This window comes from Papaver somniferum, chromosome 1 (genome assembly GCF_003573695.1).
Source record: "Papaver somniferum cultivar HN1 chromosome 1, ASM357369v1, whole genome shotgun sequence".
Classification (NCBI taxonomy): domain Eukaryota; kingdom Viridiplantae; phylum Streptophyta; class Magnoliopsida; order Ranunculales; family Papaveraceae; genus Papaver; species Papaver somniferum.
The window spans coordinates 33,417,129-33,485,630 of record NC_039358.1 but is presented as its reverse complement, the minus strand read 5'-3'; the positions used below and the strand labels follow the sequence as shown (position 1 = coordinate 33,485,630).

Genomic DNA, 68,502 nt, shown 5'->3' with positions numbered 1-68,502 from the left:
CACAGTTGCCAATGGGGATCAAACTGTAAGCACTGGGATTTGTTCTAACCTCCAATGGGGTATGCAGGGACACACCTTTGTTTAAAATTTAAGATTATTGTCATTGGGTGGATGTGATATTGTCCTAGGTGCTGATTGGCTGAGGACCTTGGGTGATGTCCTCTTTAATTTCTCTAAGTTAACCATTTCTTTTAAGTACCATAACAAGAAAATTACTTTACAAGGTACTTCTCCATCTTCTTCTTTACTTATGGTTAGTGGAGAGTTAGTTAAAAAATTATTTTCCACAACTTCCCATGGCATTGTGGGACATTTATTCTGCATCTCCTTAACCCCTGACCCACCAACTACTTCTGCCACTCTCCAACCCTTGTTACATGATTTTCAGGATATTTTTCAAGAACCAACCAAACTTCCACCTCAGAGAAGTTTGGATCACAAAATTCCCTTATAACCCCTTTCTTCACCTGTCAATCAAAGAGCTTATAAATGCCCTTATGTTCAGAAAGGTGTGGTTGAACAGTTAGTAAAGGAAATGCTCCATACTGAAATCATTCAACCTAGTCAAAGCCCATTTGCTTCCCCAATACTTCTTGTTAGAAAGAAAGATGGTTCTTGGAGATTTTGTGTAGACTATAGGAAGTTAAACAGTATCACTATTAAAGATAAATTCCAAATTCCTATTGTTGATAAATTATTGGATGAGTTGAAGGGGTCTACAGTCTTCTCCAAGATTGATTTAAGAGCAGGATATCATCAAATCAGAGTGAGTGCCAAAGACATCTTTAAGACAGCATTCAGAACTCATCATGGCCAATATGAGTTCAAAGTAATGCCATTTGGCCTTACAAATGCTCCTGCTACATTCCAGGCCTTAATGAATGATATTTTTCAACCATTTTTGAGAAGATTTGTTCTAGTCTTTTTTGATGATATATTGATTTACAGCCAAAACATGGATGAGCATTTGGGGCATCTTAAAATTGTCTTTGGCTTGTTGAGGCAACACCATCTCTTTGCCAACATGTCCAAATGTTGCTTTGGACAACCTTCTTTGGAATATCTGGGTCACATTATTACATGAAGGGGTTTATGCAGATCCACATAAAGCTACTTGTACGCAAAATTGGCCAGTGCCTAAGAACCTTAAAGAATTGAGAGGTTTTCTTGGCCTCACTGGTTACTATAGAAAGTTTGTGCAAGGCTACAGTTTAATCAGTAAACCTCTGACAAATCTTCTTAAGAAGGGCTCCTTCCTTTGGACACCAGCTGCAACACATGCCTTTGAGCAACTCAAGTCAGCACTGAGCAGTACCCCTGTTCTAGTTCTTCCAGACTTCACCAAACCATTTGTGGTTGCAAGTGATGCTAGTGATCTCTGTGTTCGTGCTATTTTACTTCAAGATGGCAAGCCCATAGCTTTTTTCAGCAAACCCTTGGGGCCCAGAGCCAGAGCCCTCTCTACTTATGAAAAGGAGCTTTTAGCCATTGTCTTGGCTGTTCAGAAATGAAGACAATATTTGCAGGGCACCAAATTTACTATTAAAACTGATCATCAAAGTCTCAAGTATTTCCTTGAACAGAAACTCACCACTACATTTCAACAAAAGTGGTTGATTAAGATACTGGGGTTTGATTATGATATACAATATAAGAAAGGAGCTGATAATGTGTTTGCAGATGCTCTTTCTAGAAGACCTACTGAAGGTGTGACTTGTAGTTCTCTGGTTGTTTTTACACCAACTTGGGTCCATGAAGTTCTTACAAGCTATTTGGAGGATTCCAAAGTTTCTCAGCTCATCTCTCTACTTCTTCTCAGTCCTCACAGTATACCTAATTATTCATATAAAGAAGGCATTCTAAGGTACAAGTCTAAACTCTACATTGGCACAAAAGGTAATGTCAGAAAAACTCTTTTGGCTTCTCTCCGTGCATCTGCAATTGGTGGGCATTCAGGAATTCAAGATACTTCTGTCAGAGCTAGAAGTCACTTTTATTGGAAAGACATGCATAGAGACATAGTCCTGCTGGTATCTCAATGTGATGTTTGTCAAAGGAACAAAAGTGACACCACCAACAATGATGGTTTACTACAACCTCTCCATATACCTGAACATGCTTGGAAGCATATTTCCATGGATTTCAGATAGGGCTTGCCAGTTAGCAATAGAAAAAATATCATCTTGGTGGTTGTGGACAGACTCACCAAGTATGCTCACTTCATATCTCTCTCCCACCCATACACAGCTGCCTCTGTAGCTCATGCTTTTCTCTCTCAATTGTTTAAACTGCATGGCTTGCCCTCTTCCATTGTCTCAGATAGAGACAAGGTTTTTACCAGCAACTTTTGGCAATAATTGTTCAAGGCTTTGGGCACTGCTCTGCATTTGAGTACATCTTATCATCCCCAGACAGATGGGAAAACTGAAAGGGTCAATGCTTTTCTGGAGACTTATTTGAGATGCCTCACTGGACACAAGCCAAGAAAATGGAGTGACTGGTTGGCCTTAGCTGAGTGGTGGTACAATACTAGTTACCACACTAGCTTAAAAATCTCTCCCTTCCAAGCATTATATGGGTATGTTCCCCCTCACCTTGCCTTTCCATCTTCAGTTACTACTTCAGTTGAAGCAGCGGAGTCTTACCTGAAGGATAGAGATTCACTCCTGGATATCCTAAAGGAGTCTCTCCATCAAGATCAAGAGATAATGAAGTTATATGCAGACAAATCTATACAGGATAGATCTTTTGATGTGGGTGATTTAGTGTATTTGAAACTGCAACCCTACATGCAAGCTTCTATGTCTCTCAGGAAGAATTTTAAACTGTCCTCTAAATTCTATAGCCCTTTTCCAGTACTGCAGAGAGTAGGGAAGGTAGCTTACAAATTACAGTTGTCATCTCATGCTCGTATCCATCCAGTGTTCCATTTGTCTCAGCTCAAAAAACGCATTGGTCTTAGGCATACTCCATCGGCCACTCTGCCTATTGTGGATCATGCAAGTGAAATCATCATGCTTCCTGAGAAGTCTTTGCGCACCAGAACCATCTTGCAGGGTAACAAATTGGTCCAACAGTTGCTGATTCAATGGACTAATTCATCTCCTGAGGATGCCACATGGGAAGATCTCTCCACTATCAGAGTTCATTATCCGATGTTCATCCTTGAGGACAAGGATGTTTTTTCAGGGGGAGACAATGTCACAATGTGACTGCTACACTCACACTGAAGGGTCTGCTGCTAGTAATTCTTAGGGGTGCCTTCATTAGATTCCCTTATTACTTGATTAGTTAATTAGTCAATCAGACAGATTGCGACGCGTGTGTCCATTCCATTGGTCCCTGGCTGAGTTCGATTATTGGTATTTAATTTGTAAGAGAAGAGTATTATCTTCTGAGATAGAAAGTCAATAAGAAAAACCCTGTGGATGAGTTCTTTCAGAACCATATTTGGCTCAATCCTTTGTGGATTTGAGATGTATCTTACCATTAGCATCATTTCTAATTCATCCTGATTGTTCTTTGTTGTTACACCACAAAAGTTAGATAATGGAATCAATTACGCGGAGTCCTGCTGGGATCCAAGAGGTGTAAGGAGCGCGACTGTAACTGAATTGTTGTGACGGTTTAAATTGGTCTCAACTACATTCCAGTCCGAAGTTCTGATAGTAGGCTAGTCTCTGTAGCGGCTTAATACATTTTGGTGTTGAATCTGGACTAGGTCTCAGGGTTTTTCTGCATTTTCGATTTTCTCGTCAATAATATTATGGTGTCTGTGTTATATCTTTTTCCGCATTATATTGTTTATCTTTATAATTGAAATATCACAGGTTGTATGTTAATCAATTAAAGTAGATATATCAATCTTGTTTGTTGGATACGACCTGATTGGTTCTTGGTTATTGATCTTTGGAATTGTCCAAGTACTCTCTGAAAAACTGGGGGTACAAACCACACCCAATATTTCGCTTAGAAATCTGTATGGACACTCCAATATACTTTCTAGAGAATCAACCAGACAGTCAGACTCAATCCAGATAAAAAGTATATCAAAGAGTTTATATCTCAATCTCACGATTTGATATATACTCAAGCAAATAGAAATCTGCGATTCTTTATCAAATACTAGAGAGATAACTTGGATGGTACCAAAGACCAATATCCAAGTGTCATTCAATTTAACTCAACAACCAAAAGGTCGGATATTCTAATTGATTGAACAGCGCACAACCTGTGATATTTCAATTATATAACAAAATATAATGCGGAAAATAAATCACACAGACACCAAAATTGTGTTAACGAGGAAACCGCAAATGCAGAAAAACCCCGGGACCTAGTCCAGATTGAACACACACTGTATTAAGCCGCTACAGACACTAGCCTAGTCCAAATTAACTTCGGTCTGGACTGTAGTTGAACCCCAATCAATATCACACTGATCCAAGGTACAGCTATGCTCATACGTCTCTGATCCCAGCAGGACACTATGTACTTGATTCCCTTAGCTGATTTCACACACAACCAAGAGTTACTATGACCTAAAGTCGAAGACTTTAACAAACAAATCTGTATCACACAGAAAAGTCTACGGTAATAGATAAATTTGTCTCCCACGAATATACCTACGAGTTTTGTTCCGTCTTTGATAAATCAAGGTGAACATGAACCAATTGATAAACCAGACTTATATTCCCGAAGAACAACCTAGTATTATCAATCACCTCATAATAATTCTAATCGACGTAGTGAAAAAAGATATTGTGGAATCACAAACGATGACACGAAGTGTTTGTGATTTCTTTTATATCTTGCCTATCAAAGATATCAATCTCAAGCCAATTATTATAATTGTACTCGTACGATAGAAACAACAATATCAGATCACACAACTACGAGAAAGTAGTATCGGTTTGGCTTCACAATCCCAATGAAGTCGTTAACCTTGTTTAGAAGAAGAAACCAAAGGTTAAAGGATAATCGACTCTATCTTAGCACAACTAGTATCACACAGAAGGTGTGTGGATTAGGTTTCCCAGTTGCTAGAGCTCTCCCTTATATAGTCTTTCAAATCAGGGTTTGCAATCAATGTTAACTTGGTAACAAAGCATTCAATATTAACCGTTAGATGAAAACATGATTTAGATTCAAGCTAATATCTTTCAACCGTTAGATTGAAAACACAAATGAAATGCACGTTTCTTGGCTTGACCGTACCCAAACTTGTACATTTGTTGGTTCAAGAATAGTCAACCAAATGGTTAGCCATATGATCACTTTCATATCAACCATATTCTTCTTCACCATAACTAGTACAAGTGACTCAAATGAACTAGTTAGAGAGTTGTTCAATTGCAAGGAAATCTTACATAACTACACAATACACAATTAAAGCAAAAACGATTTGATTCACTCGAATCGGTTCATGAACTATATAGCCACGGTTTGCATTTTCATTCCTTACTTTATATAAGAATAAGTTCACAAACATCGTTTTTAGATATAACCTACTCAAGTTCGTGGACTGGGTTCGCGGACTTAAGTTCCCGGACGGAGTTCACAAACTCCAGCAGAAATTCTTGGGACAAGAACTTCCGCCAGTGCACGGACTGAGTTCGCGGACTTGGCTCACGCCACCATGCCGGTTCTCTTGATCAACAAAGTTCGTAAACTTCGGTTCAAGGAATAAGGACTTATACATATATGTGTTTCCACAACAATGCTTATATCCTCCAATGGTTATATAATCTAAACTCTCATTTCAATCATTGGAACATTCTTAGAGGACGTTGATATTCTATAGTTGTTATTCACAAACTATTTTTCGTCAAAGTAAGCAATTTCCAAAGTGATTGAAACTTGTCATGACTTAAGTCATTAGGTAAAGATGAACTTGGTTAAAGCGAAAGCTTACCAACACATATTTCGAGAAAAAGATAGGCGAGATAAACTTGGATCGAAATAGCAAATGTGTATAATCTAAGTCTATATAGCAAAACGACTTTTATCTCAAGATAGGAGATAAATAGACTTTTGAGTGATAGATAAGTTCAAGTCTCCATATACCTTTTAGTCAATGAAGATCCACCGGTTCCTTGAGTAGTCCTTCGTCTTATATGATGATTGTCATGGAGTTCTTGAGCTCAACTATACTTTCTATCCTAGTCCAGACCTTAGCTATAGTAGACTAGAAATCAAGACTTATAGTTTTGATCACTAACATTGACAAACATGCTTGAGATAGCAACGCATGCGAGTTCGACCGAGCAATGCTCTAACAATCCCCCCCTTTGTCAATTTTAGTGACAAAACTATCAATACATATGGAATACAAATAATAAATTAATTAACTTTTGTAGCTCCTATTCCATACGCCTAATCTTCAACATTACTTGAAATCTTCGTCACATCCAAGTACTCCAATGATCCCAAAGGTTGTAAGTTCAGCATCATCGTTGTTGAAAATCCATAGCTATAACAACGAGAAAACAAGAATTCTCAATCATTGTTATACAGTGTCATATTATCATTACACAACGTCAAAGTTCAATTGTATCACAACTTCAACAACAATACTATGGTGATATGTATCACTCCCCCTTAGTCAATACTCCATCTCACATGGAAACCACTCCCCCTTACATAATGATCCGAAAACCATATGTATTTGTAGTGTGAACTACATATTAATTCTCCACCTTTTTGTCAATAAAATTGGCAAAGGTACAAGAACGGGATCCTAATGAAATTTCCTAAAGAGACATTTCTTGACCAAAAGAAAGCAAAAATATATCATCTTATTTAGATGCAATCATAAAGCCGAAGCTAAATGCATTCATCAAGGAGTTTGTAAAGATACAAGATAACCCCTATAATATTCCACAGCCGCACTCCCCACAAAGATTTGGCAATTAAGCACAAGTTCAATTAAGAACTCTCCCCCATAAAATGTCATTCCCGAAAGAACAACAAGAGTGACCTTAATTTCGAAAGAAAAGAAGGATTTCTTTGGACATAAAAAATCACATACAAGTATGAATTTGAATCCAAAATATTCAATTAAACTAACCACAAAAGAACCCATGATTAATTTAATCGACAAATGCTCAACATAAATGAACTTATGGAGACATAAAAACATACAATTAGATTAATCACAAGAGAACCCATAATTAATCTAATCGAAATACACAACCAAACTAATCACAAAAGTAATCAATTTAATTGGTCATGCTCGACATAAGAAAACTTACGGAGCAACAACTAAATAACCAAACAAGATGATTAATTTAGTTGAATATGCTCGACATAAAGTACCTCACGGAACAACAACATAGCTAATCATAAAAATAATCAACTTGGTCGTTCAATGCTCAACATAAGACACTTTACGGAGCCTCACAGTAATACATAAAATATGGATCAGGGAAGATCAATACTGTGGAATACACAAGGATTCATTCTATTTTCCATCATTATTCGCATAACGACATTTAATAGACATAATCCTTGCAAACAAAAGATTTTAACCTGTCTTCCATCAATAATTGACATAATAGGCTTAACTTTTGTATTTGTCAAAAGTCTATTCATTCTTTTACCAATACATGCATGTCGACATACGAAAGACTTTACTTTTGACAAGGTATGGGACAATCATAGTTCACGTACGTAAACACACAAATCCCATAAAAAAATTGCAATATATAAACCGTAAAGATTAATACTGCAAAAATCATCTTCCAAACAAATTTAGAGTTTAAACCAATAAATCTAAAAACATGAAGATGAAAACATTGGACATAGCTATGTGTAATCACAATAATGGCTATTCCAAGCTCTAGTTATTCTTCTAACAAAAACAAGAAAATAGAAGATTTACTAGGAAAATAAAGGAGAAAATCAAAGTTCGTTGAGAACCACATATCTTTCAATGAATCCATCAAAGAAGGTATCACTGATTTCCTTTATTCTCTTGACTGTAGACACACCATGTTCATGAGTTAGAACACTAACTTTGCGATCAACAACCCGAGCAAGCTGTCTAGCCTTGGTGCAGTCCATGATGAACTTCTTTTGATTCCGTATCAGAATATTCTGATTAGCAAGGACTCTGGCCTGACCATCCAAGAGTTGGTTTATTTGCAGTTGAAGATTTGCAAACTCGACCTTTGAATCGTTCTGAACACGAATCAAATCCTTGACAGAATCATCAATCCAGGAGTTGTGATCCTTTCTTTCAAGCATCTTCTTTAGAACCAGCTCTTGAATTGACTCACGTCCTTGAGCGTCTTCCTCCATATCAAGATGCATAATCTCTTGAGATTTTGCAGAGTTTTCCATATAATTTTTGTTAGGGATGGAGAGACACAATATAGAGTAATATATATGTGTATGGAAACAGGAGAAGGAAACTCTTGTTTTTGGAAACCCTAAGAACTCTCAAGAGGAGGACGCGGACGTTTTTGAACTGTTAGCACAAAAACTCGCACAGAAACCAAACTGAAATAATATACAACATACTTGAGCATTTCTCAATAAATGTCCTTGCACCTCTCAAGTTAGAAACAAGGAAAAGAACACCTGGAGTCAGGTGATAGAGTGGAAATTAATCCCACTGTGATCATCGAGAAAGGAGTTGTATATATCGTCTGACCGTTTGATCTTCGTGTTCTTCGCCTTTCTTCGGTTGTCTTTCATACCAGAAGTGTAAGACACGGTGTGTTTATCATATCCGTCAGAAGGCTTTCTTTGAGGACTAAATCTAGGACCTCTAGCAACTGGTTCAAGAGGATCAGAATAGATAAGAATCCATTTTCTAGACTTACAGGGAGGTAGTCAAATGAGATTTCAAATGACTTATGGGAAGTTCCCAAATCTATTGTTATTCTATTGAGATTTTTCGAGAGTCTCTCAGTGTCTCTTGTTATTGGTTAAAGACTTTTTCTAAGTCATTTAAATTCTCCGAAATTCCATGTTATTGGACTATGATTTCGTAAGAGTCACTCAAACACTCCTGTTATTCGAAAGAGAATTGAAAGTCATGGATTTTAAATTTTCAAAGATTTGGAGAGACTTTTTTTGAAAAATAGGCATGGTAGAAGTCTCTCCCCAAGAGGTGATATTTTGGGATACTTGAGAATTTGGGAATTTTCTAATCAAAAAAAAAAAGGGAGGAATTTCGGTAAACATCATAGCCGAGATAACCCTGTTAACGGAATGATGGAGGGTCCCATTTTTTTTTGTCTTTCGTGTAATCTTGTGATGTCTCTATAACCACCTCTGAACTATATGATTAAAAAAAAGTAAAAACTATTGCATACAAATATCATGGATAACAAATAAAATGTGGGACGAGTAGAATAAAGAGAATGAAAATTTAGGCATAAGACAACTGTGATGAGATTTATTTAGAAAAAATGGACACATATTTCATTAGTTTTTTATTTATTTTTTTCATTATCATTAGGCATTCACTGTGCTTTAATGAACATTGTAATCTCACCAAGTCACAAAGACTCTTTACAAATCTCATTTTTTTTGTCTCCACAAGTCACAAAGACTCTCTAGAATACTCTTAGAGAATCACTAAAAGTCTCTAGATTTTCAGAGAATCTCCGAGAGTCACTCAAACTAAAAATCTATGGAAGTCTAATGAAATCTCGTTTGACTACCTCCCTGTTAGATTTACCAGAAACAGTCTTATAAACACAGGGAATGCTTTTATCGGCAGCACAAGGATTTATACCACTAGAAAGTATTTGAACCTTGTGATGATTTCTAGGAAAGAGATCATATTTATAAGGCTTCTGGTTTTCTGTGGGCATGCGATTCACTGCAGTAGTCAACTGACTATTTGTTCTATTGACAGTGGAAAGAAGCAAATTATGAAGTTTAGAAATTTGTTTCCTCCTATCAAAACAATGGATAGCATAGTGATTCTTTTTCCCACAGAATGTACAGGTTCGTGGAGAAGCAATAAACGACACCTGTTTTAACTTCATAGCCATATGAGAAGATTGCAAGTTATGTAAACCTTTCTTGACACAACCTTCTTTTAGAAGATCCTTCATTTACCATGAGAATTAGTTTGTACAGAAGAATTTCTCCTTAAGACAGAGTTTTCCTTTTCCAAGGATCTGCACTTTCATTGTCTAGAGTAAGGGATGCTTCTAGTTTCTGTTTTTCGACATGAAGACTGTAAAGCTCTGAAGAATGCGTCTCGATCAAACGCTTCTCTCTAATTGAGTCTTCCTTAACAATATCCTCAAGAAAACTAATCTTTTCACGCTATAGAGTAGTCTTTTGGAGAAGTTTATCAATATTCTTAGAAAATGACTCAATGATGTTGTAGAATTCATGTTCTCGATCAAGAGACTTTTCAAATTCATCAATAAGTTGATCATGATCCTGAAAATCAATAATCTCAGCAGAGTTTTTTGAGATTCTGGTGAGCTTCATCTCAGCTTTTGCCAGAGTGCCCAATGTCTCATCAGAGAGAGATATGTCATCACGAGATGAACCAATCTTATTACCTCGGGATTCGGAAGAATCAGCTAAGGAGTAATCCTTTGAGGTATTCCCAAGACATTTGGCATAGTTAAAAGCTTTAGAAGACATCTTGGTATGCGTATATGTCAGAGATTCTGTCCTCAGACTCAGATTGCCACAAACACAAACTTGTAAGGTCTTTTAAACGTGTTTGCCTTCTCTGATACCAATTGAAAAAGTGGGGGTACAACAACCACACCCAATATTTCGCTTAGCAATCTGTATGGACAAACTCCAATATACTTTCTAGAGAATCAACCAGACAGTCAGACTCAATCCAGATAAAAAGTATATCAAAGAGTTTATATCTCAATCTCACGATTTGATATAAACTCAAGCAAATAGAAATCTACGATTCTTTATCAAATACTAGAGAGATAACTTGGATGGTACCAAAGACCAATATCCAAGTTTCATTCAATTTAACTCAACAACCAAAAGGTCGGATATTCTAATTGATTGAACAGCGCACAACCTGTGATATTTCAATTATATAACAAAATATAATACGGAAAAGAAATAACACATACACCGGAATTTTGTTAACGAGGAAACTGCAAATGCAGAAAAACCCCGGGACCTAGTCCCGATTGAAAACACATTGTATTAAGCCGCTACAGACACTATCCCACTCCAAATTAACTTCGGTCTGGACTGTAGTTGAACCCCAATCAATCTCACACTGATCCAAGGTACAGTTATGCTCTTACGTCTCTGATCCCAGCAGGATACTACGTACTTGATTCCCTTAGCTGATCTCACCCACAACTAAGATTTGCTACGACCCAAAGCCGAAGACTTTAATAAACAGATCTATATCACACAGAAAAGTCTACGGTAATAGATAAATCCGTCTCCCACGAATATATCTACGAGTTTTGTTCTGTCTTTTGATAAATCAAGGTGAACAGGAACCAATTGATAAACCGGACTTATATTCCCGAAGAACAACCTAGTATTATCAATCACCTCACAATAATCCTAATCGATGTAGCGAAAAAAGATATTGTGGAATCACAAACGATGAGACGAAGTGTTTGTGATTTCTTTTATATCTTGCCTATCGGAGATATCAATCTCAAGCCAATTATTACAATTGTACTCGTACGATAGAAACAACTAGATCATATCACACAACTACGAGAAAGTAGTATCGGTCTGGCTTCACAATCCCAATGAAGTCTTTAAGTCGTTAACCTTGTTTAGAAGAAGAAACCAAAGGTTAAAGGATAATCGACTCTAGCTTAGCACAACTAGTATCACACAGAAGGTGTGGGGATTAGGTTTCCCAGTTGCTAGAGCTCTCCCTTATATAGTCTTTCAAATCAGGGTTTGCAATCAATGTTAGCTTGGTAACAAAGCATTCAATATTCACCGTTAGATGAAAACCTGATCTAGATTCAAGCTAATATATTTCAACCGTTAGAACGAAAACTAGCTTGTTACACACAAATGAAATGCACGTTTCTAGTCTTGTGTAACCGTACCCAAACTTGTACATTTGTTGGTTCAACAATAGTCAACCAAATGGTTAGCCATATGATCACTTTCATATCAACCATATTCTTCTTCACCATAACCAGTTCAAGTGACTCAAATGAACTAGTTAGAGAGTTGTTCAATTGCAAGGAAATGTTACGTAACTACACAAGACACAATCGAAGCAAAAATGATTTGATTCACTCGAATCGGTTCATGAACTATATAGCCACGGTTTGCATTTGCATTCCTTAGTTTATATAAGATTATGTTCACAAACATCGTTTTTAGATATAACCTACTCAAGTTCGTGGACTGGGTTCGTGGACTTAAGTTCCCGGACGGAGTTCACAAACTCCAACAGAAATTCCCGGGACAAGAACTTCCGCCAGTTCGTGGACTTGGCTCACACAACCATGCCGGTTCTCTTGATCAACAAAGTTCGCAAACTTCGGTTCAAGGAATAAGGACTTATACATATATGTGTTTCCACAACAATGCTTATATCCTCCAATGGTTATATAATCTAAACTCTCATTTCAATCATTGGAACATTCTTAGAGGACGTTGATATTCTATAGTTGTTATTCACAAACTATTTTTCGTCAAATTAAGCAATTTCCAAAGTGATTGAAACTTGTCATGACTTTAGTCACTAGGTAAAGATGAACTTGGTTAAAGCGAAAGCCTACCAACACATATTTTGAGAAAAAGATAGGCGAGATAAACTCGGCTCGAAATAGCAAATGTGTATAATCTAAGTCTATATAGCAAAACGAATTTTGTCTCAAGATAGGAGATAAATAGACTTTTGAGTGATAGATAAGTTCAAGTCTCCACATACCTTTTAGCCGATGAAGATCCACCGGTTCCTTGAGTAGTCCTTCGTCTTGTATGATGATTGTCACGGAGTTCTTGAGATCAACTACACTTTCTATCCTAGTCCGAGACCTTATCTATAGTAGACTAGAAATCAAGACTTATAGTTTTGATCACTAACATTGACAAACATGCTTGAGATAGCAACGCATGCGAGTTCGACCGAGCAATGCTCTAACACTCTCACACATAATCAGGTTCACGGACTTGCTTCTGTAAACATTCTGATTGTGAGAGAAAGAGATATAAGCTCTTCATATAATTCCTTGATTGAGATTCAGTAAGTTGAACTCTCGGAATTCTATTCAAGTTTAGTCCATACAGGTTGCGTAAGAAAAAGTTAGTGGCGTATTTTGGTACCCCAACGTTTTCGAATATATTTATCTGATTGCTACAAACGTTAATAGGTACAATATCATTTTTTTCAGCAACGATTTCCAAAGGAATAATGTCGACACTTGAAAACCCTATTGGCTCGCTAGATTTTAGCGATGTTATAAAGGAACAATTTGAAATAACAAAATTATCGACTTCTTTCCTTTTTAGTTCATCATAATTTTCTTCAACAATATCCAATAAACAAACATCTTTGTTATCATCCGATGTCGATTTCATTGACGACAACATCGATTTCATTGGTTCCAACACTTCTCTAAGTTTTACAAGTAATTCACATTCATATTTCGATGAAGTAGCAGGTGATCGCGATGATACTAAATCAAAAGAAACAAGTTGCTCAAACTGTTGTTGTTGCTGATGTTTAACAATTTTAACCTGTCGATACTCCGTATATGTCATCCCTCCAAAATAAGATAATATACCAGATAAAAAATTTGTCAGGACCCTATATAATACATTTCCTACTTGTACAAATTATCAATAAAGATTAACCACCAAGTAAGCAAATCTTAATTATATTGTTTGTATTGATTTAATGATTAAACCCTAGAACAAACTATCAATACATAGATAACATGACTCGAGTCCTAAGTAATACTAAATAAGGAAACATATAACTATTCCTAAAATAACTACACTCTCCTAATTGGCATTGGTATCCTAACATCAACCCCTTTTAATAGCTCCGTTTGCTTCCGCTATTACAAGCATCCTGCAGAAAACCTCCATTACTATGATGAAAAGAAATGAGACAAGGGAAAAGATGTCCTTGTCGCAACCCCTTGTGCTCTTGAATTTTTTCCTTCGCATCCCCAGTTACTAGAACGGCGAAATAAGCATGTGATACACGACAAAATACATTATTTTCCGCATGAAGCCAAACCCCATTTTCTGCAAGACCCAAATGAAAAGACCCAAGTATCCGAAAGTTGCAGCCAAACCAGTAGATTGAGAGAAGCGATCATGGTCCATGAACCGAGAGTTTGGCGTTGAAGCTTGAATCAAGCATCACATTGCTTGACTTGATATCTCGATGTAGGACATAGTGCTACCAATCTTTATGGAGGTATAACAGTGTAGAGGCCAACCCAATAGCTATTTTGTATCTTATATCCCAAACAAGATGACTTCTCTTGCCAAATAGATAGGAATATAAGCTCTCGTTTGGCATCAACTCGTAAAAAGAATAAGTTCATTTTTTTCATGGCACCAACCGATCAACTGCAGTAAATTAAGGTGTCTCAGCCGGCTTATGATATTGACTTTAGTTACATATTATTTTTTTACCTTGACTAGATCCCTCGAGAGTTTCTTTACAGTGACCGGATGGTCTGTATCATTCAAAATGCCTTCATAAATACCTCGAAACTATCTTCTCCTATCTTCCTTTCCTGATAAAAGTTGTTTGTAGCAGAAACAATTTTTTTTGTAAAAGAGGCTTTTTGGTCCAACTTCTTTTTCATAATCGTTGTCATATAACTATCTTAGACTAGCCGTATCATCATCTGGTTTCTTATCTTTTGGATCTCTTGATAAGATCAGCGACACTACAACTACAACAATACCACAAATGAATACAACAACATAATCATACAACCCAACCACCAATTTGATGTTGCTTTTGACTACTAAACTTGAATTGAACTTCCACGATAAAAGATTATGTCTCCCTTCTGTAAAATTAGAAGAAGCTGAGAATCCAACCATAATATTTGTGGTCGGACCTCCTTCAAATCACTCTGGTAAGAAAGGAAATAATTTCCTTGAAAAATCGTGTTCCTTTATACGTCCAGAACACACTGAGGTTCTTAGTGATGGAGTTATAAGTAATACAAGAATTACAAGTTTTATTTAAATTAAAATCATTCCAAGTAGTAGTCACAGCTGAAAAAATGGAATTATTATTAATCCCCCCATGATGATATCTCATAGGACTCATCATGATGATCACTAATATGATCCCACTCCTCATGATGAGTGTATTATTCAACAACGATAAACTTTCATGGTGATGACTCGTATGTTTTTTCATTGTTGGAATTTGAAAGTTGACGGGAGCAAGAAAGAATGCAATACCTTCACTATGGTACTCAGGTTTACCCTGGATCACAATGGTGAAATGAGTGGTGAAGTCTAGGACATTCTCGCCATGCCAAAGAAGCAAAAGTTCTTTGAAGTAGCTTATCTAACACAAATGGAATTTGTATGTCCTCATAGCTCTTTGGATACTTGTGACCAATTAGAAGTCATGGTTTTGTGGGTACACCTCTGGTAAACCCTCCCGAGATTAACTCGGTTTTATTTTCTAGATTAGATTTGCTCGAGGACTAGCAAATAATAAGTTTGGGGGTATTTGATAGACGCATTTATGTGTCTAATTTGTCCTCAATGTTTCGTATTGTTAGTACTCATTTTCGTCCTTATTATGGTATTTTGTGTGTGTAGGTATTTTTTTTGGAAATAAACATTGTTGGAAAAATCGCCTCGAAAAAAGACCCGGAGGAGCCTCGGAGAACACCTACTATTCGGACTCTCGGTTTGGATAAGGGGCAACCCAATTGCTAAGGGGCACCCCCAGAGCGCCACCTGCTATTCATACCCTCGGTTTGGATAGGGGGACACCATCTTCTTCATTCAAATTTCAGTTTTGGCGGGAACTTTTGCAGCCATCGGCCAGAGATTAGGGTTTGCGATTTGAGCTTGTTGCAGTGAGACTCAACGACTGAAATCGTTTGGGAAGATTTGCTTGAGCATCACAGGCATGGTATGGTCGTCGGAATAGGTTAAGTTTGGCTGGAAGATTACTTGGGAGCAAATCAGGGTTCAACATGGTTCTTTGAAAACCCGATACTGCTGTTCTGGTTTTGGAAGCTTTCTAAGGAAATTAAAACTCTGCAATTAGTCGGATAAGGCCTGTTACACTCTAACAGGACTGGTAGGTCCATCAGAACCGATAAATTTTGGCCACATCGTCGGAGAGAAGAAATCAGGGAGTTCGTGTACGGAGGAGATAGTCAAGGGATTACAACAAGTTTGGACTGTGTTGCACGTGTTCGGGTGGATTCTGGTCGATGGAGAAGCGTGAAGGAGTTAAACATGGATTGTATGCACGTAATTAACTGCTGCAGATACGTGCAGGAAACAAAGAAGAAAAGAAAATATATTCTCTTTACTGCCGAGTGATGACAGATTATTTTGGAGTTATGTCGTGATTTCTTGCCGCTGTCGAGTATAAAAGAAGTTCTTGGAGGTCATAGAGGAGAAGGGAGAGAGTTTGGGGAAGTTTTGGAGGCTACAGAATGAAGAAATCACGAGTTGCAGAGCTGCCATTTTTCTGCTGCTGCTGATGATGAAGAACACCAAGAACACGAAGAACAGACTAGCCAGGACAATCGTTTTCCAACAATGAGAACGACACACAGGCGTGGGTCGTAGAGATACTGCGTCTGTGACCATTATTATTTGTCGTTCTTTTTGGACGCTTTTTGTGGGTCGTACTTTTGCTGTTTTACACCTTTTCATCATTTTAATCAACTTTTGAGCAACAAACATGTATTTTGATCAAGTGATTAATATGAGAAGTTAAACCCCACGCTGGGACGACGGAGGAAATCAAAATTCATCATGCGGTAAATTCATTTAATTCTTTATTTGACTATTTGCATTAAATTAAAATTTTTTTAAAAAAAATTCTTAATTAATTGTCATTGCGTTTGATGGTTTATGCTTAGGATTAATTCTTTTGATATGTCATGCTTAAGATTTACAATTAATATTTTAAGAATCTATCTTAGGCAAAGAAATAGAGTCAAAATACTTGCTGAATGAGCTATAATGGTTTAGAATAAATAGGAGAATCACATGAATTTGAATATTTGGTGGAATCCTAGTCCCAGTACCTCTCACCATTGTTAACATTATTTGTATATTTATTTTTATTAAATTTAAAAATCGAACCTTCACAAGTCTTAGACGAACTCTACTACTACAACAACTTTTGAAAATAACGATCAGTTATCTATCCATATGAAGATAACTATAACTGTAATAGAATGTTGTCATCTTACCACAAGGAGTTTTTTCCCAAAAAGACCTGATAAATAATTAAAACCTCTAAGTGGTTTATGAATAAAGAAAAAAACGTGACCTTAGAAGATAACATTTGTCATATTTTTACGCCTGCACGAGTCTTATATGTGCTGACATGGGTCTTATATGTGCCCCTATCGTTTTAAGAGAACACATGAGACTTATTTATGTGCCTGAATTGTAATAAGTTTGCGAAGTAAAAAGAAAATATATTATTTATAATTCAGGCTAATAAATAAAATTACATGCATTATTTTATTTTTCCTGTTGCCTTTTAAAAGAAAGCTCGGAGAGGAAGAATACTGCTAGAAGTGGAATACTGAGACAAGACACACCACATGATATCCATACAAATGCAATAGACATACAAAGAATGGAGCCAGCTCAATTAAAAGTAAGAAGTTATAATCAAAGGGTCACACCGTTAGAGACACTAGTGGTTTGTCAAATGCATCACATTACCTAGCCTATTTTATAACAATTGTATGGATTTGTCAACCTGGTCGGCAAAAATTCAACTTGCGAAGTCCAATATATTACCACTCATATGATCACCACATCCTAGCTAGTTATCTTCATTCTATCTTTTTTTCTCAAAAAAACTATTTTCACCCTAAGTTAAAAGAATACATCACTAAAAGTAATATTTATTTGATCTTACAATGTATACAATTATTTATTTTTAACTTCTTCTAAGAGTGATGCTGTCTCATGGTTGTGCCTGGGATATTCAAAATGAACTCGCACTTAATAAGCATTAGATGTGTCATTCGCGATTATAATTCCAGATTTTGAGTTATTCTATTCTTTGCAATATTTAATTTATCTTCAAGCCCATCCAAAATATTACTTGTTTTTTTAATCCTTCATCAAAACTAAAGATCATCCAGAATAATATATTTATTACTTGTTTGTTTTTAATCCTTCATCAAAACTAATGATCATCCAGAATAATCTATCTTGCAGAAAGTTTAATTTTTTAATCTCTCATTTGAGATTTTAAAGAAAAAGACGAGGCAGTAATATGAGTATATGTAGATTTATGTTTGTAATTTGTTGGAATATGGTGTTGATCTCAATTACAAATCTCGAATTAGAAATTATAAACAGAATAAAAACTTCATATCATAGCTCTGTTAACAATAATATTTAACATCATCATTCAATTATCCCTCTGGACCTTTTTTTTTATCTAGTTTCTCATATTCAATTTCTAATCTCAAGTTTTAATCGTGTTGATTCCTTAACTTTGATGTTTTTGTTTACCCGTGGAAGATGGGAGGTTGCTAATCTTTTCTTCGTTAACTTTAATTCTCGTATTACCACCAAAATTTATCATCATTCATAATGCCAGACATCCATAAAAAGATTAGAAGTTTGCAGATCGATTTAATGATAGAAGGACTAACTATTAAATACACAAAACATATGGGGAATTTAATACCAAATAAATTAGATTCACATGGGAGTTTCAGATTAAGTGGAATAAAATTTTCATACATTTCGGATCCTGCAGTACGAAATCTCTAAAAAACATATCGAACGGATATCTAGTGCGAGTTCATTTTTGTTGTCACGCACGCATCCGCGTGATGGCACGATTTTTTCTTTTAAACATTTCTAAAAGTAATAATATTTTTAAATCTATATTTTTATATTTTTCTTATTTTTAGTAACAATATAACATTTAATAGGGATAAGATTGGATATTCCTCCGGTTTCCTCTTGTTTACAGATTATAGGGTGTTTAGATACACCTCGATAAGTACCTTTTAACTTAATTAAGTCGAACAACCAAATGTTAGTTTGGGAACACAATTTTAGAATAATTTTTTTTTTTAAAGTTTATTTTTTGTGAAGCAAAATCTACTACTACTTCTTGTAGGGGTGAGTATGGTCCGGTTTCACCTTATCCACATCCAATTTATATTGTATTTCAATTTTGATATCCACATTCAATCGACCGTCCGACAGATTGGATGCAAATGATCCAATGAATTCCTTTTATAATTAATATTTTAAATATATACAAGACAAAATTTATGAAAGTTACTTAAAATCTCATTACGTTACCATGATTTTTTAATATTAACTAGAATACACATACCTTTTACTAAAGTTTCCCTTTCTCTTCCATCAAATACTAGTAAAAAAGCTCAATTATTCAAGCTTTTTCTGTGAATTCTTCCAGTTCTGCTTCAAATTTTGTCAGATTTTTCTTGCAGTAATTTCACATCTTCAAATTATAGACATCTATATTTGTACAGGTAGATGGCCATCTGAGGTGTATCAATTTTTGCCCATGAAAGGAAATTCCATCTTTTGCATGGGCAATCAGTTATTTGAGCAATTTTCTTCTTCCAATTAGTTCTAAGATTCCTTTGAACAAACTGGTTTCCTTAACCCTAGTAAGAGAAGTCATAATAGGAAACTGACAATATTCAGAATAAAGTTCGAATCTTCCCTTCCCAGAGGTGGTTGAGTCAAGAATTTCCTCAACTTGTTCAATGCAATATTCACAGACAAGGTCACCACTTTATTCTCCACAAAATTGGTCAATTAATCCAAAACCAACATTTCCTAGGTGAAATAGACTTGTAAATTTTGATACTGTTTAAATGGACAAGAATTACAAATATACTTTTCTACTAACCAATTTGGGCAATCTGCCCAGAAAAAAAAAACAAAAACAAATATGGTTTACCTAAAATATCCCTTAAACAAAGGAAATAGATGTTGAAACACCGAACTCTGTATTTACCATCGACTGAAACTTCAGAAATATCACTACGAACTGCAACTTCAATTACCCACCTGAAACAACCTCAAGTCAATCTTCTATTTAAGCCCCACACAACAACAAGACAATAATTCTTCAACCGTAGCATCAAACAAACATCAACACTCTTTATATCATGTCCACCTGCAACTCAGACTACACGCCATGAGCAAACAATACTAGAATCAGCTGATTCTATTCAAATCATTTTGTAGCTCCCTTGAAAGCTCCACAAATCGAGCAAACCGGCAATCTATCAGTCACACCATTGCATCACCCACTTCAAAACTTCACCAGCTCTTGCGTGTTTCACCAACACCACTAGTTCAGCTGCAATGTCAACCTGCAACATAGTCACTATCTCAGTAAAACCTAGAGTACAACTTCAAGTTCATGGTAACAATACCAGATTCATCTACTCAGCCAACCAACAACTACCATGAGCTTCGTACTCTCTTCTACTGCTTTACATAGCCATCTTTAGCAGCAATAACAATTACAAACCTATTATTGCATCAACGGTGGCCACCCATCAGATAAAATTGATCTCATATTAGTTTAAACATGGGTGAAACTAAATTCAACCAAAGTAAAAAAAGGATGAAACTGGTTTCATTCTTGGTTTAAACATGGGGGAAACCAAATTCAACCAAACGTAAACAGGATGAAACTGATTTCATCTTTGTTTAAACATGGGCGAAACCAAATGCCACCCAGAGTAAAAGAGGATGAAACTGTTTCATTTTAGTTTACACATGGGTGAAACTGGTTTCATCTTGGTTTAGACAAGGGTAAAACGAAATTCGACCCAAATTAAAATAGGATGAAACTTGTTTCATCTTAATTTAGGCAAGGGTGAAATGAAATTGAAAACATAATGAAACTGATTTCATTTTGATTTAAACGTGGGCGAAACCAAATGCAACCCAATGTAAAACAGGATGAAAATGGTTTCATCTTAGTTAAAACATGGGTGAACCCAACTTCAACCTAATTTAGAACATGATGGAAATGGTTTCGTCCACATCAATCACAAGAAATTCAACATTTAAATCATAAAAATTCAGTTACAAAATCACTCAACTACATCTCACAAACAAATCAATCAGTTACATCTAGCTATATGAAAACAAAACCAACCAATATGTATGCATGTGCGTCAAAAAACTAATTAGGGTTTAATCAAAAGCAGAAATTAGGGTTATGAACCATGGAAGAAACCAGGATCAAACAAATCTAAACAAATCAAGTATTTAAGTAAGATGAAACCAATTTGATATCAAATGTAATCAAAAAGACAACTAGGGTTAGATAACTTACGAATTTGAGCATACTCTTCATACCTCATTTCTCTTTGTTTGATAAATTTGAATTTTTTTAAAAATAACATTCCTAATTGCATATAATACAATAATCTCATGAAATATATATATACTATTACTTAAACTAATCAACTAATATTTATACAGTGAACAAAATAACCTACCAGAAAAAAAATAACTATCAAGTTAGCGGATACGAATGTCCAACAAATTTGAACTCCGCACTGAATCCAATCCATTAGTGTACAAACCAGACACCCACCCATAAAACAAACGGATGGAACGGTGAGTACCGAAATATTTAGTTTCAATAAGTACCAGTTAGTATCACCAACACCAGAATAACATATATGTATAAGTGAATACCCATAGTATACCAATACCCTATATGTCGAACTATGCTTCAACTTTGGTATCCTAATGGGTTGTCGGGTTAGAGTAGGATGCGTGTTTAAGGATTAGAGAGTGTTCGAATACACCTTGAAAAGTACCTTTGAACTTAGTTAAGTCAAAAAATCAGAAATTAGTTCGGTAATACAATTTTAGAATGACTTCTAGAAATAGAAAAAATTATGTTCAGTGAGACAAAAAAGTCAGAAGTCACTTTCAGAAGTCGTCAGCCTGTTTGGATAGCATATGCTAACATGTTTGGATAACATATGAGAAGTCGTTTTTTGACTTTTCTTGGGTATCGAATTTCAATTAACTTCTAAAAATCAAAAAGTCAACTGTTTGTGAAGCAAAATATTTCTGCTTCTGGATCCAAACACGCTTCGACAGTTCTGCTTTTGGTGTCTTCATAACCCAAGCCCAGATCCCTACACTAACTCAAGTTTCTAACCCATCCCATCACAAACATGTGTACAGATTATGTTAGGTCAGATACCTGGATTCCATCCATGTTTGAGACGGAAGGAGTTCTAACCAGTTTCATTAGATTTCCTCATCCTCAGTTCTATAGGATTTGGGAATAACTATTCTGATTATAAATCATCATTTTAATCTATCTATTCTGATTCCAATCCATTAAAAACCCTAAAATTTATCCTCAGAATAAGGCGACAGAGCCATTATCACCAATCCCAAAACCTAAAAGGTCGGTTTTTTTCTCTACTCTTATCTTTCTTATTCTCTTCACCTATATTTCCTCTGTACCAATGACTCCATTTTCTGGCTGCATTTTTTATCATTCAATCTCTCAGAAAAATGATACCTTTATTTGTCATGGTTTTTGAAACTTAGATTTTGATCTGATAATCAGGATTTACTGTTGAAACCATTAGTTTTATTGTTGAAGTTTAATTAGGTGTTTTTGTTCTTGAAATGTTTTGTAAATTTTTCAGGGAAATGAGATGAACTAGTGGGAAATACTTAAGTGGTAAGTTATAATGTATACAAGGATATTCAGATGTAGAAGTAAACAATTGGATTCAATAATTCAACAACCATACAAATGTTTGGTTAGGTCATATCGCGTTGATTCTTCTTCTGCCCAGGCTTATTGCGGGGCAGGGTTTTGTGGTAATCAACAATCAAGAGTTAGAAATATTCTGTCGAATCGTTTTAATGTTAGTAGTAAGGTTGGGAGGTATGAGACGCGTTGGAGGAGTAGTTCGATAAGGTATTATAGTTCTAAAGACAATGGAACGAATGCAAATGATGATAAGCAAATACCAGTTAAAGATGCAAGTATTGATAAGGGGAAACTTCGGAAGGAGAAGGTAAAGATAGATGTGAAGAATGGTGATGCTCATGCACAGCTTGGGGAACAGGATCAGAAAGAATGGCTGAAGAATGAGACGTTGTTACGGGAAAGTAAAAAGAATGAGTCTCCGTTTTTATCTAGACGGGAAAGATTTAAGATGGATTTCTTGCGGATGGTGGTGCCGCCGGAGAAAATTAGCGTTTCATGGGAAACGTTTCCGTACTATGTTAAGTAAGATTTTTAAGCTTGCTTTCTTTTGGTGTATCTCATAGTAGTGAAGCATGTTCTTTTTTTTTTCTTTTTAAATGCAGGAAACTCTTTAAGATTGGTTTCCTTCAATAGAGTTGAGTTAAACCCTGAATAGTTAGATTTGTTCACCATATCATGTTTTTCACTTACAGTTATGTATTAGATGCTGTCATTTCATTTCTGCAAAATAGGTGAAAACCATAAAATTATCTTGCATTGGATCTTACTTGGAAAGAACGTGGTACGAGGATTCAGAATAATTGATAGTTAGAAATGCGCTACATAACATTTATAATTTTCAACAATTACCATTCTCTTGTAGCAAGACTACAAATTACAGCCACTTCATGTACTCTTTAATCTGGAGTTGGATTCTTTGTCTTGAGATAAGTCTGGAGTAGTTCTAGGAAAGAAATCTACGAAGTTGTTTGTCACTGCTATGTTTCTTCTCCTCTTTCTTGTCACTTTTCTACTGATGCCATACCTTAATATTTACTTAACGGGTTTTTTCTTCTTCAGCGAAACCACAAAAAACTTGTTGGTGGAGTGTGCTGCGTCACATTTGTTACACAAGGAGTTTACTGCATCTTATGGTGCGCGATTGACCTCTTCAAGTGGAAGAATACTGCTTCAGAGCATACCAGGTTGTTTAGAAGTCCTCGACTCAACTTCCCGCTGAGTCTTATTCAGAACTTGTTAGTACTAATGGCAAATTGATGGGAACCTGCAGGAACTGAGCTTTATCGTGAAAGATTCGTTAAGGCACTTGCCCGGGACATGGAAGTACCTATATTGGTGCTTGATAGCAGTGTTCTTGCACCTTATGTAAGCTTTATATGCTCCCTTGAGTTTTTTCATTGACTAGCGACATTCATTTAGTTTTTTATCCTACTTAAATAACAAAAGGGGTTTGTTATGTAGGATCTTAATGAACAGTGTACATCGGAAAGTGAGTCAGACGATGATAATTCAGAGTCAGAGGACGAGCTTATGGGAGATTCTGAGACTGATACAAGCAACGAAGAAGATTGTGGAAGTGGCAGTGAGTCAAAATCAGACAGTGAAGATGTTGCAGAAGCTGTGGCTGTGGCTGCTGAAAATCTCAAGAAGCTTGTCCAATATGAGAATGTAAGTGATGTTTATGAAGTCGCTATCATAAAAAATGAGTAACATTTGATCTGATTTCATTAGTGTTAGCCCAGAAGAAATGACATAAGGTTACGTAGATAATGAGAAACCTAGTTCTTGCTTTAGGTTGAGTGTCTACAACAACTTGTTAAAAGCAAGCTATTAGCATGATATCGAGGAGAAATGATTGTTTGTTTATTATGTTTTATTCACTGCAATAGCATTAGCATTGTCAGACTCATCAAATGCTTAGGTTAACACCCTCTGATGTGGTTTTGAAGAGGCTTACGCCAATCATCTCTATCTAAATCCATATTAACTGTGCTCTTATTCTTAGCTGGAGCCCTTGTGGGCCTTTCTTACCTCTCTTTAATAAACTCTGCCGTGCAGGTTAAAAACATACCATACCCACTGATCTCTCCTGCTTTCATCACTTGTCAAAATTATTCAATTCTGTTTCTTTGCTGAATGCTGTTTTGTTTTCCCTGATGATCCTAATGCTATCCATCTCAACCTTTCAATGTTCCCATCTTTTTTCGTGTCCAAAAATAAAATAAAATATTGTCCTTGAGCCTTGCATAAGTTCAAGTTGCTTGATGATGACCGAGTTGGCTAGGAAACTCCATTTCATCTTACTAGTAGGGCTCAATTTGGTATGAACTGTCATCTTAATGGAAGAAGCTTCTAGAGCTGAAGTGCAAAACAAACCTAAAAGTAAAAGCAAATTAGGGAATGTTCATACTTTAATTTGTATCACGCGAATAAACTTGCTGCTGCATGCAGTTTTTTGTTGTTTATACTGACTTGTCAACTTTGACAGAGTGCATCGGGAGAAGCTGAAAATACCCCTGAATCAGAGAAGACAGCAACTGTTCCTATGCAAGAGCAATCTGAAACGACTTTTCGAAAAGGTAGTGTTTTCTGTAAACTTAGTTTATGCTGAATGATATGCACTGTTTGGTTGCTTTCTTTTTGTGCATAAATTAGTTGCTTTTGCGTCAAGGTTTTTAGTTAATGATGCTAAAATGCAATCGTGGATTTGATATCATAAGATCGTTAAAAATGACTGATTTTTATTATTTTAATTTAGTTTTGGTGATCCAAGATGGAGCCTGTTATTTTGAGTGGATAAACACCCACACTCATCTATGTGCATTGATCAATGCTTGGATCGAGGCTGCCTTGTCTTAAAGTGCAAAAGTTTTGTTGGTAATTTAAGCATGAACTGAACCTTTATAAACTAGAAAGTGATTAAGAGGTAGCTGGCAACTATTTAGTAACCGTGGTCGATGGTGATGGCCTAAGTCCCATAGGACGTAGGGATAATAATTTCACGTGAAACTTTGCAGCCAACAAATTGGCTCAAGTTAAATGTTTTTTCTAACTTTTTGTTACTACCAATAGTTTGTAATTGACCAGGGAATATTGGGTCATGTTTTACCCGATGCATCTCATTTGGAGAGGTCGACTTCTGGTTGCTCGCCATCTCATCTACTTTATTTTACTCTACTATCTGCATTTGTGCATCTTTTTACATTCTCCTGTTTGAAAATTTTCTGGATTTAGTTGATGTGTTTTTTTTTTTTTGGAATTTTGTAGCCATATGATACTTTAATCTAGAAGCAGTTAAATAATTAAAATTGGCATAATACTTTCTTTTTCAGGGGATCGTGTCAAATACGTTGGGAAATCTGTACTTCCTGAACACACCGAAGCTGATGAAAGGTCTTTTTCTTTTTTGTTTTCATTTCATCCAATTCACAGAATATGGGTGACCCTTTCTGATGCTTACGTTTCTTAATTAATGGTAGCTTTTCTCTTTCTAGAAAACTTTGGTTGGTATCATTAGTTATGCATCTGGATTATGGAACTCTGACTATTGAGGTGGCTTCTAGTTTTAGTGCTCAAGATTTGAGAATCGTACTGAAAGGCCGTTCTTTCTATAATCAGGAGCATGTCTGGTAACCTTTAGCCTTTAGGATAATTAGTTACGGGTCTCCATTTCATTTTGTTCCCCTTTCCATTGAAGATTAGACTTCCCATCTTCTCTATTGGTAGAATAGGTCCATCTGAGGATTAGATCCATCTGCTCTATGTGATTGAGCTGTAACTTTGGCTATATGTGTTACCTTCGTATCGAAATTTAATGCGTTTATTGGGCTCTGGGAATAGAATATTGCTCCTTGTAGATGTCTAGCTGATTGGTTATTGATCTTCTCAGTATCAGTTAGAGCTGTAGTCAGTGAGGTAAGATATCGTCTTCACCTACTGGTTAATACATTTGGTCAATTGGTAGAATAGACATTTATGTCAAGTTCTGTCATCCAATTTTCTATCAGAATAACAGATAGACTTTCACCATAAAATTTGCTTTATTAGCTTGATCTTGATTACATCGGCACATTCTGTTGACGCACTCTACTCCCATTTTATCTGTCTAGGAGTGAAGAAACCTATGGTTATTTTGGTCTTATACACTTATAAGTTGAAAATATACCAAGTTCCCTACCATAATTATATCACTCTGTATTTCCTCTCAGACTAAGGGCATATCCCTTTTAGATTCCACATTTGGGGGACACCCCCACAAATTGGGGGATACTTTACTGTTGCAGTCGGCACTGTAAAACCATGCCGACTGCAACAATGAGCATGCCGAAGTATCCCCCAATTTGTGGGGGTATCCCCTAAATGTGGGTTCCTGTTTTAGGCGTGCATTTTATTTCTCTCATTATTCCAGCTAACCTACTCCTTTAAGTCACTCTCATTCTTCTAATTCCGTAACCTGCAGCAGAACAAATTTCTTTGTTTTTATGAAGAGTATTTAATAACTAATCTTATAGGATCTATCTTCAACTGTACCGATTTAACAGATGGTGTTCGTACGCTGATATTCACAAAAGGATTTTCTAGATTATGTAGAACAATGAGTTCTCTCTTGATAAGTCTAAGTTTGTCTACTCTCACCATTTGTTAAATAAACACCAGAGTTCCTCTTCAAGCAGCCTCAAAACTGCTAGGAGTGCTTGGAATATTGTGATGATTTGCTTAGTCTTTGATGTAGTTGTATCATATATTCATTTTGGACTACATTCTCTCTTGGGGTCATATTGCTCTCCCCTTGGTCTAAACTTCCCTGTGGATCCAGTATCTATGATCTGGATGTTTAAGGTAATTTGCCATTGGTTGTATTTGATTGTGTTTAAGAAACTTAATCAAATTCTGGAAAGAGTTTTAAGTCTACGGTCTACCTGTCACTTCTCAGTCATTCTTACCCAAAGACCTTCTTAAACATCGTCAGTCCCATGAGCTATGACTTAACCAACTCCTAATTATTGTCGTATATTGCATCACAGGATTTTATTTGGAAAAATACCAACATCTGATGGTCCAAAAACTGCTTATACAACTATTCGTGCCAGGTGGGTTGGTAAGTCTTCCAAGTAGTTAGAAACAATGTCAGGCAGAGGGTTTGTTGTCTTCTTGCTTTTAACAACTTCTTGAAAATCGACGTACTGTCGTTTGATAACGTTTCGCTTCCCCATCCCCCACCACCGTAAACCTCTAGATGATGTCTTGTTTTGTAAAAGTCACTGTTGTTCATCTAGGTTTCTAATGGCTAGCTTTTTGACGTCCTTTCGTACCAGTAGATAAATATATTAAAAGCTCGCCTTTTTGAGGACCTGTTCTACATGAGCACATATTTTAGAATATTAATTGAAGAAATCAAACTTATATAAAGAACGACCAAGGTTGTCCTCTTTAATTAAAGCTGGAGGTTTTGTTTCCCACATCATAAATATGGGGCTAAATTCAGTTTTCTGTTTGGGTTTACAGTGATTGTGGAAAAGATAACAGTTACACTAGTACTGTCAATATGTGGTCCTGGAATGGAAAGTATATATGTTCCAGGCCAGAATGTTCCAGCTTTTCAACCATCCGAAATTTATTGGTTAATTGGATCTCTTGAACTTTTGAGATTCTTCATTGGCAGATGTTCAGCTTGTAATGGTTGTCTTTTGCACAGTAGGGGGTCATTTTATTTCAGTAAAGCCTAATGCATCTCATAGTTTTTGGTAACACATACATCTTGGTGACATGTCATAGGCATTTTCTTTTCCTTGTCAAGAAGCGGCTGAGCAGGCCTAGACAGGATTTAAACCCTTATTAGATATGGGTTGGTAGATTTTGGGAGCGGTGGTAGAGAAACATGTGTAATAGTATAATGTCTCTGCACGTGGCTATGCATTTGAAAATGTATGTGGCTCTAAGTAGAGGGTAGTTTATGTAAATAGGTTGAAGGCCAACAAGTTTCAAATAATCTAGAGTTTCTGTTTTGCTTTTAACAGTACTTAGTCTCCCTTTATTACCCAGTTAGGTACTTCAAAATTAAATTTTAACAATTGGCATGCGGTTAATTATCCAGCATTTGACAATTTTGCAGGCCTTTGTCAACTGCCCAGCGGGGAGAGGTATATGAGGTGACTGGGGACCGGGTAGCTGTTATTGTGGATAGTGGTGACATGACAACCAAAGGAGAAAAGATGGACGGGATGAGTGCTGAAGAAGCTGCGAAGTCCTCGATTCATTGGCTAGATGGTACTGCATGACGTTTGCTCACTAATACGAATATTTTGTTGTGCTGGAAACATTGTTTAGGATTTTATTCACTTGTTGATAGATCTTAAAAACTTGCTATAACAATCTTCTGTTTATTTTTTCGCAGTTCATGATATAGAACATGATCATGATATGGAGGCATTAGATTGGTACATCGCGTTGGAGGCACTTTGTGAGGTTAAATGCTCAACCAACATGTAACTTAGCTGGGAATTTGAAAATGACCAGTTATTTAAATTATAGACAGAAATACTATTATTTCCTATTCTTTTGTGGCATCATGATGGATTATTATGGCTGCTGTATATAACCTTTTGCATGTGATGTTACTTGAACTTTTAAAGGTTTTTCATTTCAGGTTTTGCCATCCCTAGAACCGCTTATTGTCTATATGCCTGACTCATCTCAGTGGTTGAGGGGAGTCCCCAAAGCACATCATAGATTTTTTATACAGAAGGTGGAGCAGATGTTTGAACGATTATCAGGACCTGTTGTTTTGATTTGTGGACAAAACAAAGTTGAAACAGGGGCAAAAGAGAAGGACAAACTTGTAAGTTTTATAGTTCCAACACAAGTATGCATTGAAAATTTAAATTCAGATTAGCAATTACTGGAGGAACTCTATTCTCCTTTATCTCCCCTACATTTTGAGACTGCTCATTTATTGCTGGAAGTTTTTTTTGATGTTGGAAAAAGAAGTTCGGTGTTTGGTTCGGGTATTTCTCCATTTTCATTATCTTTCCTTCAAATAATTCTTATGCTCTATGGTGTTTGACAGACAATGCTAATCCCTGGTCTTAATCTCCAAAAATTGGTACGTCATATATACCTTTTCTTGATTTGTTGCCATATTACCTTTGCCCCATTGGCCCTTGCTTCCCTTCTCCTGTTTAATTTTCTTGATTCACGGAGGGGATTGTATGTTAGGCACTGTCATATATGTTGTTTCTTTTTCATTACATTGTCTAACATGGTAAGCTCTTTTCTTAGAATATTTAACTTTTTTATGATGTTTTTTAATAAATTGACATGTTGTTTATTGGTAATTTGCAGCCTTTTTCTTTGAAGCAACTTACGGATGGAGTGAAAGGCGTAAAAAAACCACAGCAGAATGAGTTAAATAAGCTGTTCCCCAATGTGGTTTTACTTCATCCTCCAAAGGTAAATTGATATATCAAGGCATCAAATTGGATGAAATATAGGTTGTAGCTTCACGGTGTAACTATCAAGGGTATATGCTTTCATAAACTGTAAGAGCTATTAAGTAGTATGCATGAAGTAGCTAAACTCAATAAGAACAGTAGTACTACAGATATTGAATAGCAGTTGCTCGTCACTTTGTAGTAAATGCATTTCCGTGGGGGGTGGTTTAAAGCCAATCAGTGGGAGCGTGTTTCTCCCTTGTTAGGAGCACGCTCCCAGCTCGAATCTCACTGAGGAGCGCAAAATCACGATCTCAGTGAGATTCATGATGGCTTTTCACGTTCCTGGTGACTACGATTTTTTATTTTTTTTTACTGCAATAGAATTTAAGATTGTTAATATTTGGGCAGTAAGTATAAAACTAACTAAAATAAAGCATTTAGAGTCTTACTAGCTGCAGTTATGAATAAAACCTTCTATCAGATGTTGGTGATGATGTGAGCATCTACCTCAGACAAAAACAGCAAGAATGAGCTGTTTTGCTTTTTGAATGAGAAATGTTAACTTAACCACAATGTCAAAAGCATTCGCCTACAACAATTGTTTTGTTTGACCAAAGAATGTTAATTCCGGCTTTTGTGCTTTTTGTAGGAAGAGGAACTTCTTGGGGCATTCAATAAACAGATAGAAATAGACAGGAAGATTGTGATATCAAGGAGTAACCTGACTGAGCTACACAAGGTATCTTGCTAATATAATATAATTTCTGGTGCTGATATCTTTCTTCAACTACTTCGCCGTTCCTTACACTACAAATGTAGTTGCCTGCTTGTTTGATTTTGCTTTTGCAGTTTCAGGGCTAGTGAACAACTTTGATCTGTTGGGTTCATTTAATGTACATTTATGTCGTGCAGGTAATAGAGGAGCACAATTTATCATGTGCAGAGCTTTTGCATGTAAATACTGATGGCGTGATCCTGACTCAGCAGAGTAAGAAATATAAATATCAAATGTTACTTAAATAAATGAGGCACATCATTAGCTTATTAGTAAAGTAAGTTTGATAAGAATAGCTTAAAATTCTGTCTCAATGACATAGGCCTTATGAGGGATGAATAAATGAAGTTACGTGCTTGCATATTGTTGTCTTGAACTACTTCCCAGGATTATAAATTTATAATGTGTTCTCTCTTATTCTAGAGTCATTAACCATACCATTTTTTCTCCTGGAATTGCCTGTTGTAAATTAGGTTAGATATAACTTACCAGGGTTTCTGTGGCTTGGGCATTATTCGGAGACATGCGCCAATACATAATAATCATTTTGCAACACTTTAATGTCAGAAATTAGAAATATGTAGACACCCCTTTGCTTAGGAAACTAATATATAATATGCTTAGGTAGCAGAATTGACTGACCCCTGTAGGGACTACGCCATAAAAGAATTTATGGGTGCATATATAATATGTATGTATTTCTTCTTTCGTTTTTGCAAGGAGCATGATCTTTATGATTGCTTGATGATTTCTGTAAATTACTAAATCCACTGTAGACGTGCTAAACTGTACAGTTACTAACCTGTGTTTCATCATTTCACGATCCAGAAGCTGAAAAAGTTGTTGGTTGGGCTAGAAATAATTACCTCTATGGCTGCAGTCTTCCGTCAATAAAAGGGGAAAGGTTGAACGTGCCCCGGGAAAGGTATAACCATAATTCATTGTCAGTTTCCTCATGCTCTCCGTTTGTCAGTTGATTGATTTTCATTTTCTTTGAAGCCTGGAGACTGCAATTCTGAGGTTAAAGGAAGAGGAGATGAAATCTAGACAACCAACACAAGATCTGAAGGTATGCAGATGGTTCCTCTGTGGTAACTCTCTGAACTAGGCTAATTCTGAAATGTTTTTTTATTTACGTTCTCATGCAATTGTGTCTTATTCGTTGCAGAGCCTTGCGAAGGATGAGTTTGAAAGCAACTTTGTTTCGGCAGTGGTTCCGCCAGGTGAAGTTGGAGTCAAATTTGAAGATATTGGCGCACTTGAGGATGTGAAAAAAACATTAAATGAACTTGTAATTCTTCCAATGAGGAGACCGGAGTTGTTCACTCGTGGAAATCTATTGCGGGTGAATGTTTGCAGGCATTTTCTTAATTTTTAGTGCAGCTATGTTTCTTAGTTCCTGTGGCGTATGTTTTTATTTTGTACCTCATTTAAATTAATTTTTGTGTACTGATTTGCAGCCATGCAAAGGGATACTACTTTTTGGACCTCCGGGAACAGGAAAGACCCTTCTTGCTAAAGCAATAGCAACCGAAGCAGGAGCCAATTTTATAAGCATTACTGGTTCAACACTCACATCTAAGGTACTTGGAATACTTGAACCCGTAATGACCAACTCCCCACTAGGTCAACCTGATTAGCTAAGATTGAAGTCCCAAAGGGTTTTATTGTAGTTCCAATAAAGTCCACCCACACAAGTTGGTATAGGTAGTAAGATCTAGGAAGCACCTACGGTGATATATGACGCAGCTACTGAGTTTGGTGCGCCTAAGACTTCTTAAGATCTGATCTCTATCTCTTTTTTCTTTTGATACAACAATGGATTTTAGAAAGTTGGATCTATGTTAGATCAGTTGCGATTTATTTTGTCTTTGTCACTGGTTGAATCATGTTCTTTAAATGCCGTGTGCTAATTTATAACCAATACTTTAATGGTATAAAGCATTAGCGGAGCTCTTGAATGTCCTAATTCCTTGTTCCTTTCTGAATGCTGAATCAGTGGTTTGGAGATGCTGAAAAGCTTACCAAGGCTCTTTTCTCTTTTGCTAGCAAGCTTGCCCCTGTAATTATATTTGTTGATGAGGTGAAGACTTTGAAACCCTAATGGATTCATTTGTGCATATTCCCAAATTTTTCTTGGCTGTGCCTTTTGGATTCGAATTTGCTCAAGTCTCAACATACATCGTTTGCTCTGTCCTACATTTTATTGGTATAGGTTGACAGTTTGCTTGGTGCCCGAGGTGGTGGCTCTGAACATGAGGCAACTAGAAGAATGAGAAATGAGTTTATGGCAGCTTGGGATGGACTGAGGTCGAAAGACAGCCAAAGAATCCTTGTTCTCGGTGCCACCAATAGACCATTTGACCTTGATGATGCTGTTATCCGCCGTTTACCAAGAAGGTAAGACATCTAAAATAGCATCTTTTGAATTGAACTTCTTGCTAGGACATAAAGTTCTAATTGCTAGACAGTTTTACTTTCTGTACATAGAATATTGTTTAGGCAGTATCACATTGAAGCTCAAGTGCCTTGCATTAGCTGTGGTTTCTTATCTGTCTAGTTGTCTATTGCTACTATCCAAAAATCTGTAAGTAAGAGTCCTTACAGTTATAACTTCTGTATGTAGGATATATGTGGATTTACCAGATGCTGAGAACCGGAAGAAAATTCTGAAAATATTTCTTGCTCAAGAAAACCTCGAGGGTGATTTCAAATATGGCGAGCTTGCAAACGCAACTGAAGGATACTCTGGGAGTGATCTGAAGGTAATGTACTAACACTTGTTTTTGTATAGGTGTGAGTCTGCATTTAACTAACACAGTATTTTATAGTCCTTCACGGCTCTCAAAGAGATGGTTGAGGGTTGCTATTGTGAGAATGGCCGTCTCACCATGTTGACCTTTCACATGGAAACGCAACTGCAGAAATGAAGTGTAAAATGGGCATATTAAAGAGTTTGAAGTTCACTCCAGCTTTTAAAACATTGTTATGCCCCTGATAATGTAAAATTAACACCTTAGATCACCTTGAACGGACTCCACAGCTTTGTTAATCCATCTTTAACCACAACATGATCTAAACTGTTCAAATTACACGTTGGACAACTTTAACTAACTTGATGTGTTACCTGTCCTTGTGCAGAACTTATGTATTGCTGCTGCTTACAGGCCTGTCCAAGAACTTATTGAAGAAGAAAAGAAGGTAAGTGGTCGTGGGTTTAGTTAGATATTACTACTAGTTAACATCCGCCAAGGCATTTGGCCTTTTTTTTAGTTTTTTAAGTTTCCTTTTCAAAGAAAAAGGAATTCTGGCTTTTCTCTCTCGAGCCCTGCAAAAACTACCTTGTGTCTGATCTAGGATGCTCTGCTTTATTCCTCCCTAGTCTTGCTCTCTCACCCTCTCCACTACTTGGTGGTGTAGTTTTTTTTGCAATCAGAAGTCTTCAAACCTGTCAATGTAATTCCAAAATTGAATGTTTTGATCTTTTGTTTTCTAGGGGTGTTCTGAAAGTATAGCTCCAGCACTAAGACCGCTTAATCTGGGAGACTTTATCGAAGCAAAAGCAAAGGTACACAAATCCCCTGTGATCCTTAAATTTAAAGCTGCAGTAAATTGTGATCACTACTAGGGTTTCCTTGAAGTAAATATGACTTGTTACCAACACATGCATGTACAAAGTCTCAGATATCCTTCTCGCTTATATTCCAAGTATGATGAATTTTTTATTCTTATGGGGCTGTGTTTTTCTATTAGGTTGGTGCTTCGGTTGCTTATGATGCTTCAAGCATGAATGAGTTGCGAAAATGGAATGATCAATATGGTGAAGGTGGAAGCAGGAAGAGAACACCATTTGGAATCGGGGATTAACATATCAATTGACATTTTTGACTCATATTGTAACTTAGAAATCCTTTGTAACAACCGCATAGAGGTGAGTTGAAAAGCTCGCATTATTCTTCCCTTGTGTTCAAGTAGAAAAGGAGGGAGGGCCTTGTAGGAAACCAGGGTCCTTGCCGTCCCTGTGTTCTCTAAAATTTTGACCTGATCCTTGTAGCATAAAAACGTGTAAAGTAGGTTGATCATTTCTTTAGTTAAAATATCACAATAATATATAATGAACATTCTTTCATCATAAAAAATCTTTCTCATGCATTGGATTTGGTTTTTCCTAGACTGATATGCCACACAAAATCTGCCTACTAGATCGGCTATCCATTTGAACCCTGGTAGCTGGTACTAACAGTTTTTTTTTTTTTGGTAGATTTTTGTCAGGTCATTTTAGAGTGATATTTGCATAAATCCTTCTGTGTGCAGGAAATTTTCATGTAGAGTAGATCATTAAATCAGAAAAGAATACTGTAGCATCCTGAAAAGTTTATCAATATTATTTAGACAGCATAACCAATTCTTGGAAACCGTAGAATGTCTAGCTCAGCCATTACTTTGCTATCTGTATCTTTAGTCTCTGCAACTTCTTTATTGATACGGTTCATTGATAATTTTGTTTATTATCATGAAACCCTCATTCGGTGGATGATAATCGGTCTTAGTAGAATATGCCAAACAAACGGCTCTGTAGACTCTACGTATTAGCATTTAGTAATTATTTTAATTTTCTTGCATGAATTAAGGTGTGGCTATCAACAAGATTCATCTCAGCATCTTCCACACTAAAATGGTTATTTTTGATTTTAGATGCTTCATAGGAATCTAAAGTACTGGTATGCGAAGAACCAATTCTTTAAAAAAGAACCGCAGTCTTAATTAAAGTCAGATGCTCATTTTCAGAAAAAATAAGTAAAGTTAGATGCTGAAGTGCACTTTTGAATTCTCCAATATACCTAAGATTGTCAACCAGATGATAATGGCTTGCCTCTATGCTCAATAGTTGATGCTCAATAATGGCTTGCCTCTATGCTCAATAGTGGATTTTTGTTGCATTCCCTTGGTGGAGTGGTTAAGACTAGAGAGCTAAAGCGTTTTACCATAAGTCAAAAACATCTATTATTAACTCTTGTTAGGTCCACCATGATGCAATGTGCTCCATAACTAATAAGATTTGACCTCACTCTGGCCTCTCAGTTTTTATTGAGTCCAAAATTACCATGTCAATATAATACAGTGGTAAAATCATTTGCGAAAGATACTAATTAATATCCTGAATTCGAAATTCGTTATCATCCATTAGAAAAGTAAAAAAGAACCTTATTCACTGCTCCTTTTCATCCCAATGCATATGTGGAAAAGATGTTTAGTCGGTCTACTTTGCTTGAATAGTACTCTCTCCATTTTTGGAAAAAAGGTGCTATCAATTTTCTTATTTAGCCTAAAAACACCTCTTTTCCAGAAACGGAGGTAGTATGGTTCTTTGTTTTGTTTTTAAACTCCATAACAAAAGAAGCCATATGTTTTGTCTATCCAACAGTAACCATCATTTTCATGCACAGGACAGCACTATATAATCCGCACCTTCACCACATATTTCTTTGCAACTCTTATCTATACTTCTCTCTGATAGATCATTATTGCAATGGTTACTTCCGCCATGGATATTGAAAAACTAGAGATTCTAGGAACAACCCATAATGGCAATTCAAACACCCGTATAGAGAAACCAAAGAAAACCAAAAACTGGTTGCTAGTCATTATCAATTGTGCTATTGTTTTTGTTGGTGCAATAGGTAGTCCTCTCTTAATGAGACTATACTATCTTCATGGTGGCAGTCATATATGGCTTAGTAGTTTTATTGCATCTGCTGGTTTTCCAATTCTCATAATTCCTCTCATGTTTCTCTTCATTCGGTCGAGATCATCCGCCGATAAAATTTCTTCATCTTTTTGGATGGAACACAAGCTGTTTCTTTGGGGTGCCATACTTGGGGTTCTGTATGGTCTTGTTACTTTCATGTACGCATTGGGTTTATCCTATATTCCTGTGTCAACTTCATCCCTCCTCATGGCAACTCAATTATGCTTTATTGCATTTTTTTCATGGTTGATCGTGAAGCAAAAGTTTACAGCATTCATAATAAATGCTGTTGTTGTGATGACACTTGGATCAGTGTTGTTGGGTATTAATACTGATGGGGATAGGCCAGTTGGTGTATCAAAAGCTCAGTATTTGTTAGGATTTGTTTTGACGCTGAGTGCTGCAGCTTTAGCTGGGTTAATAATGCCTCTTATTGAACTTGCTTTCAGTAAAGCCATTAGAAACCTCAGTTATTCAAGTCTATTGCAGTTCCAGTTCGTTCTTTCGGTTTTTTCAGCCACCGTTTGCGTCATAGGGATGCTAGCAAACAAGGATTTTCAGGTGCTGTAACTATATATTGCTGGAAATTACGGATTTTCTAGTACCCAATTGCGTTAATCTATTACCAGGCAATGCCCTATACTAATACACTTGGATAATGTTGATCAATTTCACAGGCTATTCCTAGAGAAGCAAATGATTTTGGACTTGGCAAAGCCAACTACTACATCATAATGGTCGCGACCGCAATAACATGGCAATTGTCAGGTGTTGGAACTATGGGCGTAATCTTCTACGCGAGTGCTCTTTTCAACGGTATACTCTCATCAGTCCTTATCCCATTAACAGGAGTAGCAGCAGTAATGTTTTACCATGAAAGTTTCACAAGTTTAAAGGGAATGGCGTTGGCATTATGTCTTTGGGGTCTTTGTTCTTACTTTTATGGAGAATACAAGATGATGAATAAGGTAATGAATAATGAATCCACAAAGAGACTCGACAAAGTCGAAAATGAGCCTAAAAGATTGGATGATTACGAAGAACCATAAACTGTATGACACAAGCACTAATGGTACAGTAAAATTAGTAATAAATGAGTCCCTGGTGAGCTTCCCATAACTTTTCAAATAGTTACCCAGGAATTGGATTGTTCTGATTTTACTCCAACTGTGTGTTCAATTGTAGTTTCCTAAATGTATGTTTGAATATGAAAGTCTATCCAGTAATAAAGCAATTATACTCGGAAAGAACCGATCCAGTCTATCCATACAAACCCAACAAAGCTATGAAAAGAAAACTCAAGAGCATGGATCGATGCGCATTTATTTTGAAGTATTACATGCAGGGCCGTTCCTGAAATATTTTTGCCCCGAAGCAAAAAATAAATGAATTTTGCCCCCATTCTCATTTGCTTCATTTACATCTCCCGCATCTGCCACAGTATCAACATATTCGGCAACATATGCATCATCACCGTATCTGTTTATCTCATTCAAAATTTTCATCAACATATTCACAAGTATTGCTCTCAACTGTGTGATTAACATTTTCCCCTGTATCTGTAATTGCAACATTCACATTATCTACCACAATGGCTTCACTTGCTCTAACAACTTATTTTTAAAAAGATCCAGCAAGAGATTTTTTCAACTCTTCTATCTTTCTATTTTGACATCCGGATGATTGCTTTCTTTTGAGTGGAGGCATACCTGCAATACACAAGAATCAAGATTAATGGATTTCCTTATAAATGAAAGAATACAACTTAATTGTGCTTGCAGTTTGTATACATGTAATAGCTACATAAACACTTTATGCTAAATCATCAAATTCTCACAAAGTTACATGACACGGTAGTAAAACATATTGTACAATGTTACATTTTCCACTGATGCTTGCGCGCATGCTCAATTTCAATTTGTTCTTCGCCCTGGAGGACTATTTCAACTTGTCCAAGTTCCCGCAAGAACAAGACTAATACAGCAATTCTAAGATCAATCAGGCAAAATAGAATTACTGATCATGCAACTATGCCAGAAGTGAACCATCTGATGTATACAAGTGACAGGACCTATGTTGTATTAGGCGCTAGGCGAGGCGAGGCGCGCATAGGCTTCGAGGAAAAATTGGAAAATGGCAGAATCAGGCATATCTTGGCGCCTTGGGTGCCTTTTTTCCTCGGCTCCCCTGGACGGCTCGCGCTCCTAGAGCGCCTAGGCGAGCGCCCATGGTGCCTTTCACAACATATGACATGACTGTTTGTATCATGAGTAAAAAATGCCACATATTGGGTCAAATTGCCATTTAAAGCACCATTTGGCCCTCATTCAAGTCTGTCGTTCAGCCAACCAACACAGTATACAAAATAACCAAATCTTTCGGAAAGTCAACGGTCAAAGTAAACCTTAAGTCAACGGTCAAAGTCAACCATCGGTCAACTGTCGTAGCCATGTTGCCAGTGGTGATGCCAACCAGTTTCCAACCATGTTGCCAGCGGTGCTGCCAACCATAGTTTCCAGCCAAGTACTCAGTCGCGCTGCCAGCCAGTCTCCATCCATGTTGCCAGTTGTGATGTCAACCAGTCTCCATCCAGTCTCCAGTCAAGGCAGTCTGCCAGTCAAAGATCGATAGTCGCAGTCAACAACAAAAGTCAACCATTCCAGTCAAAGTCAAGGTCGTTGGTCAAACCTGCAAGCCCATGTCGATTTGGTCTGTTTCCACCGATCCAGTGCAAAAATCCTGGAAGAAGATTATGGAAGTTTCTGGATGACTTGGTGACTGAGTTGCTAGAGGGAAGTTCTAGAATGTTCCAGATAACTTGCTGGCCAAGTTAGTTCCTCTGAAGTTAATCTCGAAATTAGAGTTAAACTCATATATTCAACTGTATAAATAGAGGGGAATCTCAACCCTAAAGGGGAGAAGCCCTGAGAGATGAAAATAGCCCTAAAAAGGATCATGAATCAATTGTATCAATCACATCAATAAAATATCTCTCCCTACGGGGGATTCGTCCGTGATGTAGGAAAAACTTGCCGAACCAAATTACATTCATGTCTCTCTTATTTATGCTTGTTTTGTGTAAAACCGTATTTTCCGTCATTATCATCAAACCGATTGTGATTATGTAGGCAAAACTTGTCAACAATAACTGTTGTAGTCCAGCTGATTGCAGTTGTTGCAGTTAAGTTCAGTTTTGATCGCAATTGCTGCAGTCTAGCGGCTGATCGCAGCTGCTGCAGTTCGGTTCAGTTTTGATCGCAATTACCGCAGTCCGATTAATCGCAGTTACTGCAGTCCAGTTGATCGCAACTGCTGCAGTCCAGTTTCGTCGAGGTCAAGCAAAGATCGTTAAAATTGTTGGCAGGATGTTCAATCCGAAGCATGTTCAAGTCCAAAGTTCGAAGAATTGATTCCCAAATAATGCATCATCCGCATACCAGTAATTTGACAAAATCACTACTACCATGTTCGAAAGGCTGTCTAGCTGCCTACATCTCAAGCCTCTTGCATAATCTATCTACACCAACTACATATATGACAAAGACGGGAGGGGAAAATCCTAGAAAAAAAACATCCAGAATTGCTTCACGAAAAGCTCCTGAAAAGGTCCACAAAAGCACCTCGAAGAACCGTTGCAGAAGGTTCGTGAGAAATAGTAACAGTCCACATTATACTGTGCTACAAGTTCAAGCAGAAAATCGTGCCAAAAAGGGTAATATTGATGTAAAAGACAACAGACAGGAAAAAAAACAGAGAAAGCCGGTGACCAAGTCTGGGATCCTTTTCTGGCGAAACCAAACCGACCCAATCTGAAACAACCCGGTTTCTTTGCAGATTCAACCGAACCAGTTCGGTCCAGCACATAAACAAGAACGGTCCAACCATAATAAAATAGGTCCACGTCATCACGTTATGTCAACATTGTCGCTCAGGCAACAATGCCACATCAGCACCAATACATAGTCAGAAGGTGACATGGCAGAATATCTCGTTACCGATGCAGTATATTTCCTTAAGTGGTAACGACGTCAGCATATGCAGTTACCGTCATGACACCGTCAACATATTCCGTTGCCGTCATAACAACGTCAGCACATTCCGTTATCTTTTAACGCCGTCAGTGGTGTTGCGCACCCTCGTTAGCGCTGCCGTTCACCCTCGTTAGGTATTTATCACCCATTTTAGGTTATTGTTCACACACTTCAGGCATATTCAGGCATTTTCGGTCCAGCGGAGTCGCCTACGGCTAGGTTCGGCAGGAATAGCCGGCGGCTACGTCCGGCGAGAAGAACGGTATTACCGGCGGCAAAAAGAAAAATCGGATTTTCCGACCCAACTCAACTTCCACTCAGGATATCCGTGCCCTAGCCGATCTTTACGCCCAACTCCTTTGCTTTCTTGGATGTTTCCACCCCACTATTGGGTTTGGGCTTTTCCATTATTTACTTTGGATTTGGGAAGTTAGTTACTTCTTCATCGTACGTCCGAATAGAGAGATTTTTGGCTTGTTGCAATCGGATTTCAGTTTCCTACGCCATGAAGGAAAAAATTTATACATTTGGAGAAAATATTTTTGGAGCAATGACATCAAAAATAGTTGTGTTCCCTTATCGAGCGAAGCCATTGAGAAATGGGTCACGTCAGCAACATGGCAACGCCGCTTCGTCAGCCGGGTGCCAAGTCAGCTAGCACCCTACCATATTAGTTACCACGTTAGCACCTTGCCACCATGCTAGCAGAAGTTAAAAATGCGGGGGTCTAACAACCACACCCAACAATTCGTTTGGCAATCTGAGAGGACTTACTCCAATACACTTTCTAGAGAATCAACTAGACACTCAGACTCAATCTAGAATAAAGTATATCAAAGAGTATAATATCTCTAACTCTTAATTCAATCCGAAATCAGCAAATAGAAATCTGCGAGTCCGATTGAATATAAGAGGAATTACTTGAACGGTACCAAAGACCAATGTTCAAGTGTCAACAATGTAAATCAACAACCAAAGGTTGGATATTCTAATTGATTGATCTTAACGCACAACCTATGATATTTCAATTATATAACAAAATATAATACGGAAAATAAATAACAAAGACACCAGAAATTTGTTAACGAGGAAACCAAAAATGCAGAAAACCCCGGGACCTAGTCCAGATTGAACACCACACTGTACTAAGCCGCTACAGACACTAGCCTACTACCAATTAACTTCATACTGGACTGTAGTTTAACCCTAATGAATCTCATAATGATTCAAGGTACAGTTGCGCTCCTTACGTCTCTGATCCCAGCAGGATACTACGCACTTGATTCCCTTAGATGATCTCACCCACAACTAAGAGTTGCTACGACCCAAAGTCGAAGACTTAATAAACAAATCTGTGTCACGTAGAAAAGTCTATAGGATTGAATAAATCGGTCTCCCCACAGAAATACCCAAGAGTTTTTGTTCCGTCTTTTGATAAATCAAGGTGAACATGAACCAATTGATAAACCAGACTTATATTCCCTAAGAACAACCTAGTATTATCAATCACCTCACAATAAACTTAATCGACTAGCGAAACAAGTTATTGTGTAATCACAAACGATGAGACGAAGGTGTTTGTGACTACTTTTTTATCTTGCCCATCGGAGATTTAAATCTCAAGCCAATTTTACAATTGCACTCAATCACGATAGAAACAACAAGATCAGATCGCGCAATTACAAAGAGAATAGTTGAGTCTGGCTTCACAATCCCAATGAAGTCTTCAAGTCGTTAACCTACAAGGTCTCGAGAAGAAACCTAAGGTTAAAGGAGAATCGACTCTAGTTATGCAACTAGTAACATACATGAGGTGTGGGGATTAGGTTTCCTAGTTGCTAGAGTTCTCCTTTATAAAATTTTTCAAATCAGGGTTTGCAATCCAAGTTACCTTGGTAACAAAGCATTCAATAATCACCGTTAGATGAAAAACCTGATTCAACCAAGCTAATATATTTCAACCGTTAGACCGAACTTAGCTTGTCCCACACAAATGAAATGTACCCTCATTTAGGTTTATGTAACCATACCCAAACGCGTACACCATGTTGGTTCACAAATAGTTAACTGAGGTTATCCATATCATTACTCTCATATCAACCTTATTCATCTTAACGATAACTAGTTCAAATGACTCAAATGAAACTAGTTAAAGAGTTGTTCAATTGCTATATTCTCATGGATTTATACAAGAACATAATTGAAGCAAAATCGGTTTGATCAATCGAATCAATACATGAACATTATAGTCACAGTTTGCAAAGATTGCATTCCTTATTGAAAAATGTTTAGGTTCAGGTACAACTGATTTTAGAAAGTAACCACTTAAGTATGCGTACAGGTATGCGTACTTAAGTAACCGGATTTGAGTTTGGTCTGGTTTTCAAACTCAGCATAAATTCACGGACGTGAACTTTCCGCCAGTATTCATACGGGTACGCGTACTTTAGGTAACCAGATGAGTTTGGTTTTGGTTTTCAAACTCAGCAGAAATTCACGGACGTGAACTTCCGCCGGGTATGCATACTGGCCCAGTCTCCTACAACCTTTATGTATACACACAAATATGCATACTTTAGGTTCCCGGTTTTGGACTTATACACTAATATGCGAACACACTATGCTTATATCCAAAGATGGTTACAAGATTCTAAACTCTTTATTTCAATCATTGAAACATTCTTCTATAGTGATAATAGCCGTTTTCACACACTATTAGCATCAAAGCAATTTTCAAGATATTGAAATAATCATTATCTAAACATTCCAAGTCTCACACCAAATGATTGTATCACACAAATCATGTTAGATGTTACTCGGCAATTTTCTCATGATATAAGATGAACTTGGTCGAAGCGAAATCTTACCAACACATATTTCGACAAATATGTAAGCGAGATATACTCAGCTCGAAATATCAAATGTGTATATAGAAAACTATATCGTAATACGACTTATGTCTCAATATAGGAGATAGAGTAGAAATATACTTTCCAAGTGATAGATGAGTTTAAGTCTCCACATACCTTTTGTCGATGAAGTTCCACAAGCTCTCCTTAGTAGTTCTTCGTCTTCAAGTGATAAACGCCGTGAAGTCTAAGCTCAACTACACAAACTATGTCCTAGTCCTAGACATATATAAATAGGCTAGAAATCAAGACTTATAGTTTTGATCACTAACATTGAAAAATATGCTTTAGATAGCAACACATGCGAGTTCGACCGAGTAGTGCTCTAACAATCTCCCCCTTTGTCAATTTTAGTGACAAAACTATGAATACATATGGATTACAAAATAAATAAAAATTGTAGCTTCTCATCCACATGATCCTAAAGGTTCTAAGTTCAACATCATAGTTGTTGAAGATCTGTAGCGATAAAAATGAGAAAACAAAGTGCTCTCAATCATTGTTATACAGTGTCATAGTATTATTACACAACATCAAAGTTCAATTGTATCACAACTTTGACAACAATACTATGGTGATATGTATCACTGCCCCTTAGTCAATACTTCATCTCAGCATGAAAATCACTCCCCCTTACGTAATGATCTGTAAACCATATGTATTTGTAGTATCAAACTACACATTAATTCTCCCCTTTTTTGTCAATATATATTGGCAAAGGTACGAAAACTAGTGGAACCCTCATGAAATTTTCATATAGATACTTCATGACCAACAGAGAATACCATATCAACTTATTTAGATGCCATCATAAAGCCGAAGCTAAATGCATTCATCAAGGAGTTTATAAAGATACAAGATAACCCCTATAATATTCCACAGCCGCACTCCCCACAAAGATTTGGCAATTAAGCACAAGTTCAGAAAGAACTCTCCCCCATAAAATGTCATTCCCGAAAGAACAACAAAGGCGACCTTACTTTCACAAGAAAAGAAGGATTTCTTTGGACATAACCAAATCACATGAGAACATGAATTTGAATCCAAAGTATTCAATTGAATTAATCACAAAAGAATCCATGATTAATCCAATCGGATTTACACAACTAAATTAACCACAAGTAAACCCATGATTAATTCAATTGGAATTACACAACTAAATTAACCACAAGAAAGTGATCAATTCAATTGGTCATGCTCGTCATAAGAGAACTTACGGAGCAACAACTAAACTGACTACAAGAGAATGATCAATTCAATTGGTCATGCTCAAACATAAGAAAACTTATGGAGCAACACAGTATATGCACAAAAACGTGGATCAGAGATTGACCAATATTGCGGAATAGACAAGGACTCATTCTATTTTTCATCACTATTTGCACAATGACATGTAATAGACTTAATCCTTGTAAACAAAAGGTTTATCCTTTCTTCCATCAAACTAATGACATAAAAGGCTTTAGCTTTTGTAATGTCAAAAGTTCATTCTATCTTCTATCAATACTTTCATACCGACATAATAGAGATAACTTTTGACCAAGTATGGGACAGTCACAGGTTCACTGACGTAAATAACATATCCCATAATAATTTGCAATATATAAAATCATAAAGATTAAAATTGCAAATATCATCTTCCAAAAACTTAGAATTTAAATAAATAAATCTATAAACATTGAAGATGAAAATCGTTGGACATAGCTATGTGTACTCACAATAATGGCATTCCAAACCCTCGTTATTCTTCTAAAAACACAAGAAATAAATTCTCAAAAGAAGATTTACTATACCAAATCAAAAACAACTCTAAAAACAAAGAGCAACCACAAGCAAAAATTAGAGTTCCGGAATGGAAGCTTCACTGGTTCTAAGACCTTCAAGCTTGTGACAGACAGAGTTGACAGAAATTTCAGACACGATATCGAGACGATCCTTAAGTCGTGTCTTCATTATAGCAAGGTCGGTGTTGACCTTTATCAAATCAGTTCTTAACCCATCTAGCTCTTTTAGAGTGTTAACAAGCAACAACTTTTCATCATTAAACTTATCAATAAAGTTTTGAACAACTTCATTAGAAATCTTTTCATCATCCTCAAAATCTGACAAAACATTAGGAGATTGAGAAGACGTGTCATCAATTTCCTCAGGAGTTCATTTTTCCTTCTCCTCGAGTGAGAGACCAAAACCCTTATCAAGAAAACCTTTTGGGAAATAACAAGTTCCTGAAGGTGGTGCCATTCTTGGCAAAAAGTAGCCTGAAGTATGCGTACTTTTCAAAATATGGGTTTGGTATTTAAACGGTTTCGCGGGAACCCTGAAGATAGGGTTTCCAAAGTTGGTTTGTGACAAGCAACAAGGATACCCGTACGAACACTATCTTGACCCTTTAAAACACGACTCAAAAAGAGAAGTATGCAATACAAGGATGATGTATGCCTATGTGAGAATACTCACAAATTTTAGCTCAATAAAACATTGTATTCTTACAAAAGAGCAATTTTTTAGAGCAAGAGTGGCACTATTGATTCAAAACAAAAAAAATGAAGAACTAAGGTTTTGCCACAAAAAAAATACTTATGCAAAACATGTTTGTGATAGATAATCCGGCTAGAGGCGATAAGAAAGTAGCCAGAGAATCAGAAAACACTTTGCCATAAAGTATATCTGATTATATCTCACCCAACCAGGATTTTTTTGAATGACAATTCAATCTTGTGATTAATTAGCACAAGTATGAGCCTTGATCTCATCAAATGAGTGTTGTTTCTGGTTAAACCTCTTCTTCCTGATCTTTGGAGGAAAACCATTATGATGTGAAAAGTTATCGTAAAATTTTCTATCATCAAAATATGACGCATAGTGCTTATTCTTACCTGAAGAATTTTGCCCAGAGGGAATAGACAACATGTTGATAATTTCTTTATATCCTTCAATTATCCTTTTTAAGTTGTCTTCCATACCTTCATTTTTGCTTCCTTCTTATGGTACCTTTGTCACATCACGTACAACATTATCTCCCTTTTTGAAAGAAGAAAAACCACGAGTTCTTTTTGATCGAACAACATTGGGGAGTCTGTTAAATTCTTGAACATTTGAAGAACATCTCGAACTGACTTTCCTGGTAGAATACACAGGGTAAGTACTAAATCCAATTGGTTTAGAAATACGAATTTCAGTAACACCTTTGAGAAATCTAAGGTGTGTTGAAGACGACTGAAAAAATTATTCAACCTAGATTTCTTCTTTTGTTCACCATGACCTTTTGAATCACAAAAGAGACATACTTTCTGATTACATGAGTGATTAGAAGGAACAGACTCAACACTATTATTGGGAGACTTCTTCCTTCCAAGTGGTGTGGACATTCCTTGATTAGAGGAAAATACCACCACATTATTTTCAACAGGAAGGGATTTTTGTTTTGCTTCTGAGACAAAGACTTTTACAGTTTTATCAGAAGCAGTTGGTATTGTCAACTCTTTGGAACATTCATGAACAGAGAGTTTACCCAAAATATGTTCAATTTCCAAAGCATCCTTTTTGAGGTTTTTCTCAATGAATGAGGTGTTTTCCTCTCGAAGGGATTTTAGAAGAGAGTCATGCTTATTACCATACCAACAAGGACACTGACTTTATGTTTCAATTGATTGAAATTATCAGCCTGGATCATAAAAAGTTTTAGAATCTTTAAACTCTCTTTGGCTGCATTCCTTTCAACTTCTGAGTCAGACTCGTCAGTAAGGTAGTCAGAGAAACACTTTTCAACGTACGCCGGTTTCATTGGAACACTGGGTTCATCTATATTCGAGATTGACAAATCTTTCTCTTTCATAAACTTCATAGAAACATAACTTTTATTTCTGGTGATGCGTTTATCAGAGACAATATCGTCCATCCTCAAATCGCTACAAACACAGACTTATGAGGTCTTTAACGTGTTTGCCTGCTCTGATACCAATTGAAAATGCGAGGGTCTAACAACCACACCCAACAATTCGTTTGGCAATCTGAGAGGACTTACTCTAATACACTTTCTAGAGAATTAACTAGACAGTCAGACTCAATGTAGAATAAAGTATATCAAAGAGTTTAGTATCTCTAACTCTTAATTCAATCCACAATCACCAAATAGAAATCTGCGAGCCCGATTGAATATAAGAGGAATTACTTGAACCATACCAAAGACCAATGTTCAAGTGTCAATCAATGTAAATCAACAACCAAAGGTTGTATATTCTAATTGATTGATATTAACGCACAACCTGTGATATTTCAATTATATAACAAAATATAATGCGGAAAAGAAATAAAACAGACACCAGAATTTTGTTAACGAGGAAACCGCAAATGAAGAAAAACCCCGGGACCTAGTCCAGATTGAACACCATACTGTATTAAGCCGCTACAGACACTAGCTTACTACCAATTTAATTTCGGACTGGACTGTAGTTGAACCCTAATCAATCTCACACTGATTCAAGTTACAGTTGTGCTCCTTACGTCTCTGATCCCAGCAGGATACTACGCACTTGATTCCCTTAGATGATCTCACCCACAACTAAGAGTTACTACGACCCCAAGTCGAAGACTTTATAAACAAATCTATCTCACACTGAAAAGTATATATGATTGAATAAATCGGTCTCCCACAGAAATACCCAAGAGTTTTTGTTACGTCTTTTGATAAATCAAGGTGAACAGGAACCAATTGATAAACCAGACTTATATTCCCGAAGAACAACCTAGTATTATCAATCTCCTCACAATAAACTTAATCGAATAGCGAAACAAGTTATTTTGTAATCACAAACGATGAAACGAAGGTGTCTGTGGTTACTTTTTTTATCTTGCCTATCGGAGATATAAATCTCAAGCCAATTTTACAATTTCACTCAATCACGATAGAAACAGCAAGATCAGATCGCGCAACTACAAAGAGAATAGTTGAGTCTGGCTTCACAATCCCAATGAAGTCTTCAAGTCGTTAACCTACAAGGTCTCGAGAAGAAACCTAAGGTTAAAGGAGAATCGACTCTAGTTATGCAACTAGTAACACACATGAGGTGTGGGTATTAGGTTTCCTAGTTGCTAGAGTTCTCCTTTATACAGTTTTTCAAATCAGGGTTTGGAATCCAAGTTACCTTGGTAACAAAGCATTCAATAATCACCGTTAGATGAAAAACCTGACTCAACAAGCTAATATCTTTACACCGTTAGATCGAACTTAGCTTGTCACACACAAATGAAATGTACCCTCATTTAAGTTTATGTAACCGTACCCAAACGTGTACACCATGTTGGTTCACAAATAGTTATCCGAGGTTAGCCATATGATTACTCTCATATCAACCTTATTCATCTTAACCATAACTAGTTCAAATGACTCAAAATAAACTAGTTAAAGAGTTTTCCAACTGCTATATTATCATGGATTTATACAAGAACATAATTGAAGCAAAATCGGTTTGATCACTCGAATCAATACATGAACATTATAGCCACGGTTCGCAAAGATTGCATTCCTTATTGACAAATGTTTAGGTTCATGTACAACTGATTTTAGAAAGTAACCACTTAAGTATGCGTACGGGTATGCGTACTTAAGTAACCGGATTTGAGTTTGGTTTGGTTTTCAAACTCAGCTGAAATTCACAGACGTGAAGTTTCCGCCGGTATGCGTACAGGTACGCGTACTTTAGGTAACCGGATGAGTTTGGTTTTGGTTTTCAAACTCAGCAGAAAATTCACGGACGTGAACATCCGCCAGTATGCGTACGGGTACTCATACTTACCCAGCATCCTACAACCTTTTTGTATACACACAATTATGCATACTTTAGGTTCCCGGTTTTGGACTTATACACTAATGTGCGAACACACTATGCTTATATCCAAAGATGGTTACAAGATTCTAAACTCTTTATTTCAATCATTGAAACATTCTTCTATAATGATAATAACCATTTTCACACACTATTAGCATCAAAGCAATTTTCAAGATATTGAAATAATCATTATCGAAACATTCCAAGTCTCACACCAAATAATTATATCACATAAACCATGTAAAATGTTACTCGGCAATTTTCTCATGATATAAGATGAACTTGGTCGAAGCGAAAGCTTACCAACACATATTTAGACAAATACGTAAGCGAGATATATTCATCTCGAAATCTCAAATGTGTATATAGAAAACTATATCGTAGTACGACTTATGTCTCAATATAGGAGATAGAGTAGAAATAGACTTTCCAAGTGATAGATGGGTTTAAGTATCCACATACCTTTTTTTGATGAAGTTTCACAAGCTCTCCTTAGTAGTTCTTCAAGTGATAAACTCCGTAAAGTCTAAGCTCAACTACACAGACTATGTCCTAGTCCGAGACATCTATAAATAGGCTAGAAATCAAGACTTATAGTTTTATCACTAACAGTGACAAACATGCTTGAGATAGCAACGCATGCGATTTCGACCGAGAAGTGCTCTAACAGAAGTTGGGCCACATCAGCTGATCTTGCCCCGTCATCAATCCATTCACCTGGCTTACTACACATGAAATCTTGTTTCTTCGACAACTTCTTCGTCGTGCATTCGAGTTGAGTGATTTTCGGCTCGTTGCAATCGTATGTAAATTTCCAACATCATTAAGGTAGAATTTCAATGCTTGTAAAAAAATATAAAAATCTAAAAATAATTTTGAATTTGGAGCGGAGATATCGAAAAAGGACGCATTTAATCAGCAAATGAAGCCATTATGAAATCCTTAAAGTTGTGAATATTGTTGTGTCGATTTGTATCCACAACATGCCCGTGTGCAAAGCTCGTGATAACTGGTTCGATTCATAGGACTCATCCTTCTCATGTTCAGTGTTGGTCATAACTGCTACAGTCTAGTTGATCGAACTGTTGTAGTCTAGTTCTTCATCAACTTCTGCAGTCCAGTTGATCGCAACTGCTGCAGTCCAGTTTTACTCATAACTGTTATAGTCCAGCTGGTCGCAGCTGCTGTAGTTCAATTCCACGGAAACTGTCTGTAATCTGGTTTTGATTCAACTGGTGAACTCTAGTCCCACAAACAAGTCCAGTTGCTAAGTCAATCTATGGCACGAACCATAAGTCGTCATCACCAAGAAGATATGTTAAGCCAACTGCACCAGACATAGCCGCTGCTAAAGAGCCAAGCTGTTCGAGCCATCTTCTTCAGCATGACATCTTCGTTAATCTACCCCCCACCCCATTCACCAGAATAGTATCAGCGTGATACCACCTTCCACTCACAGCATGACGTCGTATCTTACACAACATCATAACATCAATGTGAATTCCAAGTCATCTTCGGCGTCGACAGTCACCTCTTCTCCATCCATATTCATCATATTCGGCTGCCAAGGTTGGAAGACTCTGCCAACAGCCGTCGAAAAGTCATTAAGAGAATCTAAGATGTTACATCAAGCCGACTCCAACAAACACACCGATATTTCAACCGAGCCGCGTGCACCTAAGACGGACCACCACGATAGAGCGACCTGAACAAAATCATCAGCTCTTGGATGTTTCCACCAAACTACACAATTTCTGCAAAATTTCATCCCAAATCAAAGCGTGATCTAAGCCATAATAAAATGGACGTTTCCAATCCGTTCAATTTTACCTACGGATAATTCCTCCTAACATGACCAATTGGATATGGTTCAACAAACGGTTCAGGACTTGGACCAAACCAATCTAACTAGTCCAGTTAGCACACTGTCAGCGGAAAATCAGCTGTCACATCAGCACCTTCTCCAGTCATCATCGTCACATTAATGATCAAGTCAATTGACTCGCCGATTTTTGGTTCGCCGCGTTCGTCTTTCAATTCCCACCCATATGAAAGAAAAAATTGTTTGAAACATTTGGTTTGAGGCATGGTGCGGCTACATAAAAAACGGTCATTAACTATCGCCAAGTGAAAACTTCATATCATCTTCAAGTTCACAACATGATCGGTTTCCAATAGTTTATGCTAACTATTGTGTCGACTATGATCCGCAACTTAATCACATCCAAAGTTTACGAAAATTGTTGTGTTGAATTTCTGTCCACCACATCTTTGAGGTTACATCTCGTTGTGACTTTTGGATCGAGAGTTAACTGATAACAAGATCGATCTCGAGCAACTCGATTGATTTTGCAGTTCAGAGGAGTTGTTGCGTGAAACCTTTTTCGCAACATTCCGTTCAACAGTCATCACCACTGGGAAACGTCAACATAGCCAGTGGACAACCTAATCACCATATAAATAGAGTCGCAATATCACTTATCATAAGGTACAAATACAATTTAAATATTTTCTCATTATTTCATAGAATCATGCATACAATATGTGGCGTGGGTTTTCGCATGCCAAGTCATGTGGGGATGCACACATCTCAATTTTGCGCATATCTGGAATAATGAGACTGGCCCTCTGCGCGTATTCTAGATAGCAGACACCTTCAACTTCATTCCATGCGCGAGCAAGATGCAGCAAGGAAGTGCACCCTTGTGCGACATTGAGCAGCATGACAATTGATGACATATGAAGATCGCTGTCAGATTCAGTAGCACATCCAAGACCACTGGGATGTACAACAACGCACAAAGTCTTTTACCATCCCAAAAATTGAGGGGTCTCACCAATGGCTGTCGCCTTTTCGCTTAAAAATGTCGCATCTCATCCTATAGTTGACAGCAGTTAGTACTAACAACTACTTACCCAGTTTGGTCAGAAATTACTGTCAGCCTGCAAATTTAAATTTCGCTTGCAACAACAACAGACACAAATTTTAGCTCAGTGACTGCAAAGATAGATTGTCTTTTCTAACAACTGTTACTAGTCCTGTTCTACACAACTGCTGCAGTTAAGTTTCGCATCAACTACTGCAGCACGGTATCGACTCAACTGTTGTCGTCCAGTTTCGCATCAATAACTGTAACTCACTTTCAACAGTATAATTGTTTCGCATCAATCACTGCAATCCAGTTTCATCAGTAACTATTCGGGTCATCTCTTTCCCGCAATCTTCGCACCTCCAGTTTCATGCAGCTACCCCGCTCCATTATCACGCTTCTGTTGCAGACCAGTTCGGTCTTCAGTCCAGTTTTTGTCTGCGACAATGGTTCGTCCCCAACTGCTGCCCGCTAATCTTCCAATCACAATAACCTAACTTGGGGGCAACTTGAATATGATTTTCGAAAACAACGAAGGAGGGTTTCCATTCACTTCAACAACAATAATCCAAAGTTGCGGGCGAATTTGGTCATTAACTAAGGAAAACGAAACTTCTTAACCCCACCACAAGTTGGGAGTTAAGAGGGGGCGATGTTTCTACCATGAGTAAAAATGCCACATATTGAGCCAGATTGCCATTTGAAACACCATTTAGCCCTCATTCAAGTCTGCCATTCAGCCAACCAACACAGTATACAGGCTAACCAAGTCTTTCGGCAAGTTAACGGTCAAAGTCAACCTTCAGTTAACGGTCAAAGTCAACCATTGGTCAACTGTCGAACCCATGTCATCAGCGGTGCTTCCAACCAGTTTTCATCCAAGTACTCAGCCACGCTGCCATCCAACCTCAATCCATGTTGCCAGTTGTGATGTCAGCCAGCCTCCATCTAGTCTCCAGTCAAGGCATTCTGTCAGTTAAAGATCGATGGTCGCAGTCAACAGTGAAAGTCAACCCTGTCAGTCAAATTCAAGGTCGTTGGTCAAACCTTCAATCCCATGTCTATTTGGCCCGTTTCCACCGATCCAGTGCAAAAGCCCTGAAAGAAGATTCTGGAAGTTTTTGGATGACTTGCTGACCAAGTTGCTAGAGGGAAGTTATGGAATGTTCCAGATGACTTGCTGGCCAAGTTAATTCTATTTGAAGTTAATCTCGAAATTAGGGTTAAACTCATATATTCAATTGCTAAAGGGTAGAGGTCCTGATAGATGAAAATTGGAGCTGGAAAACAAGCCAAAAACCCGTGGGTTCACCCGACCCGGCCCGTGAAAACCCGAACCCGGCTTGGCTGGTTGTCTAACAAGCCGAGTTCGGGTTGGAGAAATATCGGCTTGTGAGAAAACGGGTCAACCTGTCCTGGACGGTAAACCCAAAGGAACAACCAGTAAACCCGCAATTCTTAAGTTATGACGCGTGTCTCCTCCCATCCATACGTGTCTCCTAGGTATAAAACAAAAAAACCCTAGCTTAGTCTTATCTTGTTTTGTTTCTTCTTCTTCTCCGTCTGCAGCGGCCATCGCCTGAAGCCCTGAACTCTCCCTCTCGCGATTGCTCTCCATTTTTCTCATACTAGCTAGCTGATATCCTTGGAAAGACGATACAGGTTCAAGAACCTTAGATGTTATGTTAGACGAATAGATTATAGGTACTTTCTTCAATTCTTCTGCTGAATCTGCTCTTTACTTTCCCTTTTCAATCTTTATTTTTATTACTTCACCAGAATCAATTTGTTCAAAAAATAGAGAAGGTATAATACATAATAAATTCATTAGATTATGTTTTTTTTATATATAATTTTTTGAATGATTATTTTGGTTTTTGTTATGAGTGTACTCCAGATTTAGGGTTTAATTTGGGGATTTTGGTTTAGGTACTCAAGTTTCACCCAGGAAGATTGGAGCATCTTCATCAACTTAAACAGAAGAGTTTTGAACGAGGAAATATTTGAGGTAGTAAATTAGTAATTTTGATAGTTTTGATTTATAAAAAACCAAGAATGCCTTGTTATTTGCTTAAACAATGTTGTTGCAGTAGATGTTCTCTTATCTTGAGATTATTGATGTATGGGTATTTTGATTTCTATTGCGTTATTGGACTTGTGGCTCATTTTGATATAGATGTTTACTTGATGAATCTGGATGTGGATGTTTACTTGTGAATGTGGAATTGTATTCTGGTATTAGGTTATATCGGGAATTATACTTTAGACCTAATAAATTCATTTGTGTTGTTCTGTAATTTTAGGATTCCAAACATTTCAATCTTTGATGAAGCTAAGAATTGAGTTTATACTTTATATGGAATGGAACTGTGTATGGTTGTGATTCAGGTTTATTTTGATCTATCGGGGTTTGTACATGTTGAAGATGAAATTAGAGTTAGCCTGGTTGTGTAGAATGTATATTGAGGAGGCATGTGTGCCCTGAGCGCCAGTCTCAGGATATAGGGAAGATGATGTTATCTGCAAAGAATGTCCAGCTGTCTTCCCGCATACGCAAGGTTGATCAGATAAAATTTCGGGATCTTGTGTCAGCATTACTCATTGCAAGAAATGTCCCATTTTCGTTGGTGGAGTGGAAAGAATTTAGGTATATATGTGCTTATCTAAATGAGGATGATAAACAAATATCAAGGAATACTGGGAAAACTGATGTTGTCAAAAAACATCAAGCACGAAAAGATGGTATTCGAAACAGATTGAAACTTGCTCCAGGTACGATCCAGAATTTCAAATCCTGCTGACCCATAACATATGTTTTGTTTTATACTTGTAATTGATTATGATAATATTTGCTAATGTGTATGACTTAACCTTACAGGTAGGATGTGTCTAACATCATACATGTGGACTTCCGTTACGACTACAGGGTATACAAGCTTAACTGTGCACTTTCTTGATCAAAATTGGGAGTTAAAGAAGTATCTTCTGAATTTTTGTGAACTTCCACCACCTCATACAGGTGACGCACTTGAGTCTTGAGATCTTTAATTGATTATGTGCATGTGATATTTATATTTTACCTGAGTCTTGAGATCTTCCACCACCTCATACAAGTGAAGTACTTAATTGGGAGTTTAACTTTTCCCCTTTCCACTACCTCATACAGGTGAAAACCTTTCTGCCAATCTATTTGCAATGATAGAAGATTGGGGAATTGAAGACAAAGTATCCAACATCACCTTGGATAATGCTGCAAATAATGGAGCTTGTGCTATAATTATGCAGAGTAGACTTTTTGCAAAGAAGACCCTGTTTAACAAGGGAAAATACTTTCATGTGCGTTGTTGTGCTCACATCTTATCTCTTATTGTAAAATATGGACTTGTGAAGATTGATCCAGCTGTGCTTAAGATAAAACAATCAGTGAAGTCCCTTAAAAATTCCCAAGTAAGAACACAAAAATTCTTGGACATTGTTGATACTTTAGGAATGTCTGGAATTAGAAGGGGTATTCGTCAAGACGTTAAAACAAGGTAGGTTTCCACTTTTCTTTTGTTATACTATACCGTTAGAGAATTGTATTAATCTTTTGTTATACAGTTAGAGAATTGTATTAATGTTTATAATATACTCACTGAATGTTTTTTTACAAATATGGAATTCAACTTATCTTATGTGAAAAAGCGGGGGTCTAACAACACCACCCAATATTTCACTTAGCAATATGTATGGACTAACTCCGAAATAATTTCTAGAGAATCAACTAAACAGTCAGACTCAATCTAGGTAAAAGTATCTCAAGGAGTTAATATCTCTCTCTTGTTTTGATTTACTCAAGCTAATAGAAATTAGCGAGTCCTAACCAAATACAAGGAATAACTCGGATGGTAACAAAGGCCAATATCTGAGGATCAATCAATGACAATCAACAACCAAAGGTTGGATTACTCTAATTGATGATCTAACACACAGCCTGTATTATTTCAATTATAAAGATACAATAATATAATGGGAAATTGAAATAACACAAACACCGGAAATTTTGTTAATGAGGAAACTGCAAATGCAGAAAAACCCTGGGACCTAGTCCAAATTGAACACACACTATAGTAAGCCGCTACAGACACTAGCATACTCCAAGCTAACTTCGGACTGGACTGTAGTGGAACCCCAATCAGTCTCCCACTGATCCAAGGTACAGTTTTACTCCTTACGCTTCTGATCCCAACAGGATACTGTGCACTTGATTCCCTTATCTGATCTCACCCACAACTAAGAGTTGCTACGACCCAAAGTCGAAGACTTGATGACAAACAAATCTGTCTCACACAGACAAGTCTATCGAAGGATTAATCTGTCTCCCACAGATAAACCCTATAAGGTTTTGTTCCATCTTTTGATAGTAATCAAGGTGAACAGGAACCAATTGATAATCCGGTCTTATAATCCCGAAGAACATCCTAGAGTTATCAATCACCTCACAATAATCTTAATCGTATGGTAGCGAAACAAGATGTTGCGGAATCACAAACGATGAGACGAAGATGTTTGTGATTACTTTTTATATCTTGCCTATCAGAGATATCAATCTCAAGACAATCAATATGATTGTACTCGTACGATAGAAGATGCAAGATCAGATCACACAACTACGATAAAGCAGTATCGGTCTGGCTTCACAATCCGAATGAAGTCTTTAAGTCGTTAACCCGGTTTTAGAAGAAGAAAACCAAAATTTAAAGGAGAACCGACTCTAGCACGCAAACTAGTATCACACGTAAGGTGTGGGGATTAGTTTTTCATTGATGTTAGATGTCCCCTTATATAGTCTTTGAAATCAGGGTTTGCCATTAAGTTACCTTGGTAACAAAGCAATCAATATGCACCGTTAGATGAAAACCTGATTTAGATTCAAGCTAATATTTCTCAACCGTTGGATCGAAAACTTAGCTTGTTACACACAATTGAAATGCACGCTTCTAGGTTTGTTAACCGTACCCAAACTATGCACTTGTTGGTTCAATAATAGTTAACCAAAAGGTTAGCCATATGAGCATTTCATATAAACCATGTTCTTCTTCACCATAACTAGTTCACATGACTCAAATGAACTAGTTAGAGAGTTGTTCAATTGAAAGGAATTCTTATGTAACTACACAAGACATAATTGAAGCAAAGATGATTTGATTCACTCGAATCGGTTCATGAACTTTTATAGCCACGGTTTGCAAACTGCATTCCTTAGTCTTTTTAAGTTTAAGTTCAGAAATCATCTTCAGATATATAACCTTCTTAAGTTCGCAGACTTGGTTCGCGGACTTAAGTTACCGGGCAGAGTTTACAAACTTCAGCAAAAAGTTTCGGGTTGAGAACTTCGCCGGTTCGCGGACTTAGCTTCACGCACTAGTGTTGGATATTGGCTAGATTTTAGGAAACATCAGTGTGATTTCTTAAATCGGTTTTGAATGATTTTTAGAATTATGTTTAGACTTCTATCTAAACAAGGGTTTCCTATCTTATCTAGTTTAGGTTTCCTAGATTAGAGTAAAGCTTGGTTTCCTAATCGAAGTATTGTAAGTCTATAAATAAAGGCATAACCTTTAGGTTATAGGCATCTACATTATCTACATCATCTACATCAATATTGTCTAAACCATTAGGTTGTAGACATCTCCTCACAAAGAAGAGAAGTAATCTCTCCATTAGCAAGATGTAGAGCCTCTCATGGCTTTGGGGATGGGAGAGTTGGGGGAGATTTGAAGGTGAGTTGAGAATATGAAGAAGAAGAACAGGTGTTGAGTGTCATGTGCATTGTGTATTCTATGATATATGAAGTAAGTGAATTGCTGCCCGTGGACGTAGGCCATTGCCGAACCACGTAAATCTCTGTGTCTTTTGTGTTTATTGTGCATTATCTTCCGTTGTATGTGTAGTTTTTCGTTTCTCATGCCGGATCCTGGAATGCCTTGAGGAACAATATGAACCTCTCGGCACAACAAACTGGTATCAGAGCTTAGGTATAGGTTCTTGAAATCTAGAGTTTGGTCGTTTGAATTTGGGTCAGAAACGGTATGTGAAGATATCAAAGAAGATGTCAAATTTGAAGAAGAACACAAAGACAAGGTGACGTTTTTTGACTGAAATTTATGGTAGAAGAATCGTGATAGTTATGAAAACTTGTGGTGAAGATTGGTGACAGTTTTAGAACTATGGTGCAAAGTTGTAACAGTTTCGTCAGAAAACGTGGGAGGATTTATGGAAGAAGACATACTTGGAGATTGAAGTAAAAGCCTAAAATAAGATGCATCAATAGGCATGTTGTAGAATCAAGTTATATCGATTTGAAAATCAGAGTTATGTTGGAATTCAGAAAATTGTTGTACAGCCTCATATGAAGAATCTTAGAAACAAGATCGTTTGAATTGCATCAAGGTGAAGAGGTGGATTTTCTGATTTGACAAGCACCGTTTGAAGCATCAATTACTCATAAACGAATGTATTTGAAGTGTTTCACATTCGTTGATTGTTAATTGATACACTTTTGAAGTTGAAGCTCTACATGAAGGGAGGATTTGAAGTTGGAATACTTTTTGAGGTATAAACCCTATGTATTTTGCATAGCTTCGGGTAAGTATTTCCATAACCTTATTAACTAGTTTGATAAAGGTGTTTAGTTGTTTTTTGGTCTTTACCTCGTTTTTTTGAGACTTTTGTGGACTATTTGGGAATATCTAGTCGGTTTTTCGTTTGAATGTGCTTGCTTTGCAAGCCAAGTTGCTAGGAAACAAGAGTATCATGTTTGAAGTACAAGTTGAATGGTTTGTACGCTGGAAGAGGTAAAGATTCAAAAATTGAATTCATCAAAGATCCTTAGAATTGTTCAAAGTACCAAGGGGAACGATTGTGAATATTACCGGTTGTCATTAGTTCGATCATGTTGTCGTTGACATAATTGAAGGAATTGAAGAATAAGTTAAACTCAAGTTTGCCTCAGTTTCATGGTGTAGCGAGGATTGCAGAAATCTATTAGTAGGTTTCATGTGAGAATTATCGATCATTTGAATATCTTAGTGTTGCGAGGGAAACAGTGGAAGGTTGATAAATTATGCTTGAAGAGTTTGATTTCACGAAGGAGTGCTTGAAGCATGTGGCTATAAGCATATTGCATTATTGATGATCGAATGAAGACGCGATAGTTGGATTTCCTATATGGAGATATTGTGTGTGGTGGAGTTGTAGTTTCTTATTCTGTTTTGAAGAGAAGAAATTGAAGATGAAGTCAACACAGTTTTTTGGCATGTCCTTGGGCATATGATTGAAAAAGGGTTTATTTGAGTGTGTTGAGTTTGAAGCTTACTTGTAGATTAAGCTTATGAGCATTGGATTTCTGCAGGCTTTTGTTGTTTACACAACAATGTAGGAGCAGAATTTTTTAGTACCGTTGAATACCGCGAATATGGTACGTTTGAATCATCCATTCGGATGTTTGCAGGCACCTCTTTGATTTACTGTTTTTTGAAAGAGGAGCTAGGTGGTTTGTTACCTTTGTTGTTTTGATGATATTTGGCGGAGAATAAAGGTATTTACCTTTTTGAAATCATCAAGTTTAAGAAGTGAAAGACCGTGGTGGAAAAACAGATTGGTCATGTGGATATGTTACGTTTTTTGAGGCGAAAACTTGGATGCAAAGAACAAGGTATCATTGTGGCACTTCACAATTATAAGGTACAATACTACATGTGAATAATATAGTTAAGCGAAGAAATCACAAACTATTTGAAGAATACGGTATGTGAATTGAATTGAATTGATTTTTGTCATAAGAAAAAGCATTGAAAACATGAAAGAAGTTTCAAGTTCAGACGTGAATGTTGGAACGTGAAGATCTAATGTTGATGAAGAATATCCAGAATTTCTCGAGTGTTTGAATGTTTGTGTATCATGTGCATCCTCTAGGGAATGGTTTCCGACTTTTAGGAGTTGGAGTTTGAAGTTGAAGATGTTAAGCATTCAGTTGAAGTACTTAGCTGTAACTCGAGAAGCTTGAAGTTGTACGGTGTGTACCGAAGTTTGAAGAAGAATCTGAAATGATTAGATCCATTTGACTCCGTGGGGTTTAAAGTTGTTTAAACGGTGGAGTGTTGAAAAAGTTTTTCTAATGCAGTTGCAGTGATGAAAGGATTGAAGAATGGAAATCCGTATTGCTGAATATGGAAGTAAAAGTGTTAGATAGTGCGCAATCTAATACTGTTGAAGACTACTTCATGCAGTTAAGGCATGAAGTTGAAGATAGAAGAATCATGCAGTTTAGGATTTTGCGAACATGTGTGAAGGTGGAGAAAGAATTAAGCTTAGAGGAGAAATTTCCAGTTTTTGAAGATATGAAAATATCATAAATATCACCACATATGGAATACTGGAATGTGTTCACACAGATGTTTGGGAACATGCATCTTTGCAAGATACGAATTATTTCATCTTTTGAAGAAAACTTCGTCGATATGGGGGTACACCATACATTTGCATGTGATGAAATATTGAACTCCGCATTGAAAGACGAAGTGTTAGAATTTGAAGAAGTAGGATGGAGAAAGAGCTCAAATTTGACAAGTGAAGTGGTGAGTTGAAGTCAAAGACTATATCCTACAAGTTGAAGCAAATGTGCAAAGAATTGAATCTTGCAAGTTTGAAGAATATGTGCATGTGAAAATCTATGAAGCTGAAGACGCGTCAAGAATTTATAGATAATTGGATTTGCTGAGAAATTAGCAAAGTAGCAAAATAAGTGGTGGAATTCGGGTAAGGCTTTCCTGGACCTAATCATGTCTTTTGAGTTTGCTACACCATTCAGGTGTATTGGTGTCTTTAGACACAGTTGCATCCCTATTATGAGATCGAATTTGTGAAGCACATGTTGAAGAACATTGCATCTTAAAAGGAATTTGAAACACCATTTGGTGTGTTGGTGTCTGTGGACACATTGGAACCTTAGACAAGCATTTTGGATATCGTACCAGTGCAACAACATCTTCGGATGGGTGGCACCTACGGGTGAGTGAAGTATTGAAGTCCTTTTATGGAAGTGAAACATCTTCGGTTGGTTGGCATCTATGGGTGATTGAAGTCCTTTAGTGTAATTAAAGCATATAAGGATGATTGGCACCTCTGGGTGATTGAAGGCAGTAGAATACAAAGGCGTGGAAGGTGAATGCCGAGATTTCATGCCAAGGTGGAGAAATCAGAGAATAGTGAAGTTGAAATTGTCCTAGAAATCTTGCCAAGGTGGAGAATTGTTGGATATTGGCTAGATTTTAGGAAACATCAATGTGATTTCTTAAATCGGTTTTGACTGATTTTTAGAATTATGTTTAGACTTCTATCTAAACAAGGGTTTCCTATCTTAGCTAGTTTAGGTTTCCTAGATTAGAGTAAAGCTTGGTTTCCTAATCGAAGTATTGTAAGCCTATAAATAAAGGCATTACCTTTAGGTTATAGGCATCAACATTATCTACATCATATACATCAATATTGTCTAAACCATTAGGTTGTAGACATCTCCTCACAAAGAAGAAAAGTAATCTCTCCATTAGCAAGATGTAGATCCTCTCATGGCTTTGGGGCTGGGAGAGTTGGGGGAGATTTGAAGGTGAGTTGAGAATGTGAAGAAGAAGAACAGGTGTTGAGTGTCATGTGCATTGTGTATTCTCTGATATATGAAGTAAGTGAATTGCTTCCCGTGGACGTAGGCCATTGCCGAACCACGTAAATCTCTTTGTCTTTTGTGTTTATTGTGCATTAGATTCCGTTGTATGTGTAGTTTTTCGTTTCTGATGCCGGATCCTGGAATGCCTTGAGGAACAATATGAACCTCTCGCCACAACAACTAGTTTTTCAAATCCAGCAGAAATTCTCGGGTTTGAGAACTTTGGCAGTTCGCGGACTTGGCTCACGCCATTCTTCTGGTTCTCTTGATCAACAAAGTTCGCAAACTTTGGTTCAAGGAATAAGACTTATACATAAATGTGTTTCCACAACAATGCTTATGTCCACCATTGGTTATGTAATCTAAACTCTCATTCCAATCATTGAAACATTCTTCATCAAAGCAATTTTTCATAGTGATTGAAACATATCATGACTTTCGTCACCAGGTAAAGATAAACTTGGTCGAAGTGAAAAGATTACCAACACATATTTTGAGATATAGATAGGCGAGGTATACTCGGCTCGAAATACCAACTGTGTATAATCAAAGTCTATATATAGCATACGACTTTTTGTCTCAAGAAGTAGGAGATAGAATAGATAGACTTTTGAGTGATATATAAGTTCAAGTATTCACATACCTTTTTGTCGAGAAGTTCCACCAGTTCCTTGAGTAGTTCTTCTTCTTGTATGATGAATCGCCATGAAGTCCCTGAGCTCAACTACACTTTCTATCCTAGTCTGAGACTTAGCTATAGTAGACTAGAAATTAAGACTTATAGTTTTTATCACTAACATTGACAAACATTCTTGAGATAGCAACGCATGCGAGTTCCACCGAGCAATGCTCTAACATTATGTTAGACATTTGTCTTGTGTATAGAAGTGTTTTCGCTCATTTGAAGGAGGTGGATCCATACTATGAATACTGTCCAACTGATGAAGAATAAGAGCAAATTAAATTTGTCACAAAGTTTCTCAAGACGTTTTATGATCTCACAACTTTATTTTCTAGTAGTAAGAATCCTACTTCCAATCTATATTTTGAAGGAGTTTGTCAAGTTCAGGTGTTACTAAAAAAAGAAAGCACAAATGAAATTGAAACATTAGGAATATGGTAAAAGAAATGCAACAAAAATTTGACAGTTATTGGAAGAACTTGAGTCCTATATTTGCTATGGAACTTGTGTTAGATCCTAGATTGAATCTGCAATATCCAAACTTTGCTTACTCCAAGTTGTATCCTGATATAAGACAATTAGAAAGTAAAGTTGATGATGTGCGTGAAAATATGAAAAAACTTTATAATGAGTATTGCACCTTTTCAAGAGCTTCTGGAACTGGAACTCAGAATTTGGGTATTCAAACTGGTGGGAATTCTGCCCATCAAGGAAGTGAGTGGTTTCAGGTAATTTTAAAGCTTACTTATGAAGTACATGTGGTCTTGTATTATTCTATGTTCTCATAAAAGATAACTAGTAGTCTAGTACCTTGCACTCACTTCTAACTTCTTGCTTGTTTCATGGAAGAATATGCTCAGCACAGGAAAATGGTGGTGATTTGCAATATGACTTGTCAGAGTTAGATCTATATCTTAGTGAGAAATATGGATGTCAACGAAATCAACCATTCGACATCCTAATGTATTGGAAAGGCCAGGAACAACGATTTCCAGCACTTTCAAGAATGACAGGGGATATCTTGGCAATTCCTATTTCAACCGTCTTTTCAGAATATGCATTTAGCATTGGTGGAATGGTAATTGATCGATTTCGCAGTTCCTTATTACCTGAAAATGTTGAGACAGTGATAAAAACTCGTGATTTGGACCATGGAGTTGGTAAGTGTGCCTAAGTGGAGCCGCGTAAGTCAGTAATATTTCATTTAGCTGAATATCTAAATTTCATATATAACTTTGATCGTTTTTATCCATGTAGGAAAAGAAGATTGGGATGAGGACAATGGGATTATTGGAGAAGATGTATTAGGATATGAACTTGGTGCAGTGGAGTATGGGGTAGTAGAGTATGGCGAAGTAAGTTCTTATGCGTCTAAGTAGTATGCGTACTTCTTCAATATAAAGCGGGGTAAATATGCAAATTCCATGTTTTTGACTTGAATCTTTTCTTTTGTTTGATTTATTTTTGCTTGAAATGACAGATTCATATTGAATAGTTGGAGAAACTCAAAGATAGACATGGAAAATGAGAATGTTTTTTGGACGGACAGTTATCACAGTGTCTCCAAATTTTGTATAGAAAAGAGACTGGAGATGCTTTTTTGGACAATTATCACTTTTTTTGATTAACCACAATATATATTTTGTGCAGGAAGTGGTTACTAATATCTTTATTGTTGGAAAGTCACAAAGTATGGTATTACTACGGTTTCGAAGAGTATTTTTCTTTGTTGAAGATATCATGAACTAATGATTAGTATACTGTGTAACTGTGTTCCTTTTAAGGTGCAAAACTACTAAACTTTTGGTGCGACACTGTGAGTCTGTGATTGTTGAATCTGTTGATTGAATTCAATCTGAGTATCAAATGAATTTGATGAATGTTAGGTTGCAGAGAAGGAGCTTTAGATGGCCCGAATGTGGCCCGAAATAGACCAGAAATCATAGGAAACTCTGTCAAATTGGTTTTTGGCGAGTTGACTAACCAGAAACGGGCTAAACCGTGAACCCGCAAGTTTAACCCGTTACGGACACGGGTTGAAGAAATGACCACTGATAGACGCATTTTTGTGTCTATTTTGATCTCGATTTTCTATATTGTTAGTACCCACTTTTTTATTTATTTTGGCATTTTATGTTTTTGTAGGTGTTTTTGAAGAAATAAGATTTTGAGGCGAAATTGACTCGAAAAGTGATTTTTTCGCTCTTGGGGAGAAAACTATTAAAGGCACCCCTCATTTGGATAAGGGGCACCTCATTGCTAAGGGACACCTCACTGCTAAAGGGAGTCCAGCGCTGGATAGGGTCCACCCTCATCTTTATCGTTCAAAAATGGAAAATTGGCGGGAAAAATGGATGCTCGTCTGCGAACTTCCCTGGATCGAGTTTGGTGAGACTTTAACGGGATTTTTTTTTTAATTATTATTACTGGATTGGACTGTATTGGCCTGTTAGAGCTAAACAGGCTTGGTAATGGGCTCGGATTAGAGAAAACAAAAGAGTTGTGTCCATGATCTTCTCGGCTCAAGTAAAAGAAAATTGCGAACCTCCCCGGATTGAATTTGTTAGAGTTCTGGGAAGATCCGATTGCTGCTTTGGATTGGTAACGACGTGTCAAGACTAAACAGAGATGGTACGGAAACAAAATAAAGGCAGGATATATTCTCTGAGATATGATTCATTAAAACAGAGATGTTTGAGTTGGGAAAAGGGAATAGGATACGCGTGCAGAGAAGATTATGGAGAAAGTTCCGTAACTTGGCAGCAAAGGAAAAGTGAAGATTTTCTCGGAATTTTTGGGGATTGAAGTGTATATATATGGTCCGGGGAAGTCATAAGAGGGAGTCGAGAATTGGGGGTGAGGACAGAGCATTGGAGGAGGCTGCAGTGAAGAGCAGAAGGAGTTGCAGATTCTGCTGGTGCAGGAAGAACTTCAAGAACACGAAGAAGACACTGCCAGAAACAGTAGTTTTTCAACAGTACCTGTAACCCCGGCTTTGCAACAAATATTTTGAATCTGCAACACCTTTTGTAACAGTCTCTCTGTAACGAAGATACATCGTTGCAATTGAGCTGCTTTCTTCTTTTTCATATATCTTTTCAATAAAAACACCTTTGAATCTATGAATTATTATTTTGAGTGTGTTTTTACCATGAGGAGCTAGACCTCATCACTGGGACGACGGAGGAAACCATTCTTCACGCATGTGGTAATTCTATTAATTCTTTTATGACTTATTGCATTGATTTTTGATCGTATTTTATGATTTTTATTGAATGGTTGTGATATCAATTGATGGGTCATGCTTTCTTAAGTGTTTTAATGTCTCATGCTTTAGATATATAGTCATTACTTTCAAAATCTACTTTCGGCAATGAACTAGAGTCAATAAATTATTATTATTTGACCTATAAATGTCTAGAATTATTAGTTGAACCACATGAATGTGAAAATTGGTAGAATCCTGAGTCTCAGTACCTCTTGATAATTGTGACAATTTTTGTATATATTTTTATTATTAAGTCTGAAATCAAATCTTTACAAGTCTTTTAACGAACTTTACTTATCACTTAAAAAACTACATCAACCACCCGTGAAGAATATTGACCCGCAGGTTTTGGCCCGTGTTAGCCCAAACCCGTGTAACCCGCAACAAGCTAGTCCCGGCCCGCCCGTTTGCCAGCTCTAATGAAAATACACCAGCAAATCCTAAAAGGGATTAGAAATCAATTGTATCAATCACATAAATAAAATATTTTTCTTTACGGAGATTCGTTCGTGGATGTAGGCAAAACTTGCCGAACCACGTTAACTTCGGGTCTCACTCATTTATGCTTGTTTTGGTAAAACCCTAGTCTTGGTCGTCGTCGTCATCAAAGCGATTGTGTTCTGCGACCGGAAATATTCCTCGTTACAAACAAGGACCATACTATATTCTCAAAAATGTCCATACTTTTATTGATATCCCTGAAGATCTTCCACTTAATTAGATGTCGATACTTTTATTGATATCCCTGAAGATCTTCCACTTAGGTTTGACAAAGAATGTCCGACACTTAAAAAAATCACCCACCTGACTCCACCACTTGCACACTTAGCTGTGGATGAGTGTCGCATAGCAGGGAAAGAAGAAGAAGAAAACTGGATGTTTCTTTTTTAACCACAGCACGTGTCTGATATATATAATCATATATGGCGGTGATTGCTGGGATGGTAGAATCTCGTCCCACGTGGTTTTGTTATTAATTTCAGTGGTCAAATTAATTGGGAACTTTTACCTCCGTGTTTTTAAAAAAGAAATATTATAACTTTTTCATTTTAACCTAAAATTAGGCCAAATTGAATAAATGATGGTATCTCTTTTCCATAACCGAGAGAGTATTTTTGCAGTGTTATAGGTTTATACGTACATATGCTGTTTTGGAGTGGACAATATTAAGTGGATAGAGGGCCAAGGAGAAACCGGATAGATGATGACGAGGGACAAGAATAAAGAAGAAGAAGAACTACGAATGAGTGACCCAAACAGTGAAGATAAAGAGCAACAATCATGCCATATCTAGGAAGGGCCATTCGGAGATACAAAGCAACTTTATCATGGACTCTGAGTGCATATCTGTTGCTAGACCCAGACATCAAAGACCTAACAAATGCAACTGAAATGATAGCAGTAGAAATTTATCTGTAAAGTCATGAAGAAAATGACGTAACTTGAGATATATACTCAGCTGCTCGAGTTCAGACATAACAAGCATATATATAAATTACTCAAAAGCAAAAGCATTTATACATATTCAGTCACCCCAGCTTACAAGGGCTCCCAAAACCTTTATATAGTATATTTTTTCACAAAAAATCTCAAAATTCTTCCTTTACTAGCCAAATTATTTAATATGGAAGAGAAAACATTGGAAAACATGTATTCATACAGTATTGTACGGTGGTTCTTGATCATCTAATTTTTTGGGCTCATTTTCGACTTTCTCATCAATTTTCTCGACTGCACTTTTATTATTACCCGCTTTATTCATCAACTTGTACTCTCCATAGAAGTAAGAAGAGAAACCCCAAAGACATAATGCCAACGCCATTCCTTTTAACCCTGTGAAACTCTCATGGAAAAATATGACGCCTGCTACTTCGATGAACGGAAGGAGAACTGATCCGTATATACCGATGAAAAGAGCATTTGTGTACAAAATCACGCCTAGGAATCCAATAGATGCTAATTGGGATGTTAATGCAGTGAAGATTATTATCATATAATACTTGCTTTTCCCAAGCCCGAACTCGTCTGCTTCTCTATGTATTGCCTGTGAAAATGAATCAGTTTGCAAACGCATCGTCAGACATCTAACTTTTGAAATCTGAAATAGCTTAGTTTTGAAATCTTCGCGATTTATTTGTAATTGATATTTTCATTTGTATTAGGGTTTCTGCTATAAACACCAACGTTCACACTTGGTTTGCATGCGGATTAGCGAAAACTAAAATATTTAGAGGCCCTAAGCTCGTGAGAGAGTTATGTACCTGAAAATCCTTGTTTATAAGCATCCCAATGACGTCCAAGCCGGTTGCAACCAGGCTAAGCGTGATTTGGAACTGCAACAA

The 68,502-nt window shown here is 36.9% G+C and overlaps 3 protein-coding genes across 4 annotated transcripts in view; 2 read left to right on the top strand and 1 right to left on the bottom strand.

Moving 5' to 3' along the window:
* Positions 1–22,368: 22,368 nt before the first annotated feature.
* On the top strand, positions 22,369–35,268 carry LOC113282708. 2 transcript variants are annotated; one of them, XM_026531764.1, is made up of 25 exons: positions 22,369–22,594; positions 22,842–23,434; positions 23,972–24,096; positions 24,183–24,277; positions 24,374–24,580; positions 25,401–25,491; positions 26,245–26,305; positions 27,937–28,002; positions 29,025–29,179; positions 29,307–29,377; positions 29,559–29,750; positions 29,979–30,014; positions 30,254–30,361; positions 30,995–31,084; positions 31,258–31,333; positions 31,949–32,045; positions 32,120–32,189; positions 32,289–32,465; positions 32,581–32,703; positions 33,120–33,203; positions 33,336–33,520; positions 33,747–33,885; positions 34,262–34,321; positions 34,617–34,688; positions 34,874–35,268. In XM_026531764.1, the coding sequence occupies exons 2-25, from the start codon at positions 22,887–22,889 to the stop codon at positions 34,985–34,987; spliced, it is 3,042 nt and encodes a 1,013-aa protein (XP_026387549.1). In that variant the 5' UTR covers positions 22,369–22,594; positions 22,842–22,886; the 3' UTR covers positions 34,988–35,268. The 2 variants fall into 2 exon arrangements, with proteins under 2 accessions (XP_026387549.1, XP_026387553.1); XM_026531768.1 differs by lacking the exon at positions 27,937–28,002.
* Positions 35,269–36,601: 1,333 nt separating this feature from the next.
* On the top strand, positions 36,602–38,132 carry LOC113282700 (purine permease 3-like). Its single transcript, XM_026531754.1, has 2 exons — positions 36,602–37,430; positions 37,547–38,132. The coding sequence occupies exons 1-2, from the start codon at positions 36,651–36,653 to the stop codon at positions 37,916–37,918; spliced, it is 1,152 nt and encodes a 383-aa protein (XP_026387539.1). The 5' UTR covers positions 36,602–36,650; the 3' UTR covers positions 37,919–38,132.
* Positions 38,133–67,628: 29,496 nt separating this feature from the next.
* LOC113327396 (purine permease 3-like) overlaps positions 67,629–68,502 on the bottom strand; it is a 1,681-nt gene continuing 807 nt past the window's right edge. Inside the window, exons 1-2 of the mRNA XM_026574680.1 lie at positions 68,422–68,502; positions 67,629–68,204 (exon numbers count right to left, since the gene is read on the bottom strand). The exon at positions 68,422–68,502 is cut by the window's right edge and continues 807 nt beyond it. Coding sequence (XP_026430465.1) covers positions 67,815–68,204; positions 68,422–68,502 — 471 coding nt within the window. The 3' untranslated portion in view covers positions 67,629–67,814. The remainder of the gene's footprint in view (positions 68,205–68,421) is intronic.

Coding starts and splice junctions, on each gene's coding strand:
- LOC113282700 (XM_026531754.1), top strand. CDS start 36,651: ATGGTTACTTCCGCCATGGATATTGAAAAACTAGAGATTCTAGGAACA. Junction 37,431..37,546: donor TAGCAAACAAGGATTTTCAG/GTGCTGTAACTA, acceptor TCAATTTCACAG/GCTATTCCTAGAGAAGCAAA.
- LOC113282708 (XM_026531764.1), top strand. CDS start 22,887: ATGTATACAAGGATATTCAGATGTAGAAGTAAACAATTGGATTCAATA. Junction 23,435..23,971: donor ACGTTTCCGTACTATGTTAA/GTAAGATTTTTA, acceptor TTTCTTCTTCAG/CGAAACCACAAAAAACTTGT. Junction 32,046..32,119: donor TTGAACGTGCCCCGGGAAAG/GTATAACCATAA, acceptor TTTTCTTTGAAG/CCTGGAGACTGCAATTCTGA.